At 39.2% G+C, this 65,204-nt stretch overlaps 3 protein-coding genes across 7 annotated transcripts in view; all 3 read right to left on the minus strand.

Moving 5' to 3' along the window:
- Positions 1–7,595: 7,595 nt before the first annotated feature.
- On the minus strand, positions 7,596–18,070 carry errfi1b (ERBB receptor feedback inhibitor 1b). 2 transcript variants are annotated; one of them, XM_079801792.1, is made up of 4 exons: positions 12,825–12,999; positions 10,460–10,651; positions 10,273–10,355; positions 7,596–9,970 (listed from the first exon to the last, which is right to left on the minus strand). In XM_079801792.1, the coding sequence occupies exons 2-4, from the start codon at positions 10,513–10,515 to the stop codon at positions 9,024–9,026; spliced, it is 1,086 nt and encodes a 361-aa protein (XP_079657918.1). In that variant the 5' UTR covers positions 10,516–10,651; positions 12,825–12,999; the 3' UTR covers positions 7,596–9,023. The 2 variants fall into 2 exon arrangements, with proteins under 2 accessions (XP_079657918.1, XP_079657919.1); XM_079801793.1 differs by lacking the exon at positions 12,825–12,999 and adding an exon at positions 17,855–18,070 and having other exon boundaries at positions 7,753–9,970.
- A 13,552-nt stretch (positions 18,071–31,622) lies between these two features.
- Positions 31,623–40,185, minus strand: LOC307117372 (putative oxidoreductase YteT). Of its 4 annotated transcripts, none has more exons than XM_079802186.1 (15): positions 39,930–40,185; positions 39,410–39,470; positions 39,186–39,290; positions 39,001–39,085; positions 38,848–38,921; positions 38,635–38,694; positions 35,804–35,911; positions 35,656–35,712; positions 35,432–35,562; positions 34,446–34,500; positions 34,253–34,345; positions 33,585–33,719; positions 33,408–33,509; positions 33,164–33,325; positions 31,623–33,071 (listed from the first exon to the last, which is right to left on the minus strand). In XM_079802186.1, exons 3-15 carry the CDS (start codon positions 39,276–39,278, stop codon positions 32,934–32,936), a joined length of 1,293 nt encoding a protein of 430 aa, XP_079658312.1. In that variant the 5' UTR covers positions 39,279–39,290; positions 39,410–39,470; positions 39,930–40,185; the 3' UTR covers positions 31,623–32,933. The 4 variants fall into 4 exon arrangements, with proteins under 4 accessions (XP_079658312.1, XP_079658315.1, XP_079658314.1 ...); XM_079802189.1 differs by having other exon boundaries at positions 39,410–39,428; positions 39,930–40,168; XM_079802188.1 differs by lacking the exon at positions 39,410–39,470.
- Positions 40,186–55,365: 15,180 nt separating this feature from the next.
- The window catches only part of LOC307117872 (tumor necrosis factor receptor superfamily member 1A), a 13,502-nt gene continuing 3,663 nt past the window's right edge, over positions 55,366–65,204 (minus strand). Inside the window, exons 2-11 of the mRNA XM_079803079.1 lie at positions 64,845–65,081; positions 62,821–62,890; positions 62,594–62,701; positions 62,369–62,500; positions 62,129–62,237; positions 59,596–59,651; positions 59,330–59,485; positions 59,079–59,119; positions 58,850–58,979; positions 55,366–56,937 (exon numbers count right to left, since the gene is read on the minus strand). Coding sequence (XP_079659205.1) covers positions 56,618–56,937; positions 58,850–58,979; positions 59,079–59,119; positions 59,330–59,485; positions 59,596–59,651; positions 62,129–62,237; positions 62,369–62,500; positions 62,594–62,701; positions 62,821–62,890; positions 64,845–64,874 — 1,152 coding nt within the window. The 5' untranslated portion in view covers positions 64,875–65,081 and the 3' untranslated portion in view covers positions 55,366–56,617. The remainder of the gene's footprint in view (positions 56,938–58,849; positions 58,980–59,078; positions 59,120–59,329; positions 59,486–59,595; positions 59,652–62,128; positions 62,238–62,368; positions 62,501–62,593; positions 62,702–62,820; positions 62,891–64,844; positions 65,082–65,204) is intronic.

Genomic DNA, 65,204 nt, shown 5'->3' on the forward strand with positions numbered 1-65,204 from the left:
TGGAGGTTACAGACAAACACTGAAACACAAATGTTAGTTCAATTGATAATCTAATTGAAGAACGTTTCAAAAATTCCCTCAAGAAGGTCTTAGTTCTTATTTTAGAGATGGGAGTTTTGGTAGAGTATCGTGTATATATGATACTACTTATATAAATATAAAAAAAAATCATTTTTAAGTAAATAAATACATACTTTAGAATCTTGAATAAGCTTAAATTGAATTCTGAGATATCAGTCAGGGTTGTAAAATAAAATGAAATACAAATTTTACAGTCTTGACTAACCTTATTTGACATTTGGCTCCGAGACAATACAATGTGTGAATTTAAAAGTAGCACTCATTACTAATCACAATCCCATTTTGTCACATTGTAAAGCAGAAATCACCAGATTTGCAATGTGAATATAGCAATCAGACAGGACTCATGTGTATAAAACTAACTTTTGCGAACAAGCCAACTAAACACACAGTCTTGTGTTTGCGCAGGCGTTGTAAACATAGCTAATTTAGTATGGTGGTGTATTTTTTGCGCTTTTCAGAGTGTTATCAGGTCATCCCAGCATCTCTAAGTTGTTTGTTCATAGATGATTATGACTGGAACAGACAGCCTTGGAATCCAGAAGAGCATGAGACCTTCATGCGGGGCTGAGCCACCTCCGGGATCAATGTCTGCATTTTGTTGATCAAGAACTGCAGATCCACCATGCAAGATGCATTTTGTTTGCTAAATAATTATCTGAAGTCTCTATTCATTTGCAGATTTTTCACACACAAACAGAATGCATGATAATGACGTATGGTTGAATAACATCTTCAGTCTTTATTTGGCACAATAGGTGATTAACAGAGTGAGATGGCTTCTGGTGCTTCTCTATTTACTGCATGCTTTGACTTTGCTTTATTTGTCTTCATGTCAATTTCCCACTAAACAGAGTGCAATGTAGAAACATTTTAAAGTATTAAAAAGTTTGAAATGATGGATGCAATTTAAATGTGACTATTCCCCTAGTCTAGGGGTCGCCAACAGTGATGTAAATATAATTTTAATAGGTTAGTCATTTTTTAAAAATCCATTCTAAACACAGCGTTAGTTGTATGTGCATTCAAGGGATGGTTCACCAAAAAATAAAAATGTACTCACCCTCATGTCATTTTAACCTGTATTTTTTTTTTTTTTATCTGTAGAACAAAAAGAAGATACTTTGAGATTTTTTTCCCCTCCATACAATGGAAGTCAATGGTAACCAAACCTGTTTGGTTCCCAAAATTCTTCAAACACAGTAAAAAATAAAGGTTTGAAAGTACATAAAGGTGAGTAAATGATAAAATAATTGTGTTTATTTTGGAACTATAGCTATAATTAAGTTATATTTGCTCTGGTTAAACGGTTTTAAGTCTGATAAAAAGAACCATAACATGAGTATTAGCCTATAACGCCATCAGTTTGGCCAATTAGAAATTATCAACAGGATGAAATCACTATAACTTTTGTATCAACAGCACTCTTTGCCTTTCATATTATTAACATTTACTTTATTGATAAGCTGCTAAACGATTTTCACTCTCAATTGTAGCAGAGAAATATGCGTAAAATGTTACAACACTTCCTATAGAAGAAAGATCTCTGTGAAAATGTAAACAAAACATAACTTCATATCATGCTTTCTGAAAAAATTCAACTTTATTTATTAATATAGTCGCTCTTTTCTTAGTGTTGTTTTTTAACTGTCTACAGCAGGTGTCCAAACGCTGTCTTGTAGAGTTTAGCTTTAAATCGCCTAAACACTCCTGCATGGAAGTTTTTTGTATGCTTAGTAAGACTTTGGCTGCATCCGAAATCGCATACTTCCCTACTGTATAGTAGGCGAAAACAGAATGTGACAAAAGAAGTAGGCTAGTTAGGCTTATGTCCGAATGTTCACAGTAGCCTAGGCCTACTCTTAAAAGAGAAAGCAAAAAGATCCCGGATGACAGGTCTACAAATTCCGGCGAGATTCTGTGCACGAAGATAAGTAGGCCTTTGATTATCTCTTATATATAAGATTAGGCCTTGAGTGGCCCTTGATTATCTGGTTCAGTTGTGTTTAATTGGGGTGGAGCTAAACTCTGCAGGAGAAGGGTTGGACACCCCTGGTGGTTCTCTGGCATGAGAATTTTCGATATAAAACAATGTTTTACCGCCATCTACTGGATAAAGAAAGAATACATCTGTCTGCACAGTGATGTCTACGTGAGTTTCGTCCATAAATGGCACGTTAGAGGCGACGAATGTTGTAAACATACTGAAAATTTCCTTAAGGAACTAATTATGCTTTAGACATAACATAGTCTGTTAATCTCAAATATATAGAAAAATATTGTGATTGCACAAGAAGTGGACATGCAACATGAAAGAAAAAGGATTATGAGGAGGAGGATTATGTGAGAATAATAGGCTATTTCACTGATTCACTCGGCGGTCAATATTTATCTATTCATTAATTCATTAGTAGCCTATCAAATTATTGTTTGGCCACAAGAAAAATAAAAACGTTTTTTTACAAATATTTGTCAGTGTTGAGGTAAGGGATGAGACGAGGACTCAGTCGCAGGAGAAATTTGCCTTTTTATTAATAAGATAAAACTATGATGGCAATTTCAAAACACTGCTTCATGAAGCTTCGGAGCTTTACGAATCTTCTGTTTCGAACTTTCGAATAAAAAAAAAAGTCACGTGATCTCAGTAAACGAGGCTTCGTTACGTCGTCACTGTTTGGAAACACTTCGAAATGTCAATGGTTCACCGCTAGGGGTCGATGATCTCTGTGAGTGTGAACCCATGAATTGAATCATGAGCAGTCACTGAGAACCATTGAACAAGTGTCTGTGGGTTTTACCCATAGACTGTAAAAAAATTATTATGGACGTAGTGTCCGTGACGTCACCCATAGGATTCTGATGAGCCGTTCTGAAGCGCAAAGTAGGGTCGAGCTCAAGGGGGTAATCCTAGACCTGGAAAGCGTACCTTCCATAGGGGCGGCCATTGATAACCAAGCCATCACCTGCTGTTAGCATCCCATTGACTCCCATTCATTTTGGCGTCACTTTGACAGCGAATAACTTTACATCTGAGGCGTTTAAAGACTCCATTTGACCATTGTTTATTTCTTAAGAAACACGACAATGTATAAAAGGCTCCATTACCTTGTATCTTACACTATCGCCCCGTAGAAGCCGTTTTTGTAAAAATAGGCTAATGATTGCGTCATAACCACGCGACAACCGGCGCATAGTAGAGAAATTACCGTATATTCTCCTCCCGACAGGAGGAGAAGCTTGCAGGCAATCTTTTACTGTCTATGAGGCAATCGGCATGAAGTCCGATAAAGTCAAGGGAGAGGCATGGGGAGAAGCCCATAGAGAGCCAAAAGCAACGGGACAAAATATTTCAACAACGTGATTCAGATTTCACTTTGCACAACTACTAGAAGACTTGCCAAGTCAGGCAGGTTGCTCACGTCACGTCGTCAAGCTCAGTCTGAGGCTGCGCAGTACGCTCAGCCATCAGGAAGTGAGTGCTTCTACCTGACTTCAATTTTTCTCTGTGAAGTCTATGGGGTCGCTGTGTCCATTTCTTTTACTGTCTATGGTCGAGCTGGCCGTTGCCATCTTGGCAGTGCGTCATCGCGCGTCACTACCGGATAACAGAAAATGGGCAAAAAGGCGGGACGTGGGCAGAGCTGAAGTGACACAATGACTAACATACAGCAGATAAATGGCTATCCACCTGTCACTTGAAGTGTCCACGCCCTTAATTATGCAGAACTTTAAGGCTTTATATAATGTAAACAAATGAGTTATAAAAAAATTCACCCCCTCACAGTTGCCATGAAGGGCAAAATTAGCCGTATAGACCAAAACCACAATTTGTACCAGGCTGTATCAATGAGATTCTGCTCTCTTCTGGAGCCTGCGGGTTTTACCTAAGCGGCAACCTCCCGCAGTTTCTCTTGAAGCCAATACGGATTTGACATATACTGCAAATCATCGACTGGCCGCTAGGGACATACTCCAGAAGGGAGCAGAATCTCATTGAACCCCATATTAAAATGGCCAACTTTACAGCAGATTAAAACATGTTTACAGCCTGGTACAAATTGTGGTTTTGGTCTATACGGCTAATTTTGCCCTTCATGACAACTGATTCAGCAAGACAAAGTTTAATATGGATTTGTCTGTGCAGGTTTTTTTTACTCTCATAGATTATGCCAGTAGTCATGTACCATTCACATGCATTATACAACTGACAGACTGCAACTGTTGCAATCTTCATTTGTGTTCTATTGAAGAAACAAAGACACCTACATCTGGGATGCCCTGGAGATAAGCAGAGAAACATCGAATTTCCATTTTGGGGGAACTATCCCTTTAAGTTAAATCCGGGGTTTTACAACTTTGAGTAGCATGTTGCATACTGGGATTAGGTAGTAGTCTTATAGTTTGATAATTAAATATCATTAAATTCAAACAGTTCTAAAGCAGGATAAAACCTTGTATGTGGTTCATTCACTTCATGTTTTTAGAGATTAAAAGCTTAAAGAAGAATCTCTAGTTTTCATTCTTGCTGCTACTTTTACGCTACTTTTACTTTATTAATACTCAAGTACAATTTTAATGTGGTACTTTCTTGCTTTTACTCAAGTATGATTCTGGCCAGATACTTTTACTTTTAATTGAGTAAAAATTTCCTTCAGTACTTGTACTTTCACTTGAGTAACATTGAGTACTTTTTACACCTCTGCTTTTCAAAGTTTTTAAAAAAATATATATATATCTGCTGAGGTTGGGCTCTGTCCAGCCTCTCTCAATGTCGACCCATGGGTACTCAGTACTCATGGTCAACCAAGGTTGCGCGAACCGCATCTGATAAATTTGGTCCATGTATTCTTTGTCCACATCCTACTCAAGGTCTACCTCTTCCTATCTCCATCTACCCCCTTCCCCTTCCCCTTCCCCTTCCCCTTCCCCTTCCCCTTCCCCTTCCCCTTCCCCTTCCCCTTCCCCTTCCCCTTCCCCTCTCTACCCCCTTCCCCTCTCTTACCCTCTCTACCCCTTCCCCTCTCTACCCCTCTTTCTCCACGGGCTCATCCTCACTCTTCCTCTTACTGCGACGTTGCCTTCCATTTTTGTTGAAGACAGGTGAACTTACCTGTTGCCTATTTATAGTGCTTAAACCTGATTGGTGTGTCGACAATTAAGCACCAGTGTGTGTGCACACCTGGTGACTGTGTTTAACCAAATGGTCCATGGGTGTGTTCATTTGAAAGCCTTTGTTTTGAAATTGCAAGGAAATTACATCATGATACATTTCTGTGTCAAATGCATGCAAGTGTGTTTAGTGTTTTTTCAAATCACTGTGTTAATGTTTTGCAAAAAAAAGTGTGAAGCTGACAGTGTGCTTAAAGTTGTGCAAATCTAGGCCGGTGTTTTGCTCCTTGAGTTTTAAGGTTTTGCTAATTGTGGGAACGTTTTAATTTGAGTGTTTAAGCAATTGAAAAAAAACTGTAATATTTTAGCTATAAAGTTGGATTTATCTGCTCATTATAACGTGTTTTGATTGATCTCATCTTAACATAAATGCTGTACTATTAATCTAATTTCAAGGCCCTGTATATAGCTCATAAAACATCTGCAATGTTTTAATTGGAATCTTATTTTACATGGTTGTTAATTAAATAATAACCTAAAATAACTATTAATGAAAGTTCTGTATAAGTTATTGAAAAATAACTACCCTGCCACGTCTGGGAACGTTATTTTATAGTTACAAAATAATAACCTTAAAATAACCATTAGGGAACGTTCTGTATGCTATACGTTATTTTTAGGTTATTTAAAAATAACAACCCTGCAACGTTCTGGGAACGTTATTTTTTGGTTGCATAAATTGCAATTTGGTTGCATAAAACTTAAAAAGAACGTTTACCAGATAACATTGAACAAACATTTTATTAACGTTACTTAAAGAATGTTTGTTCACCTGAGTTAATCTTGCCAGAAAGTTCTGAGTTCAAAGTTCTAGAATGTTTCCTGTTAGCAAGTAGGCTTACACTTTATGCAGTATAATATGTGACTTCAATATCAACCATAACAACAGTAATATTTTAATTAAAATATTAACTAAAATGCATAAAATATGACTACATAAATATTTAAATGATAATTAAACTTAATAAATACATAAAATAGATGAAAAGGTAACAGACTTGGTGTGGACGCTTGGTTGGTGCAAACAAATAGGCATGTTGTTTAACACTTTTCGGTAGAAATTAAGATACAAATGGCCTGTCAGAACATGGTTAAATTAGTCTCAGATTAGGGTAAATTAATCTTGGATTAAGTTAGTCTCTCAGCCTCAGATGTTGCCAATTCTGTCGTCAGTCTGAAGGTTACACGAGACTATGATTAAAGGGATATAGTTCACCCCCAAAAAAGAAAATTTTGTCACCATTTACAAGTGAGTTTCTTTATTGTGTGGAACATAGATTTTAAAGAATGCTGTTGATTGGCCCCGTTGACTAGTATGGAGAGAAAAAATACTGTGGAAGTCAATGGGGGACATCAACCGTTTCATTTAGTTAAATTTTTCAAAATATTCGCGTTCTCCTTCCACACAAGAAAGAAACCCATACATGTTTGGAACAACTTGAGTGTGAGTGAATGGCAGAATTTACACTTTGGGGGGAAACTAGCTTCTTGAGTAGGAAACCCATTTTTCCGCAGCCATCACGTTAGGACAAGAGATGGCACTGTTCGACTGTTTCAACAAGCTCCATAGAATTCAAAACCCTATTGCTAATGAGCTGTAGATGGCGCAACGTGCTATAGAATGGTTTAGCTTTCATATTCATTTTTAGTTATTACTATTTACCGCTAAGTAGCCATACAATTAATGTGCGTACAGACGATATTTAAATATTTTGGTAGCCTAATTATGTGGTCAGACACATAATCTGACACTTAAAGGAAATCGCACTCATTTTGGTAGTCCACACCATACCACAAACCCTTCAGTACGACACTGAGGATTCACTGAGGCCAGCTTACTTTATAAATCTTCCACTTCCCTGTAACATTTCGCACATTGGTGCGGTGGTATTTTTAAAGGAAGTGACTCAGGCTGAATTTCCAAAAGTTTGCCCGTCGCCTCATTATAACAGCTTTGAGCAAATAGCACCGAGATAAGACACAGCAATCACAATAAAGCTGATATCACCTCTCAACATATCCTTCCTACTGATAAGACAATGTAGGAGCCAGAATTGACTTGAACGAAAGATAAATATGCATCATTCACTGTATATATTTGCATATACATAGCCTATATACACTGTTAAAAATAAAGGTTCTTTGGCAGTGTGTATGGTTCCATGAAGAACCGTTAATATCCAAAGAACCCTTCCATTGCACAAAAGGTTCTTTATAGCGTAGAAAGGTTCTTTAAACTATAAAATGGTTAGAAAAAAATGGTTCTTTAAAGAACCTTTCACAAAACTGTTCTTCAAGGAACCAAAAATGGTTCTTCTATGGCATCGCCGTGAAAACACCTTTTTGGTTCTTCTTGGCACCTTTATTTTTAAGAGTGTACATAACGCTGCCATCTGGGTTCAGCCCTTTGAGGAGGTTTGCTGTGATAAGTACATATAAATGTAAAAACCAAAGTATGATAAATTCAACATAGCCTACTGCAATTAAAATGATTCAAGAAATCAGTGTACAAATAAGTTATTTTATTTAAATAGTCTGGTGTGAAAAACTACACCAATACTGTACATTTTAGAAGTGCATGTTTCCTCAGCGGATGAAACGAAGTCAGTTAACATTAGCCTTCACACAGAAAACAGTCATTTTGTTGGATGGACAAAACATAAAATAGCTGGAAACGTAAACCATTACTGGTCTAATAAATGTCAAGATTATAAAGTTTACCCAAAAACCAACAAGTGTGCTCAACTTTTGTTGGGAAATGCATGAAATATAATGCCAGGACCAGTCATGAGCTTCCATGACTTCCTTTCATACATTTTCTTTTGTGGTAAATTCTTCAATGCAGCAACTTCATAGTGCATGGTACAAAAATACAGCGAAATACCATTCTCACCATCTACCCATGTACAACCAGTGTCCTGTATTTTGACACAAAATGGCAAGGCAGTGGCATTTCTACCCTTGTAACAGATGAAAATGAAACTGCAAGTGCCATTCTTTAAATAAAAAAAAGGATACATGGATACGTCACATCTGAACGAAAAAAGCAACAGAGAACAAAACATGGATTAATCTTCTCACGAAGACTAGAATACTAACCCCTGTGCCCAGTCCTTTCCATTTGTCACTATATTAGTTCCAACAAGTAGTTTTGATCATCACACTTCTCATTGCTGTAAAACATATGGCATAGTCCTTAACTTTGACCTTGCTCTTTTCATTATCTGGTATTCAGGTGAGCCTTGTAGCTAATACTAGTCAGTTGTAATTTTTCATCAGTATCTGAATTTATACTGTTGGTGAATAATGTCTTAAAGGAAACCTTTACCAACCCATATTACAGAGGGGGGAGGGGAGCACAAAACCAGCTTATACTCAGGATACACAGTTCATCCTATTCCTTCATAAAAAAGATGCTGTACACACTAATTTACAGTAAGATATAGCACAAAAAAATAATACATTGACACCAATAAATAGGGAAACCTAACTGCAATTATTCTGTTGTCTTAATTTTCAAACATTAAAGCATCTAGCTTTTATTGCGGGGCACTTTTAATAGAGCTGCTCTGCAATTTCCAGCAGTGGTAAACCAATTATTTTAGCTTTTCCTTGTGTGTAGTCTGAGGACATACTGTCCAACCCCTAAACAGACCAGTAATTCATAACACTGAAGAATCAGTTCAGTCAAACAACATATCGGTTCATATCCGGCCTTCCTTATTTCCACTTTAACAATTTCAGATTCCAACCGCTCAATCCCTAATAAATAACTATGAGTCTGACTCTTTAAAAAACCTCTCAAACTTGTCCAAGTACCCGGGCCGATGAGGGAGGAGGAAGTAATGTGTACTGCTCACTTTCTTCCCATCTTCCATGATGGGAAGAATACAGGGGCTGCGAGGAGCCGGCAAGCCCTCACAGCTCTGCTTGTGCTGAGCCTTACTGACATACTCCGGATAGGGAGCAAAGCTCTGAGTAGGAGGCATTACCCCGTTGATGTAAATCGGGAGACTTTTTGGACTAATGGCACGTGGTATGACCTGAGGGATGGGTTCCCTGGGTGGAACTTTAGGAGGTTTGTCCATATCAAAGTCATCGGCTGATGGCCGCCTGCTGTCTGTGCTCTCGCTGAGGCGAGCACGGATTGGAACGCGAGGTGGGACTTCGGGTTTCTCCTGCGGGTGGCTGTGGGGAGAATGGTGAAAGCTGGTTGGTCTGAAGTTGTTGGCCTTGAAGGATCCGGCAGGGCCGGAATGGGAGCGATGTAGCCGTCGCTGGGGTCTGTCTTGTTTCTGCGTTACCGCCTGCTCCCACTCAGGCTTCACCCCGCAAAGTTTCTGATGTTCTTGTAGCTCTTCGTAATACGCAAAGTTTATCTGACCGTTTCGACGAAAACTGCGCCTCCCTGGCAAGCCGTACTGGAAGGATGAGATTTTAGGCACCAGACACTGGCTCTCAGAGGTGCTGGAGAAAAACTCTACCTCATTGTCTTCTGCTTCATCAGAGGACAGGTCGCCTATGTCCGGGAGGGGTGGGAGGGGCTTAATCGGTCTCCTGGGCGAACAAGGGGGTATGTGCTCATAAACAGACAGTTTTTGTAAGGACGGAACCACCTGGTCTCCCTCAGGTGGGTGGCACTGGGAAGAAAACAGCAGCTGTGTAGGATTTGGAGTCTTGGGAGACAGACACTGAGGAGAACAGGAGCCAGAGGTCCTTCCTATGAAGTAACAATACAGAAAAGAAAATGAGGATTTATGCACAGACCATCTACCGTATGACATACATGCTCAATGGTGTCATACAACTCATTAAAGTTGTTATTTTTCAATGGCTGTATCTCCGGAGATGGATCCATCTCAAGCCTCAACATAGGGAGTTTATCAAAGGATTCACTTATCAGACATTCATACAACTTCCTATAACCTTCTGCGCTTCCTGAGAAACATCCGCAACATGCTCCAAGAACAGAGGGTGACCAGACTGTGATATAGCTGATATAATTTAATAGCACTCACTCACTTTCAAAGCCCATGTTTGCAGAGGTTTGCTGATACATTCTCAAGCTGTGATCCATGGACTCCGAACCAAATGCAAAAAACACCCTGCAAAACACAAAAAATGGAAACGCGTTACAATCTGCTGACTAGAGAAGAAGATCTCTCATTATACACAAGTCGGTTGAGCTGAGGACTGCGTTCACACTCACTTATCCATGGTGTCGTGGTCATGGTGTTGATCCCAGTATGGTTGGGCTGTGGCCATAATGTTTAAGAGAGTGGAGGCTAGTTCAGGCCTGTGGGGGTCTCCACTATTCTTGATTCTGCAGAAGTCATAATCCAGCCATGGGTTAGCAAGACAGGACTTTTACGCTCCACTTTTCTGACAGCAATGCGAAAACCTGCATGGGGGAAGGGAGGGTAATTAGGCAATTTTTCCAGTCATCTTAAAATGATTATTGTTAATGCAACAGTTTTTGGTGAGAGAGAAAAAAAAAAAGAGAAACAAAAAGTTAAAGTAAACATTTGTATTGTCCCACACACAATACAAATTAAGATGTATAGCATACACTACTGTTCAAAAGACTTGATCAAAGGTGACAGACAGTAAATATATTTACACATAAAAAAAATTGTGTCAAATAATTGTTCATTTGAACTTTCTATGTAAATGGTTTTGGGAAGAAATGTATCAGTTTCCACAAAAAAATTAAGCAGCACAACTGTTTACAACACTGACAAAAAATAAAAATAAAAGGAAGAGAAAATAAGAGATTATTGAGCATCGAATCAGCATATTCAAATGATTTCTGAAGTATCACGTGACTGAAGACTGTAATGAAAATTCAGCTTTGCCATCACATGAATAAATTATATTTTAAAATATATTAAAATAAAAACTTTTTTTGATTAAATAAATGTATCCTTGGTGACTGTAAGATACTTTATTAATAATATATGATATAGTTATTATAAAGTGAATAAATTACATTATATATATATTTATTTATCTTTAGATGAATATGCAGTTTTTCCATTGTTACATGAGCAGGCAGATATAACAAACAGCTCAGCTATGAATCTGCGGTGATGCAACAGTTCTTTAAGACATTAGACCAAAACACAATAAAGCATCTGTGCTAACAAAACCATTCAGTGAGAAATGTACTGGAATGCTTGGGCACAAGTCAGAATGTAATCAATGAAATACCCATGCAGGCTACATTATGCAACTTATCACATGCTCAGCCTCTGCTTTTCCTCAGTCAGAACCGTGAAAGGCAGAAACAAACAATCGACAATTCTCCCAGTAAAGACCTCCATGCAGATGCGACGCTAAAGCATAAATGGTTCTTTGTACGTTTGCGTTGGGGTGAGTGCCTGTGCATTTTCAACATCAGGCAGCTCTTATCCGTAAAGTTAAAGCCCTGCCATAAAGGCTTGAAAGAGGTGTGAGGTAGGACGTCACCAGCAGGGCCTGGGAGAGGAGCCAGAGGACGCACTGATCCACTACTCAGAGGAACAGCATCAACATGCCAAATAGTACAGTGGTGCAAATGACATCAAAACTAACACTACAGAAGGACTCAAAATTAAGCTTTCACATAAGGTCCCATTTGGACAGAACTAGTTTTTCCTGAGGAGATAAATTCATGTTTTGCTGTCTGTATTTATTTTTCATAGCACAAAGTTGGTTTAATAATAAAAAAAAAAGAATAACAAAAAGTTAATAACATTCAGATGTGATATGGTGCTCAGATATGATTTGTTTCAAGCAAGCTCATCTCTTAGAACCATTTTCCTTGGAAGAGAGAAAAAATATAAACTAACTATATAGCTACTATATCCATGCTGAACAATGGCATTCTTGCTGGTGTTTGCCCATAGACATTTTTTTCCACTCAATTATGATGTTACATCACCTTACCCCACCTTAATGGATTCTTTCCCTTAATTATGTAATTACACAATAATATATGCAATAATATATCATTAACGCCCTAAAGACAACACTCCCACTTCAGTAATTAATAACTAAAGATATCCCAATTGACCAACATGACAGGCTATAAACAATAAAGATTAACAACTACAGGAAAAATATAAAAAAAAACAGGAAATATATGGGCCTCCAGAAAAGCAGAATCATCTGCAGCACGAGGTTGTCAGGCGCACTCGCCAACAGGAGATGAATTACTACAGAAGACGTGCAAGAGTTCAGACATCTGTAGTAAATGATAAACTAGGGTACTACTACACGGGACAAATCGTACTCGACTGGTTGTCTTGTAAACATTTCTCTGGAGTGACGCAGACGCTTGTAATGTACGAAATTGCAGTGCGAATATAAAGTTCATTCTGATATATGGACAGGTTTTCTACATCTGTTTCAACACACCCATTGGCAAACCCTTTCTGACTCAGGTGCGACTCATCTCATATCCCAGTCCAAAGAACAACCATTAGCCTATAAGGAGTTGCACATACAGTGTGAATAATGCACGTAATAGTTTTGACATTCTCTGAAACGTGTAAAAAAACAACATAAGCAACTTCAAAATACTTACTACTTACCGGTTAAATGTTTCGTAGGGTTGTGTTTATCGATGCTCTCTTATATCCAGTATAACCAGGCCGAGTGCTGATAGTAATCCCGGCGTATCTTCATAAAACATTCACCACAATTTATTATTAAACAAAACGCACGTGTATTAGAAGATGCTGCCGTTCAAGTTGTCGCTTTCATCATGGAAAGCTGAGAGCTGGAAACTATTTATAAGGACTGGTCACGTCAGACCGTAGGCGCCGCCCACTGTCTTAAAGGCGCCGTTTAGTGCGACCTAATGTGGCTTGTGATATGCAACACCTTTGGTTCAGATATATGTAAGTGATTTAACATACAGAAAGATTTCCTATATTGAATAATTACTATATAAACAAATTCCAGTCTTGCATGATAATAACATAAACGCTATAAAGACTTAGCAACGAAGTAGCCTAATATTCACATGTTGCATGTTGTGGTGGCTGAGTGTTACCATGTCCATTTATTATAATCGACTTTGAGCTTGTTTATTTAATAAAGCCCAAATATGGGCAGTAGGGTTGCCTTTTTTGTGGGATTATTTCCAGATTGCAATTGCGTAACACAAAGCAACCACTTGGTCATTATTCAGTGTGACATTTCAGATGTTTCTAAATAAATATTAGGCGTGTAACGATACCCTCATGTCATGATTTGATACATATCACAATACTGAGCTCACGATACAATAATATCGAGATAGTCCAAGACATATGCTAAAACGTTGCACTTTTTTTTCACTGTTGATTAAAATGCTAAATTTGGTATTACATCGGGGAGTGGAAATTATTATGATTGGACTTGGTGCAGGTAACCCAATGCACAGGACAATGGTGACACCAGAATAAAAATATTCATGATTCTGAAGCTGAAAATACAGAATTATTTGAGACGGATATGCTTGCACTCTGTCACTGACTAGATATATTTAAAATAATGTAGGCCACTTTTTACTGGTAAAATGAGACATTTGGCATTATCAGGACACACAAATATTCCCCGTTGCATTATTATACATTATATTCAACATTATACAGACTAAAACTGTAAACTTGAATTTTTCATTTTGGGTGAACTATCAGTGTTGGGGAAAGTTACTTTGAAAAGTAATGCATTACAATATTGAAAAGTAACTAATTGAGTTACTTAGTTACTTTTTAATGCATTACGTTACGTTGGCATTACTTTTGCGTTACTTTTTATCACCTGGGCTGGGCTTGATTTTTTGTTTTGTTTTTTAATAACAAAAAAAAGTTATATTTTTGTGCAAAGGTAAAGACCTCTTCATACCAAAATTTAAATAATAAGCCTCAGGCGGAGGTAAAATTGCAGATTCATGCATGAAGAGTAGAGGGCGCAGCTCTGCTGTTCTGCCATTCTGGATAATGGAAAAAAGTTTTACCAATAAAAACAAAAAATCTAGTCGTTTTTGCTCATGGTTTAACTAAATCCTCAAAGGTCAGCAGCAAGATATTGGTCAATAAAGGTAGATTAAATGCATAAAATATTTGTTTTATTTGACATTTAATTATTGGAGGTTTGCATAGGACTCTGATTTTGCATTTGACTGATTTTATTCATTTTGAGGAGGACTGAATCTTTATTGTGCAAGTGAGATGAGTAATGCTCACATTTGGTCTAGAACTACAATAACATGTTTACACACAACACCTCTGCACTTACTCTCGATTTTTCTCAACATGGGGGCAGGAGAGCTGTCAGTCAAATAAATGTGAAAAAGTAACTTGCATTACTTTTTTGAAAAAGTATCTCAGATATTTTGTTGTAAATTTGAAAACTAATGGTTAATTTACTAGTTACTTGGAAAAAGTAATCTGATTACATAACTCAAGTTACTTGTAATGCGTTACCCCCAACGCTGAATTTTTGTATTGTGATATATTGTTACACCCCTAATAAATATTAAAGAATGAATTGTAAGATTTTTGTGCAGATCAATTCTTCAAAATTGATTGACTCATCTCTTCATGTGAGAGATAGTCATCGATGGAACAGTGAAAATTTGCATTAAAGGGTTAGTTCACCCAAAAATGAAAATTCTGTCATTAATTACTTACCCACATGTCAATCGACAACCGTAAGACCACCGTTCATCTTCGGAACACAAATGAAGATATTTTAGTTGAAATCTGAAGGCTCTGAAAGGCCTCCATTGGCACAATACACTGTACACTCTCAAGACCCTTAAAAGGTACTAAAGACGTTGTTACAAAGTCCAGCTCACTACAGTGGTTCTAAAATAACTTTATAAAGCGACGAGAATAGTTTTTGTGCGCAAAAAAACCCTAAATAACGACTTATATAGTGATGACGATTTCAAAACACGGCCTCATGAAGCTTCGAAGCGTTATGAATCAATGAGTCGAGTAAGCAGTTTGGATCGCCAAATTTCAGCAGTCTGGCGGTTTGACACGCTATCCGAATCATGAATCGACTCACTGATTCATAACGCTCCGAAGCTTTATGAGGCCGTGTTTTGAAATCGTCATCACTATATAAGTCGTTATTTAGGATTTTTTTGCGCACAAAAACTATTCTCACCGATTCATAAAGTTATTTTAGAACCACTGTAGTGAGATGGACTTTGTAACAACGTCTTTAGTACCTTTTAAGGGTCTTGAGAGTGAACTGTGCATTGTGCCAATGGAGGCCTTTCAGAGCCATCAGATTTCCACTAAAATAACTTCATTTGTGTTCCGAAGATCAACGGAGGTCTTTTACGGGTGTCGAACGACATGAGGGTAAGTAATTAATGACAGAATTTTCATTTTTGGGTGAACTAACCCTTTAAGTTAAATTGTAATAACATACACTGTGTGTAACTGTGTCATAAACATTTATTTCCAGGAAGATGCAATTATTCACATAAATCAGATCAATTATATTAAGAAATGTAAGGTATGCAACAACTGGGGTCACTTTTGGTATGGTAAGTAGCTTTTTTGTGATTATTTTGTCAGACATGTCAAAACAATGTCGCTGGTTTTTCTAGCAAGATCTGGCAACACTGTTCAAATCCAAACTACTGTACAGATGTTTCTTTAAACTTTCCCCATGCACAGGCTGCAAATAGGGAGGTACACGTGGGCATGTCTAGCTGTCATAGCATGTGGGCGTAGAAAGTGGGAGTGTGAGGGTGGAACTTTCTACGGAGGTTGCACGTTTCCGCTGGATCTTTCTTCCATATGGAGATGATGTGTGGTTTTGAATCACTGCTCTAGAACGCAAACAACTCTGAGTCTGAGGCTATTACAGCAAACGTGCGATGAATCACGTCCACTCAAGTCACAAAAGAAGGTTTTACATAACCCATTAATAACATTGAATAAAACATTCAGACTCAGACATACATATATTCACTCTGAAGGGTAGATACATAAATCATTCTGACAGATCATGCATGGGAAACAGAGTCACAATCACTGCTAAGAAATACAGCATGCTAACTTAACAGATGAATGTTGGAACTATAAATCATTGTGGAAAAACACCCCCCTCAACAGCATGTTGATGTGCTGTGCTGTTTGTGTCCCTGAAGCCTGTGATGATTGTTGAAAGAGGCTGGAGCCACAGGGGGACTGAACTCCCAGGGAGAGGGTCAACTCATTTCCTGTCCCTGTCCCACACAGCTGCTGGTGTCATGCATCCCATGTGAACAGTGTCCTTAGATAACTATATCAAAGTTGACCCACAATTCCTCTAGGAAGATTTCTGTATAATAATATCATTGTTTACAGACACATTTTATATTATATTATTTATATTATGTTATATTTATTATATTATATTATATCAACGATTACATCATGCCTTTTTGTGGTAGGAAGTTTATTCATGTTTAGAAAAAAACCCTTAGAAATGTATAATAATTATATAGATCTACAGAAATATATTCACCCTTCTGCTGTTTCATTGTATGTGACTACATTTTTTTTCTTTTGCGTTTTTAATTCTACACCGTAAACCCTAACGCTCAAAATAATTAATTAGTTTGAGTAGGACAAACTTAAATGAAACAAATTAGTTCAGTCTAATTAACTTTTATGAGTATTACGCACTTTCTTTTTCAAATAAATATAAGTAAACTGAACTGTTTCATTGTTTTGAGTTTTATGAATTTATATTATTATATTTATATTATATTTAATTTATTTTAATTATAAGTTTAACTGAAACTGGGCTGGGATTTCTATTTCCCAGCTTTGCCCATGGCACTCAAAAGTAATGCTGAGTAAATGCTAAAATTAAGTGTTATATAATGTTTTTTGTGTAAGATTAGTGTTAAGTGGGAGATTTAGTAGTGATTAATGTGTTGTTATGCTAATGTAGAAGAGTCTTTGTTTGTGTGGGTTTTTGGAGAGTTACCATCATGGTGACAAGTGGTGAATGCGGCTTGTTTTAATGGTATGTATGGTTGTAGGTACGTTAAATGCATCATATTGCTGCACTCATTCAGCAAGTGCTATACCAAGTTATTTTGAACATGTTAGCAAATTAGCAAGTTAGCATTTTCTGAATTAGCTTGTTATAGCTAGATAAGTTTATACTAATAAAAATGCTCACTTTGAGATTACATGAAAATGTAATGTATGGATTAGTGTACTCAAACATTTCAAGTTAAGTTGTATAAGTACAACATATAAATCTGTCAGTTCTGCTTACTTAAACTTTGAATTTCTTAACTTAAAAAATTTGAGGCAATTGATATAGTTTGTGTATTTGAACACAAAGATGTTTGAACATCAGTGAATGTTTTTAAATTCTCGAGAAAATTGATCGAGACTGCTCAACCAATGTGATCGTAAAAATGACACACAATCTATATATATATCTAAATCAACAGGAAATTGTTATGGTTTTATTGATCAGGAAGGAGTGAACTAAAAAAACAGTTTGCTAGGTCCTCTTAGGTAAAAGGAAGCCCTACTTAAAAAGGTTGTTCCGCATTATTAAAGCATTAGTTCACTTCAAAATTAAAATGTTCTGATATTTTACTCACCCCCCCCATGTCTTTCTTTCTTCAGTCGAAAAGAAATTAATTTTTTTTGAGGAAAACATTCCAGGATTTTTCTCCCCATCATAGGCTTCCATGGCCCCCAAAATGTTGAAGGTCCAAATCAATGCAGTTTTAAAGGGCTTTGAAGGGCTTCTGAGGCTCTGCGCGATCCCAGACGAGGAATAGGGTCTTATCTAGCCATCAGTCATTTTCAAAATTGCTGTGCTGCAATGGATGGTCCAGATAAATGGATTTCTGGATGGTTTGTGAGTAAGGAGGTGGGGGGGTGATGATTTGGGCTGGAATGAGATGGAAGGCCACTTCAGGGTCTCAAAATACAGGATGTGGCGTTCATAACTGATCATTTTTATGCTGTGGTATAAAAAGAAGGATTGTGCCTTCTGATATAAAATGATTCTCATGCAAGACAACTCACTAACCCATTCTGCAAAAAAAAAAAAAAAAAAAACAGCAATAAAACTGTTTCAAAATGTATTTCTAAACCCAACTACAATTTATTTGTTTGACAGAAACTTTCCTTAACCCTTAAATGAATGTTTAGCCATTATAATTGGCGATCATTATTACATATTTGGGTCTTTAGGTACCCGGATCTATATCTAACATGGATGGATCTCTACCTGTCGCAATAACATAAAACTCCTGATATTAGAGTAACAATTACAGAAGAATAAAATAAAGCATATTTCGTACCCTTTTTTGAGCTTGGAAGGGTATTCAGTTGAGCAGATGTTTTATACCATCATCACTGTCTTCGTCAGAGCTCATTTCCCATGTACATTCAGCATCTGGCTCAAATTCGCCATCTCAAACATATTCATATGTCACAGTTACACTAATATTTCATTGTGTTCAGCACTTACTCTAAAGTAAATCGCATTTTCATTTTTGCTGATGATTCTTCTTATTCTTTTGTTTTCTGCCTGCAATAACTGATGTTCCCTTTCAGTCGGTCACTACGACGTACGTCGGTAATACCAACGAATTGGGATCACTTCAGAGAGCCCCTATCAGCTTTGAGAACTTAAGAACAGGCCAATGAACAATTGGCGTGCGAGATTTGCATCTCGCGCTCCGCCCCGCGCCGCGGGTATAAACAGGAAGCGAGAGCAACGCACTGACGTCATTCACTTCGGAGCCGGACCGGCGTTTTGAAGTACAGACTGCTTTCCTGAAATTCAGCGAAAAGTATCAGAGAACGAGGAGGATCGTGTGTTGGTGTGACAGCACTCTCCAGCGGGACCGCGAACTCAGCTGCAAAGAAGGAACAACTGCTGTTATCACAGCAACCTGTTGGTATCGGTGGGCGTTCCATTTTTGAGAGCAAACACAGGCTGCACTATCCCCTGTGTGTTGCCGCGGTTTCCCTGGGTGCTTCAGCACTCTCTAAAAGAGCGTTTCCTCACAAAAAGAGCAACACGGGTGTGACTGCGTCTTTCTCAAGATGTCATTCCACCCGTGCGTTTCTGGATGCGGTCGTTCCCTCTCGCCCGCTGACGGCCACACTCACTGCATCACGTGCCTGGGCTTACAGCACGCTGAGGCAGCGTTTGTGAATAGTTCGTGTTCTCACTGCGGGAACATGACTATTGCGGTGCTTAGATCCAGACTCTCCTACCTCCGGGAAGGCGGAGTCCCCCTCCTCATACCTCGATCTAGAGCTGTCCCTAACCAGGATAGATCTACTTCGACGGATGACCGGGGTGATCTGAGGATAAGACCGGGGTGATCTGAGGATAACGTTCAGGACAAACCCGCCTATTGTCCCTACGCAGGTCCCTGAACCCTCACAAGCACCGCTGCCGGTGGCGCCACCGGAAGAGATCGCTGGTCCCGCCCATGGGCGCCCAGTCATCTCTTTCGGAGCGCCCGCGGAAGAGCAGATGTCGATCGCAGCATCGGAGGGGGAGTTCCAGTCCTCGGAGGATGAGGACTCAGCTGTACTGCCTCCCTCTGGGAGAGTGGCAACGGTTGAGTCGGACCCCGAGTTGACGGCTATGCTTTCCCGGGCCGCCGAAAAGGTCGGGCTTGTGTGGAACCCTCCACCACGTCCCGAACCTTCTAGGTTGGATGATTGGTTCCTTGGGGGGGGGTCGCGCTGGTTCTCAGCGTCCCGCCCCAGTGCCATTCTTCCCGGAGGTACATGAGGAGCTTTCCAGGTCGTGGACGACACCCTTCAGTGCCAGAAACAGACCTGGAGGCTCCTCCCTCCTCACTACCCTTGGCGGTGGACAGGCCAAGGGTTAAGAGAGGATCCCGCCAGCTGAACGCGCCGTCGCGATGCAGCTGCGTCCGGCGACCGCCTCCGAGTGGCGTGGTGATCCTCGTCTCCCGTCCAAAGCCTGTAGACTTTCGTCCAGTCTGACTGCGAAGGCCTACAGGTCCTGCGGACAGGCCGCGTCTGCCTTGCATGCCATGGCGTTGCTCCAGGTGCACCAGGCCCAGGCACTCATGGACATGCACGAGGGTAGGTCTGACCCAGAGCTCCTCCGGGAGCTCCGGGCGGCGACGGACCTCGCCCTCCGGGCGACGAAAGTTACCGCCCGTTCCGTGGGTCAGGCGATGTCCACCTTTGGTCCAGGAACAGCATCTCTGGCTCAACCTGGCCGACATGAGGGAGACTGACAAGAACCGGTTCCTGGACTCCCCCATATCGTCGGCCGGGTTGTTCGGCGACGCGGACGAGAATTTCGCCCAGCAATTCTCGGCCGCCCAGAAGCAGACGGAGGCCATAAAATACATCCTGCACCGGCGGCCCGCTGCTGCCTCCACCCAGCCGCCGGCTGCAGCACCTCCGCCTGCCCGTCGCCGAGGACGTCCTCCTGCGGCCGCTCCCGCCCCAGCCCAGCAGCAGCCTTCCACCGGCCGTGGGCGTGGAGCCGGTCGCGGGAAGAACGTCCAGCCCGCTCAGGCCGCTGCCAAGCCAGGTGGCAAGCGTCGTCGGAAGAGACCCTGAGAAGGGCCGCCCAGAGATGGAGGAAACTGCTCTTCAGGAGATGGCTGCAGCACCACTCCTTCCCCCGGTGGAGGGCCGGGGGAACACCATTTGTTTGTCTGTTCCGCCACTGGCCTCAGTGCCAGTGGCACCCAAATTTTCAATAAAAGAGCAGTTTCCAACATCTCTGGGTGCCAAGAGAGCGCGTCTGGCGGTATGCAACGCTACCATGCCTCGTACCCCTCAGACACCTCTCTCCTCGCCAACAGGGGGCGTCAGTTGTGCGGACGCACACAATGTGCCTCCCCACGCTCGCCCGTCCCCTCAGCGGATGCAGGTCGTGTGTCAGACCCAGACCCCTGCACGGACCACTCCCATGTCGTCCTGGGGCCCCTGCGTTCCGCTGCGCTGCCCCGCTCCGGGTACGTCCGTGGTGCCAATCATCCCGCTTGCTCGGTCTCTGGGGGCCTGGCTAGCGCTCCCCAGCCCGTCTCGCTGGATCATCCGCACCATCAGACTCGGCTATGCGATTCAGTTCGCCCGGCGTCCCCCGAAGTTCAGGGGTGTCCACTTCACATCTATACCGAAGGAGGGCGCCCCGGTGCTTCAGGCGGAGATCGCTGTCCTATTGGCGAAGGACGCGATAGAGCCGGTCCCTCCAGCCGATATGAAGTCCGGGTTCTACAGCCCATACTTCATTGTACCCAAGAAAGGTGGCGGGTTACGACCGATCCTGGACCTGCGTTACCTGAACCGCTCCCTCCACAGGATGCCGTTCCGAATGCTAACGCATAAACGCATCTTCAGGTGCATCCGTCCCCAGGATTGGTTTGCAGCGATCGACCTGAAGGACTCTGAAGTACTTTCATGTCTCGATTCTCCCTCGACACAGACCGTTTCTACGCTTTGCTTTCGACGGACGGGCATACCAGTACAGAGTCCTGCCCTTCGGGCTGTCCCTGTCGCCCCGTGTCTTCACGAAAGTCGCGGAGGCGGCCATTGCTCCCATGAGAGAGCGTGGTGTTCGCATCCTCAACTATCTCGACGACTGGCTGATTCTTGCCCAGTCGCGGGAGCAGTTGTGCGAACACAGGGACATGGTGCTCCGGCACCTCAGCCAGTTGGGTCTTCGGGTCAACTGGGAGAAGAGCAAACTCTGTCCCGTACAGAGGATCTCTTTTCTCGGGATGGAGATCGACTCGGTCGCCATGACTGCGCGCCTCACAGAGGAGCGCGTCCAGTCGGTGCTGAGCTGCTTGAGTACGCTCAAACGCAGTACAGCGGTTCCACTGAAACATTTTCAGAGGCTCCTGGGGCATATGGCAGCAGCAGCCGCAGTAACGCCGCTAGGGCTGCTCCATATGAGACCGCTTCAGCACTGGCTACATGACCGAGTCCCGAGATGGGCGTGGCACAGCGGGTCCCTCCGTGTCCAAGTGACGGTGAGATGCCGCCAAACCCTCACTCCGTGGTCGGACCCTTCATTTCTACGGGCAGGAGTGCCTCTAGAACAAGTGTCCAGGCATCATGTTGTCTCCACGGATGCCTCACCCACGGGTTGGGGTGCCACGTACAATGGGCTTGCAGTTTCGGGTCTGTGGACGGGGCCCCAACTGCAATGGCATATCAATTGCCTAGAGTTGCTGGCAGTTCGTCTTGCTCTCAGCCGCCTCAAAGGGTCGCTCAAAGACAAGCACGTTCTGGTCCGGACGGACAGCACGACGGCCGTTGCGTACATCAACAAACAAGGTGGTCTACGCTCCCGCCGTTTGTCCCAACTCGCCCGCCATCTCCTCCTGTGGAGTCAGAAGCATCTGAGGTCCCTTCGTGCTATTCACATTCCGGGCCTGCTCAATCGTGCAGCCGACGAGCTGTCACGGTTGCCAGTGCTCCCCGGAGAGTGGCGACTCCACCCCCAGGTGGTCCAGCTGATTTGGAGTCGCTTTGGGGCCGCACAGATCGATCTGTTTGCCGCCCACGACACGACCCACTGCCAGTTGTTTTATTCCCTGACCGAGGGGACCCTCGGCACGGATGCACTGGCACACAGCTGGCCCCGGGCTCTGCGCAAATAAGTGAGCCTTCTTGCACAGACTCTGTGCAAGGTCAGGGAGGACGAGGAGCATCTCCTCTTGGTAGCTCCGTACTGGCCCAACAGGACGTGGTTCCCGGAACTAGTGTTCCTCGCGACAGCACCTCCATGGCCCATTCCTCTGAGGCAGGACCTCCTGTCTCAGAGACGGGGCACCCTATGGCACCCGCGTCCAGACCTCTGGAAACTCCATGTCTGGTCCCTGGACGGGACGCGGAGGTTCTAGGTGACCTACCGCAAGCGGTAGTCGACACCATCGCTTCCGCCAGAGCCCCCTCTACGAGACGACTATATGCGTTGAAGTGGAACCTGTTCGTCGACTGGTGCTCTTCTCGCCGAGAAGAACCCCGGAAGTGTTCGATCGGATCTGTGCTATCTTTCCTTCAAGACGGGTTGGAGCGAAGGCTGTCTTCCTCCACCCTCAAGGTATAGGCCTATGTTGCCGCTATCGCCGCAAGCCATGACCTCATTAATGGTGAGTCCTTAGGCAAGCATGATCTGATCCTCAGGTTCCTGAGGGGAGCGAGGAGACTAAATCCTCCTCGCCCCTCCTCTATACCCTCTTGGGACTTGACTCTGGTGCTGACTAACTTGTGTCAGGCTGGGTTCCGTATGTCGTGACCCCTACGGTGGTCCCATACGTGTATTTTCCACGGTACAGCTCCCTACGGCGAGCTCGTGTCTTTCCCTTGGCAGAGTTCCTCTGCCGTCTCAGTACGGTGTCGTCCCCCGCCTGCATTAGGCCGGGGCCACCCCTGGGACTTTCGTATGTTGAGCTGCCCACGGCCAGCCCATACGTTTCTTCCACATGGTAACTCCCTCTGGGCATGATGTGGCTCCCGCAGCGTCCTTCGGGCACGCTTTCCCAGCGTTATCCAATACAGTCTGCTGAATGGGTCTTGCGGAACAGCAGTATGACTCTCCTGGCGTGAATCTCCCCGCCCGCTTCAGAACGGGGTCTGAGGGGCTCTCGCTGGGCGCTGGTAGTGGTAGTAACTGTGGCGCTTTCCATAGGGATCCCAATTCGTCGGTATTACCGACGTACGTCGTAGTGACCGACTGAAAGGGAACGTCTCGGTTACTTATGGTAACCCTCGTTCCCTGAAGGAGGGAACGGAGACGTACGTCCCGTCGCCACAGTTCCTTCCATCACTGCATGGCCGAGTCACTGGTTCGGCTCCTCAGTGAAAAACGTCAGTGCGTTGCTCTCGCTTCCTGTTTATACCCGCGGCGGTTGGCGGAGCGCGAGATACAAATCTCGCACGCCAATTGTTCATTGGCCTGTTCTTAAGTTCTCGAAGCTGATAGGGGCTCTCTGAAGTGATCCCAATTCGTCGGTATTACCGGCGTACGTCTCCGTTCCCTCCTTCAGGGAACGAGGGTTACCATACGTAACCGAGACGTTATGTGGAATAAAGGTGAATTACACTTACTCAGTCATCAAAGATTCAATTATTGTTGTGCAGAAAAATATATTCTTACAGTTACAGACCTCGGGTCATTGGCGACCCATTTTTTCTTACAAAAAAATGAATGGGAAAACTGACATTCTTTTATAATTTGTTGTTATATTGTTTATAATGAATTGATTGAGGAATACTAAGAAGGTTGATGTCTAACTTAAAAAAAATGGATGAGGGGAAGGGTAGTGAATGATGTCCCGGGCGACTACAGACCCGATGTATGCGTTTAAGGGTTAATAAGCCTTTATCTGACCTGGAGCTCTAAATCACTCCCAAATCTTTTGACAGTTCGACAATCTCTATTCCATTTTCTTGCCTTTTGCAAACATTGTACCATGCTTTTCATCTTCAGAACGATCTTTCTTCCTGCATATTGCAACTGTGACTTGCTTAATGATGTGTTACAATCTCTTTAAGTAGGGTTTCCATTTACCTAAGAAGACCTGGCAAAATACTTAACAATCCTGTCTGAGATTGATAACAGTTATTTAAAAAGATATGAAAAATAAAACAAACAAATACTATAACGTAAGCATATAAATCTGCACACACATAATATAACCTTGCTGTGAGCATATCCAACGCATAGTCTTGAGATTCAACCAACTTCCTGTGAAAGTCATGAACAATAGGCACTCCGTGGGCCTTCTAACTACCCCAAAATCAGCCTTGAGAAACAGCTTATGTTTAATATTGGGCCTTTCTGGGAATGAGCTGTGGGTGTGTGGTCAAAATGAAGTGCTCCCAGGTAGGCGAACACAGTGCAGAGCAATATCTGAAAACCACAAATGGTTTCTACAGGAACTCTATATTTGAATGCTATCTCCTGATGCAAAATACCAAATGTATCCACATGCTTATTTGAAGCACATTGCATACATTTGGTGTACACGGGGGAATTACATGCCGTAAAATGCAAGGCAAATGTTTTACAAGGATGACTGCTTTCGGTGCATGTTTTGTCGATTCACAGAGAGCTTCCCTTGACGTACACATACATCTTTTCACCTTCTGTTCTGGATGTTCCGGCTGAGTTCTCCACAACATGAATGATGGCAGCTTGAGAATCCCTTGCATGCTCTCTAGAGAGCAACAGAGAAAGGAACAGCCCAGTGACTGATAGCATTTCCTCTGTCTTGATTACATGCTCCAGAGATACTTTATCTCTTAAGAGCAATAGAGGAAAACAACTGAATGGAAATGGCATTATAGCATGGGAGGTGATCTCTGAAAAAAAATATATATATATTGTTGTTTTCTGTTAATGTTTTAGTTGTTGATTGCAAAATACATTGTTTTGTAGTCTGTCAAATATACCATCAACTTTTTTTTCTTAACCCCTTTTACATGATCGACTTGAGTTAGTTTAGGTGGAGGAACCTGACAGGGCTGTTGAGTAGCTTTCTCTCTTGTTGTTTTAATGGGTCATGGTGGCTCAGATCACCCACTGCATTTTTTCTTATGAGTAAGTCTCTTTGTAACCAAGTGCACCATGCAGTGAGCTTCACTCGAAAGGCGGGGTCATGCAAACACACTGGCTGCCCCTGTCACTCCATAGCACCAATGTACTGCTACATGTCTGTGTATGGACACACACACAATGTACAGAATCTAGTGAAAGGCGGAAAAATAACTGAGAAATTCAAGGGTGGAATTAGATGGATCCACAGTTTCCTACTCAGAATCTGAAAATGACTAGAGCCTTATTGTTATACACAACCGTTCAAAAGTTTGGAGTAAGAATAAAAAAAATTAAACAAAATACAATCAGCAAGGATGCATTAAATTGATCAAAAGTGACAGTAAAGACATTTACAATGTCACAAAAGATTTCTATTTCAAATAAATGTTGTTATTTTGAACTGTCCATTCATTGAAGAATCCTGAAAAATGAATAATAAGAAAAAATGTTTCTTGAGCAGCAGATTTGATTTCTGAAGGATCATGTGACACTGAAGACTGCACAGAAATTCAGTTTTGCCATCACAGGAATAAAATACATTTTAAAATAGTGAAATTGAAAAGAGTTATTTAAATTCTAATAATATTTAGCCGTATTACTGATTTTAATGTATTCAATTAAATAAATGCAACCTTGGTGAGCATACAAGAGACAAAATTGTCAAAGAATGTACTAATCCCAAACATTTGCACAGTAGATACATACCACATTATGTATACAGTTGATTTTTAATTCATTTTTGTTTAAATAAATTGCGATGTTAAAAACATGTATTATGTAGACAATAAAATGAGCAAGGATCAATGCTGTAAAAGTATTACTCAGTGTCATTTCATGCATGAAACCAGGCTGCCGTATGCAAACCACACAAAACTCCAAAGACATCTTGTTAGAACATAAAAACACATTGTTAGGCTTTTAATATTTCATGAAAAGGAAGTTTAAGGAAGTTTCTTCAATGAATGAGCAGGTTCACTTGAGAGGAGGATCAATTTCCTATGTCTCTGAGTCACTTGAATACGACCTTGAGCAGCGAGAGCAGCTGCGAGGACAGTAAGTGCGGCACTATCAACCATGACAAGCAGGACCAAAGAGCAAACGGAAGTATAGATGTGTATTTTTATACCAAAGCAGCTGCTCATACAAAAAAAGTGGTTGTATTATAGAGATAACAAAAACATGAGGCAAAATGCTTATCTATTGCCCCTTTCATTAAAGTACTTTAGATTACAAAAATCACAACGGCCACTCTCAAGAGGAGTCTGGGACAAACACACGCACAAACACTGAGCTCCAGTCACAGGAATACAAGGGCATCCATTCTCAAGTCACGCACACTTTCCCAGGATGCTAAGGGAACTGAGACAAAGGGAGTCATTTAATTTAATAAGTGTGCTAGGAAGTAGCAAATGATTTGAGGACAAAAAACAAATGATTTCATGGTAACAGAAACTATAAAAGGCCATTTAGGCTAGATCGTAGAAAAGAAAGAGGTAATTACTGCTGTTTGCCTGGGATACGGCAAAAGAAGGACAGGTCACTCAATTACCCGCATGGTTCCAGGCAACAGAGAGGCCATGAGGTTTGCTCACCCAGAGGGGAGGCTTCCGCAATGCATTGTGAAGAAAAGACCAGCACATTAATCTCCTCCAAAACAGCCTTTTTTCTTTAGGCTGAGCTCCAGAGACTCAGACTCAGAGAGGAATACAAAGAGGCAGATCTCGAGGAATAAGAAGAGAGAACAAACTTCCTTGGATCATTTACAAGGAATTTGGTTTCTTGGGGCATGTGTTTTGACTGCTAAAAAGCACTCGTTTTATAGTGTAACACATTGAGATTATTGTTGTGCTTTTAAGGACATGTACAGTACCAAGAATCACCAGGCCCACCATTTAACATGTGCACATAAAATAAATAAAAATGAGCAACGACAGAAAACATTAAAATGACCTGAAACATTGTCACCCTTCATGACCAGTGTGGAGCAACAACTCGGATGTTGAAAAAGCAGAAATAATAAGAAACGGACAGCCTACTCTTTGTGTTTATTTTAAGTATTTACACTGCTGTTCAAACGGTTGGTGTCAGTAAGATTTTGTAAAGGAAATTAAAGGGTTAGTTCACCCAAAAATGAAAATTCTGTCATTAATTACTCACCCTCATGTCGTTCGACACCCGTAAGACCTCTGTTCAAAGAAACTGCTGCTGTTTCATAAGCGCCACCTACCGTCAGAGAGTGAATTTGCATTTTCATTTAGTTTATCTGATGTTTTTGTTTTGTGCAGGTGTCTTATGTAGCATAATTTCACAAATCTAAAGTCAGACCATTCTGTTTTCGCTTTAAAGGGTTAGTTCACCCAAAAATGAAAATTCTGTCATTAATTACTTACCCTCATGTCGTTTGACACCCTAAGACCTCCGTTCATCTTCGGAACATAAATGGAGATATTTTAGTTGAAATCCGATGGCTCTGAAAGGCCTCCATTGGCACAATGGCACTTTACACTCTCAAGACCCTTAAAAGGTACTAAAGACGTCGTTACAAAGTCCATCTCACTACAGTGGTTCTAAAATAACTTTATGAATCGGCGAGAATAGTTTTTGTGCGCAAAAAAACCCTAAATAACGACTTACAAAGTGATGACGATTTCAAAACAAGCATCATGAAGCTTCGAAGCGTTATGAATCAGTGAGCCGAATCATGATTCGGATCGCGTGTCAAACCGCCAAACTGCTGAAATCACGTGACTTTGGCAATCCAAACTGATGACTTGCTGATTCATAACGCTTCGAAGCTTCATGATGCAGTGTTTTGAAATCGGTCATCACTATATAAGTCGTTATTTAGGGTTTTTTTGCGCACAAAAACTATTCTCGTCGCTTCATAAAGTTATTTTAGAACCACTGTAGTGAGATGGACTTTGTAACGACGTCTTTAGTACCTTTTATGGGTCTTGAGAGTGTACAGTGCATTGTGCCAATGGAGGCCTTTCAGAGCCATCGGATTTCAGCTAAAATATCTTCATTTGTGTTCCGAAGATGAACGGAGGTCTTACGGGTGTCGAACGACATGAGGGTGAGTAATTAATAACAGAATTTAAATTTTTGGGTGAACTAACCCTTTAATACTTTTATTCATCAAGGATGCATTAAATTGGTCAAGTGGCAGTTAAGGCAAAAGTGGTAAAACAAGGTACAATATATTTTGGTAAAATTTTTAGAGTCCAATTCTCACTATTAACTGTTAGCATGCATATTACTATAGTAGGATATTGGCTGTTTATTAGCACATATTAATGCCTTGTTCTGCATGACTATATGCTACATCCCTTAATCCTAAACTTAAAAACTACCTTACTAACTATTAAAGGGTTAGTTCCCCCAAAAATGAAACTTCTGTCATCAATTCCTCACCCTCATGTCGTTCCAAACCCGTACGACCTTCGTTCATCTTCAGAACACAAATTAAGATATTTTGATGAAAACCAAGAACTTTCTGACCCTACTAATAGACAGCAACATCAAGGTCCAGAAATGTAATTCCTTAATGTTATGAAGCCACAAGAATACTTTTTGTGCATCAGTCTCTGATGCTGTTGACATTGTAAACAAAGTGCAGCTGTTCCGGGTTCTACGCCAGAACGGCAGCTCAGGATCCTGCGTCAGCACCACATGTATGCGTCGTGGTGCTCACGTGAACAGCGTCAGAGACTGACACGGAAGAGAAGAAATTGTTCAATAAAGTCGCTATTTAAAAAAAAAAAAAAGTATTCTCGTCGCTTCATAACATTAAGGTTGAACCACTGGAGTCACATGGACTATTTTAACAATGTCTTTACTACCTTTCTGTACTTTGACATTGTTGTCTATAGGGGGATCAGAAAGCTCTCTGATTTCATCAAAAATATCTCAATTTGTGTTCTAAAGATGAACGAAGGTCTTACAGGTTTGGAACGACATGAGAGTGAGTATTTAAGTAGTTAATAGTTAGTGAAAATTGGATCCTAAAGTTTGACCAAGATTTCTATTTCAAATAATGCTGTTATTTTGAATAATCCTGAAAAAATGTAGTAGTTTCCTCAAAAATATTAAACAGTTTGCCTGTTTTCAACATAATAATAGGAAATGTTTCTTCAGCATGTTAGAATGATTTCTGAAGATTCATGTGACATTGAAAACTGGAGTAATGATGCTGAAAATTCAGCTGTCATCACAGGAATAAATTACATTTTGAAATATATTAAATTCCAATAATGTTTCAAAATATAACTGTTTTACTGTATTTTTGATAAAATAAATGCAGCATTGGTGAGCATGAGAAATTTTTTTTAACTTAAAAAAAAAATCATAACGACAATACCGTATAGCGTTTATGGCTTTATCCTTACTGAAGGCCAGAAGAGATTAAAAAAAAGTGAGAGGGAGTGACTAGTCATGTGTGGAAAGGAGTATCCGGTTGTAAATACGGAAGCGGTCTGTCTATGCAGTCCTACAGATTTCCTCTGAGGTCCCAGCCAGGAACTTGTTTTGGAATCCGGGAGGCTGCTGCTGCTGCTGCTGCCTCCACGTTTTTCAGCCAACACTCACCTCACAAGCTACATCCTGTGACTCACCATATCAGAGTCATGTTGAACAGTAACATTAGTTCCTGTCCTAGCTTTTTCCTGATTCCATCAGCGTGACCTACATACATCAAAAGAATGGATTTTGAGCGTCATTTACAGACTTTCAGGATGCCACTCAAAAGATTTAGGCCATGTGCACTTATAGAGTTCTTTTTTACTTGGACTTCCTGTGGCTTATAGTTTGCCATACTTAACTCCCACTGACCAATTATTCAGAAAACAAGCATTGCTTCCCGGAACTGACCACAAGAAAAACAATACCTCTGGATGGTTTGCTGTTTCAGCTCTGTTATTACAGAAAACATGATAAGAGCCATGTTATCCCATGAGCCGATTATTGAGCAACCCATTTTCAGTTTAAAAACAACATTTCACAATAAAGTAGTTTTGAATGACTTTTGTGCTCTGCGAACACGACTGGAGATTTGATCAACATAAAAATGTACAGCTAGGAAAAATCCAGATGAAAATATGGTTGTGAGTTATACGTCCTAGTGATATCACTAATCCTAGATAACTAAGAATATCACACAGCTCGGTAAGAATGGGATTGTACTTCCAAAGGATAAAGACCCTGCTTTTGTCTGAGTCAACAGCTGTATTTTATGAGTCACAATGTTCTCAAGCTGAGCTCATGATGATGCTTGCTGGTTTCGAGTGGAAATCATTTGTTCTTTGCTTTGGCCTCACTGATCAGATGTTGGCTTAATAACCAAATCCATCTGTGCAATGCTCATGTTAGAGGTGGGAGCTAGCCGTCATCTGATTCATTACACAACCAGTGAGTTCAGTGTTCACCCTCCCTCACAGTCATAGCGAAACTATGCTTGCTGAAAAGTGGCCACTGAGCAGAGTGACGCAATGTGGCAAATCCTGTATTTTAGACATTGTGGCAAGAGAGTTTTTATTTGACATTTTGTGAGTCAGTCAGGGCAGAGATATCAAACTGCTCCAATATTCATCCCCTGGCTCTCTATGAAATAATGACTTCAACAGTGGGCCTTAACCGCAAAGCTTAGGAAAGAGATATAATAAAGTTTCATGAGCTCTCCCGTATGGACTTCAGTTCTGCCTCAACCATGAATTTCTTTGTAAATCATTTGTACGTCCGTTGAACTGAAATTGACTATTTACATAAGAATAGTTTTACCAGTACCATACTTCTTATGTTCACCAAGGCTTTTTATTTAATCAAAAATACAGTAAATAAAACAGTAATATTGTGAAATATTATTACAATTTCAATTGTTACATTTTTTAAAAATATATTTTAAAATTAAATTCATCCCTGTGCTTGCAAAGATGAATTTCTTGTCTTCAGTGTCACATGATCCTTCAGAAATCATTCTAATATGCTGATTTAGTGCTCTAGAAACATTTATTATTATTTTTATTTTAAACACAGTTGTGCTGCTTAAACATTTTTGTGGAAACCATGATACTTTTTGTAATTTCAGGAAAATATAACATTTCAAAAGAACAGTATTTATTTGAAACAGAAACACTTTCTAACCTTATAGTCAAATCATAGGTCACGTTTGATCAATTTAATGCATCATTGCTGAATGTAGTGAATGATTAACAAAATTCATTTTCTGCCAGTGTTTCGAGACCCATATTAAAAGCAACGGTTTTTCTAAGAAAACAACATGTTTTGTAAAAAGCTGTGTACCTATTTACAGAGCATGTTCATAAAGACATTCATAAAGGTTTATTACCTTTATGAACGTCAAATGTAATCTGTACAAGTAAGATAACCTACCCAGAAAGTCACCAAACTAACAAGGTTGGGAACTGTGTGGACAGACTGCAAGGTTATGACACTCTACCTCTCCTCAATCTGAAACGCCATTTACATATAGTGACTAATGTAACAAAATGTCTGTTTGTTATATATTTGTTATATACAATTTTACTATCAGTGTTTACATTTCAATGATCATTTGTTATTGTCATTGTTTTAAAATATGTTGTTAAATGGTTTAAGAAATATTCTATTTTCATCCCATTAAAAATACAGATTTTTTTTTTAACTTTTATATCAATTCTAAGCATATGCAGGCAATCCATTAATTTGACTATGAGCCATTTTTCATAGTCCAATGCATTGATAGAAAAAAATGCATTCAAAGTGGAGAAAATAATTGCCATAATATGATTATTTTTATTTAGGTAATTGATAATTCCACATTATTAATTTGAATAATTAGAGACAAGATGATCTAGATAAATTTAAGGTTTTACATGAATAAATTCAAGCATCTTTAAGTTACATAAAATGCACAAAATGTGATTCAACATATACTGTTTTATAAATCTTCCAAATAAAACAGACATGATTACATTTAAAAAAGCACATTTATCACATTTGGTAAAATCACAAAAGAATGTACGTGACGTCTAGAACAACAAAGAGAACACGTAAACACGTAGTGTAATATAAAAGAAGTCCACAAAGTGGAGATTTGCTTCACTCATATTCATTTATCTGCTCTCGCCATCACATGGGTTCCCACAGAACATAACTCTGTTTTCCAAACGGGCACGTTCAGCCGTGAACACTAGTTTATGACTTGCTAACGTCTCCGTAGGACCTGACCTAATCAGAGTTGGGTCCTTATTCTATATTGAGAAAGAGAGAAGAATTGCGAGTGATCAAATTACTCAGATTCTACAACAAATACAGAGAAAACCTTACAGATCTATCATCTTACCATCACGGCTGCAATGAAGGAGTCGATAAGGTGATAATCTGCTGACCCGTGACCCCCTTTACCAAAGTTACCTGGAACTCTTGTGTCTGCGGTGTGCTTTGTGGTCTTATTTGTGAGGAATTCGAACACTTTGATCTCATGCCCATCATAAGACAGTTCCCCCTTGTGAGAGAATAAACAAATGGGTGTTAAAACCCCTTACAGTCATCAAAGTGCTGGGATGTTGACACAAAAGAAGTCCCACCTTACTACCATGGATAGATGTTTTGCGTATACATATTTCCTCTGTAAATGCTACCATGGTGAATGCGGCAGTCAGGCCTCCTTCAAATTCCATGTTCACTACCTGCAATAAATTTAGACATGTTAATGACAGGAAACATCATTAAAAGCAAGTATACACTGTATGAAATTCTCCAACCTGATTGGAGCACACATCATTGTCACATTCGTAGACACAGCGGCCATAAGGTCCTGTTCTGAGGGCTTCAGTCACAGATTCAATATCAGGAACCGAGTTGCTGCAAATCACTGAAACTGGCCAGCCAACATTCCCCTGATTTATGGATAACAAGCAATAAATAAATAAAGTATATGTTCTTTTTGTGTTATATACGTCATGTGATAATAAGCTTCAAAAAGCAGAGTTCATAATTTTAAAGTTTTTAAAGGAAGTATTTTTATTTATTTGTTCATAAATACAGTTAAAATAGTAATATTGTGAAATATTATTACAATTAAAAAATATATATATTGTAATATATTTTAAAATGTAATGTATCCCAATTACTCCAGTCTTAAGTGTCACATGATCGGTCATAAATCATTCTGATATGCTGATTTGCTGCTCAAGAAACATTTATTAGTATTATCAATGTTGAAAACAGTTAATATTTTTAGTAAAAACTATAATGCATGTTTTTCAGGATTCTTTGATAAATAGAAAGTTCAAAAGTTTGTAACTTTATTAAAGTCCTTACCGACACTTTTGAGCATTTTAATGAGTCCATGCTGAATAAAAGTTTCTTTAAAAAAAAAAAGTCTTACTGACCCCAAACTTTGGAACGGTAATGTACATAAATACATTACTCTTTTCACTTGATCCAGGTAGATTTTCTTTGCAGAGTACGCACAATCCCCCTCTACAGGACAGTCTAAACAGCGATTTGCAGCCTTTGCTGGCTAGGAAAATTGCAAAATAGTTATATATATTTTTTAAAATCTCACAATGGCACAATTTTCATTTAATAGTTTAAAAAAAACAAAACATAAAATATCCGACCTTGTTCTCTTTTGTGAAGTGGCTAAGCGACCCAAATGATGAAACTTTTAAACACCTGTAAAATAAAATCCCAAAAACGACTATTATTTATACTATTATTATATACGTAAATATTGATATTGAAGCTGGGAAAATTATATTTGCAGAAAGGCAGACGCAAAAGGACAGAGCTAAAACTTGAGAGCCTTTTCTATATTAGTGACACAATAACATGAGGTTCAAGGGTTAGTTCACCCAAAAATGAAAATTCGATCATTAATTCCTCACCCTCATGCCGTCCCAAACACGTAAGACCAGAACACAAATGAAGATATTTTTGATGAAATCCGAGAGCTCTCTGACCCCTCCATAGACAGCTATTTAATTAACACTTTCAAGGGCCAGAAAGGTAGTAAAGATATTGTTAAAATAGTCCATGTGACTACAGTGGTTCAACCTTAATGTTATGAAGCGACAAGTTGTCCTCCTGCGTCATCAATCATCACATACATGCGTCGTGGTGCTCACGTGGCTGCCGTAGAACTCGAACACGCTGCACTGTTTACAACGTATACTACGTTTGATTTGCTCACAAAAAGAATTCTCATCACTTCATAAAATTAAGGTTGAACCACTGGAGTCACATGGACTATTTTAACGATATTTCTACTGCCTTTCTGAGACTTGAAAGTGTTAATTAAAAAGCTGTTTATGGAGGGGTCACAGAGCTCTCGGATTTCATCAAAAATATCTTCATTTGTGTTCTGAAGATGAACGAAGGTCTTACGGGTTTGGAAAGACATGAGGGTGAGGAATTAATGACAGAATTTTCGTTTTTGGTTGAACTAACCCTTTAAAAAAAGGGTTTTGCAATCCGCCTGAACATACACAGAACCACTGATAAAAGAAGATAAGACATTCCATTCATTCTTTCAGTCAATTCACTATTAATCTTTCTTCAGCTCGGCTCTATCACATGTGCGCAAGTCATGTTAGATTAAGTGTACCTTCGTCCACCAGCCCAATGATGAATCAGATCCAAATCATGGCAAGATTTGGCTAACAGAGCAAAAGAGCTTTCTGCCTCGTTTCTCCAGTTCCCTCTGACAAAGGAGTGAGCAAAATGATAGAACCCCACCTATCAGAGAAGACAGGGCTGACACCACACAAAGAGACGCTGCACGCAGCACGCAGCACACGCACACTGCAAGTTTATTTAAACACATCCTACCGGTTCGTAATGTTGAATGTGGATGACATCTCCAATCACTCCGCTGTCAATCAGCACCTGAATTGTAGAACAAAAAAATGGTACATGTTTTCTTTTGCCTGACAGCTAGTATGATTGTGTATTAGGATTTAAAGGAAAGTGTAATTACTTTTATTTTGTGGATCACAGGGTCGTATCGTAGAACATGGCACACCGTGAGCATGACACCACTCTGGATGCATGTCTCTACAATCTCTGTGCAGTCCTCCTCTGTAACCTTAGACACCAATATAATAGAAATAATTAATCATATGTTTAAATGTAATAATAAAATGCAACCATACACAAATCATGAACTATATCACAGATGTTTGTGTGAAAAATATTGTTTATGTACTCTTTGTATTAATGGTGGTTTAATACGCTTTAAAAAAAACTAAAATACTATTTTCAAGAAAAGTTTACATTTAGCAACTCTAAAAAATGTCATGACTCATGTGCTGTAACTATCAATACATTTTCCTGACACCTTTTCCAATTTATTAATATATATGATGTATAATATTTTTTTACTAGTGGGTGCAGGACACTATAGTTTGTTTATGTACGTGAGGATAGCAAAATAAAGTAAACTGTGACATATTATACCCAAAAATTCTTCATACAGTAGACTACCAGTAAAACTGATAAAAAATTTGGGACCGAAATTATTCAGATACTTTGACCTGATCATGTTTTGCTTAAGTGTTTTTTCTTTAATTGCTAATGCAACCTTTTACACCTTTCTTTACGCATTTCTTGGTAATTGGTTCACCAAAATGGGTATTATCTAATTGTGTACTTAAATTTACAAAACAGCTGACAGCTGATTGATTGATTGATTGTGATCTATTACATACCTTTCTATCAAAGTTATCTGACATTATCAAGATGAATCTGTTCCGACACAGTTTAACTCGGAGTTCTTGTCATATTTTATTACCATTTTATACTACGGGCCGTTGAATGCTTGAATCTGATTGGCTGATGAACGTTCTGAGGTGTGCAATTATTTTCTGGGAGATGCACAGCGAACGTAGTTCCAGCAGCTCTCTTGACCGCATTACAGTTCCATATCACTTCGCATAGTTAACTGTAATAACGGAAATTACAGGACTAAAAAACAACAATATGACAGACGATTTTCCTAAAGTAAATCTTAATATTTACGGTGAATATAAAACGTTCAACAACTGGGCGGCAGCAGTATTAGACAGTCCAGATGAAAACCAACAGACAGAAGCGGACATCAAAGGCAAGCTTTTCTGTCTCATTACTGAAATCACACATGCTCGCACACGCACTACAGTTTGCACAGAACGGTGTCAGCGCTGCCCTGACGATTTGATCAGTTAGCCCATATAGTGGAGACACTTAAAGGCTACACGTGACATTTTTTCACTAGCAAGGTAATAACAGCTGTTTAGAGACGCACAGAGGGAGCCTAATTCACACAAGCACTCGCTCTCTCTCTCTCTCTCTCTCTCTAATAACTTTATTAATAACTGCAGAAGAATGCGGCTCAAGCCTTCGTTAACAGCTTTAAAATGACGTTTTGGAACTAGCAAAAGAGCCGTTGGATGAGACGCGGAAGAAATAGTCCTACTCACAATAGCTATTTAAGTACAAAAACCGGACGAATCCCTTTAAATATATCTTCGGATCGATGTCTTGAGGTGTGGTAACCGTAGTATAAGCGGAATAATTGACTCCGGGCCGTTCAATTATTAGAATGATAATGCACACCCGAGGTGTAACGGCCACTCCGCTTTGCGTCGTGACCGCATCACCACCTCGGGTGTGCATTATTATTCTAATAATTGAACGGCCCGTCGTCAATTATTCCTTACTTCTAAACTATAGTGAATAAACTGTGATAATGTGAGAAAATGTTGAAGGTGTCTGAATAAATGTTTTGACTGTATATAACAAATATGTAATATAGTATAGTATTTTAGTTTTGTTTTGTTGCAAATTGCAATTGTGAATTATTTATTATTTTTGTGTGTGTGGGTTGGGGGGTGGGGGTGTCTCGTCCCATGACATTTTAAAACCTAAACTAACTTAAGAAATAAAAAAAAAGAAATATTAATAAAAGTTTAGAGTAATATATATATATATATATATATATATAAGTATAATCATTTAAACTATAATAGTTTTTACTTTATGCCCCCCAAACATATCAAAATGAATTTTAATTTGATTCAGAAATTACAAACATGCTTATAATAGAAGGGGTGTATTCAAATAATGTGTAGTGTTCGAAATGCATTTTAATTTTTAAATCAATAAACAAATCCCACAACAACAACAACAAAAACGCATAATGTTGTCATGGACAGGGCCGCATAATACAATCAGAGGCACTGGGGTTTGACTCCCAGGGTCCCCAGGCTGCCTGAACAGCCATACATTCCTCAAAAGTGCATATATTGCCTATATATAGACCCATGAGTGTGGATTATTCCACCCTAGCGATAGCGGTATGCAGGGCCGAAATTAACAGTGGCTTGTGTCAAAAACGCCATCAACATTTATAAAAATGCCACCGAAATTCAAGATAATGGCCCTGACTGATTTTTCTTGTTTTTTGTAATTTTTTTATTAATAGTTCAAACGAGCAAGAATGTTGTTTTCCCAAATATCAGCACAATTGCAACTGTGATTTTGACTTCATACAACAGTTCAATATACAATATAATATTACATTTCTTACATTTTAGACACAATATTGTCTCCACAACATCTCGCCATCGAAAATAGTTCTAAAAAAAGACACGGCAGAACCGTTGTATGTCTCCGAGCAACACATTCCTTAATGTATTTGCGTTTGGAAAGAGTCGGTTGAACGAATGATTCAATGACCCATTCATAAAGTCAGTCACTTGCTTCGTTCCTGAATGAACAAGCCGTTTTGAATTAATCGGTCAAGGAGCCTTTCAGCAAAAAGACACTTACAGCCATTGGTTTCTCCAGCAGTACATGGTAGCCTTTCTTAGCTAAAGCCACAGCAGGGTCCTGAAGAACAAAACAATGGTTGGACACTGAACCCTTTCAAAGCAGACAACATGAAGTGCCAGCTATATCATTCATTAATGAGTAAAAAATAGCTAACCACACCATGCTGGTCTAAGAAAAACTCTATCATGCGAACACTGACCAAACACAAACCTTGTGAAGACGATCGGGAGTGCAGATCAATACAGCATCTGCAAATTTCTCTCTCTCTGCTATACAACGCCAATCTATGCAAAAAGCAAACAAATGCACTTCAAAACTTACTTCAAAGTGTAACAAAAAGCTGGAAAACTAAGCTGGACATACCGTTAAAAGTGTTTTGATCAGCTACTTTGTAACGCGCCTGAAGCTTCTTTCGAGCAAAATCTCTGGGGTCAGCAATTCCTACTACCTAGAATGAGCAAACAGTTAAAGTCATGGTTATTTTTTATTCTGGTGGTGTTGAAATAGAGTTACTGACTGTCGATGTGAGATTAAAACACACATCATACCCGCATGCGGTCAGGATAAATCACTGCATAGTCCGAATAATTTTCTCCTCTGTTACCAGCTCCAACTACGATAACATCCACAGGCGATGGCATTATAGCAGACCCCTGCAGATTTAACAACACATAGACATAATATTTTTTTAAGTTTCATTCTTCCTACAACCAAATAATCAATAAATACTAGACATGCATACATAATTTGATCTATACATTTGACATCTTACCACGCAAAACTCCTAAGATCTGTTGGGAGGACTTTGCTTTATAGGTTTGTCTTCCCTTTAACTTCACAGGATTATAAAGGTCAGTGTGATTTTATGATGGGTTAGATACTGGTTACCAGACTGCAGTAAATTATTAAAGGGATAGTTCACCCAAAAATGAAAATTCTGTCATCATTTAATCTCCCTCAAGTTGTTCCAAACCTGTATGAGTTTCTTAGCAGATCTCGGCAGCCATTGACTACCATAGTATTTCCCCCACCCCTCAGCAGAACAAAGAAACTCATACAGGTTTGGAACAACTTGAGGGAGAGTAAATTACAGAATTTTCATTTTTGGGTGAACTATCCCTTTAAGTTCAAAGCATTTTAGCATGGAATGGATGATAAATCAAATTTTTGCAGGGACAAACAAAACATCGACTGTGAATCTGAATGGCAGAGACATTAAAGCGAACGTGTCTTCTGTGAACCGATCAGATTCTGAAGAAATAAGGGACGGGTGTCGTGTTTTTATGCGTTACCTTACACCGAGCTCCCGCTTTAACAACACAATAGCACCAACAATAGCACCTCACATCGGATTCTTGATCCTGAATCGGGTTAAAATCATATATGTGCGTGATTACTTGAATACAAACTTCGCCTGTGGTTACACATATGAATATATGCACAACAAAACACAAAGACAGTTTAGGCTGACAGGGTCTGTTTCAGAAAACTTGAACGCTCGGCCCATTCACAGTGGATGTGTTACTTCCTTGTTTACGTTCGAGCGATGACGTTCGAATGACGCAAGGGCAACGCTCGAAAGAACATGCCATCGTTCCAAATAGATTTTTTTTTCACGGAACACATACAATTTTTGAAAAACATCATGGCCTAAAATGACTAAGAAACACCATAAAAGGCAAAGCACTATCATAAATGGTACACGGGTCGTGGCCTATAGAGTTTTTGTAGCTACACGACACAACTGTCAGTTAGACCTAACCCTAACAGGCTGAACTCTTGAGAAACATTTTGATGTTTAAAATGTCCAAATAATGAATAAACGATTTGAGCTGGATGAATCGGTTTTATTTAATGTAAGGTTTTGCATCAAGATCACCTGAGGCAGAACCCCATCTTGTGGACGCAGTGATAACTACAGCTGTCAGAATTGAATCTGTAATGCATTATGGGCTAACTTTTATTTTAGTTTTTAACTAAATCCACATTCACATTCAAAAGGTGCAACAATTTAACAAAAACTATGCCTCTCTCTCTCTCTCTCTCTCTCTCTCTCTCTCTCTCTCTCTCTCTCTCTCTCTCTCTCTCTATATATATATATATATATATATATATATATAGAGTGTTGAGGGGCTGACGGTATACGACGGTATATCGATTCCGATTTCAGTATCAATTCATAGCCTACTGTACATATAAGGAAATAAGGATATGTACGTTATTAACATTTTAAAATTTCACATTTAAAGAAATCTAGTGTTTGATCATATCTAAATATTTATTAAAATGCAGCAGCAAAACTGTAATACTTTTTTGAGCAACTAGATTAGATAGGCTACATGTATATTGATTAAGGAGTCATAAAGGCACCAGTGGGCAATGGCATTACAAATGGAAATTATTATTTTTCGAGCCACAAAATGACTCTAATTTGCCTCTTTGAATAAGAATTCTCTAATTTAACCTTAATTACTTTACTAACTGTAATATAAATAATACAACTATTAGAAGAAAAATATTTTGGTCATTAATGGACCATAATTATTGCACAAATAGTATTTAGTACCAAAATATCTCAAAATATTCAATAAATATTTTTGAACTAAAATATAGAAAATGTATTCAATTGAAAAATAGTTAAGGTGTATGGTCACATTTGACCATTAATGAGTAGGCCTATGAGTGTGACCAATTAGTAAGGAATACCTGAGGGCTAAATACAATAAAACATTAACATTAATGTTAACAATGTTGCATCTCCATCACTCTCCATTATAAAACGATCCTGTATGGTTGACGTAATCAATGCACACTATGCTGTACTGTTTACCAAAACTTGCTTCAAACACCTGTAAAGTGGAGCTGTTGTGTATCAAGCCATTCAAATGTATTGACACAGCGCGCCGCCGGGAGTTGAGAGAGCATGTTTTTCAACACTCTGGCTTTAAAGGTCCCATGGCATGGCATTTTTCTATTATTTTATAGTGTTTTCTGAGGTGTACTTATATTATTAGTATGATTTTTACATCATAAAATGTCATAATTTAGAAATAAAAGGCATTTTTTCTATACTGCTGTTTGCCCTGTGGCTGAATGCCCTGCTTCAAGAGGCGTGTCTGCTGTGAGACTTCAGTAAAAACGCCCATTGTTGTGATTGGCTGACATCTTTGCATTTTAAATGAGCGGAGGGGGCGTGGTTAACGAGGCACGAGCAGGCACGAGTCTGCCAGAGAGACGGATGGACCTGTGTTCACTTCTCATCAGTTCTCTCAGCATGTCTCAGTTCAGGGTGAACTGTTGTAGTTACTAGCATATATTCAGGTTATTAGTTTATTTCTAGTCGGAGGGGCTGTCACTCATGTCAGAAAGTTAGTAACTTTAGTAAATTATGGATCAGCGCTGACTCGAGACGCGAACCGTTTAGAACGATTCAGTCCGATTTGGTGAACTGGTTCGGTTCACTAAAAAGAACCGATTCAAAAGAATGATTCGTTCGCGAACCGGACATCACGGAGACGAAGCGATTGCTAACAAAGTTATTTATAGTAACTACTGAGTTATGAGAGCGCTGTCAGTCAGCGCGAGTTTATTGTGTTTGTATCTGAGAGTTCTGAATAAACACGAGTCCCAGTCACACCGAGTCCTCTTCATCATTATTCTACCAACTTTGTAACACATGCAATGTACAATTACAGCGAGATGAACGAGTTAGTAAGTGTTGAGTATAGCATTATTTCTAGATATGTTCCAATCATATGAATAGCGTCATTGACGCGCATTGAGTAACGTTACACAGCGCAAACAAAGACACAACAGCTGTAATCGAATGTAATTGTGGGGAAAGCTGGCTAGCCTAGCCGGATACCCTCACGCTTACCCCCCTTCTGCTTAATCTCACGCCGCGTTTGGCTCCTCCGCTGTGGGCCAGATGCAGTATTGGGGGTCGGGGATGTTGGAGGCCGAGCTTCGGCGTGCGTGAAGTTTATCTCTAAAGATGTGACTGCTGATGTTAAACAGAAAAGACTGCACATTTTAGAACAGATAGACGCGACAAGGACGTACAAAAACACTGACTCACAAGATAGAAAACACGAAAACACCGTTCTGTCGGGAGAGAGAGAAGCCGCTGCGTGTCCACAAATAATAAATAATAAGCTACACATAAGAAATCAATGATCACAGATCAGAAGGAACTGAAGAAAGACTTCTGTTTTCATTTGTACATCCAAACACTGAGAAACTGCCAGTGTTCACTCGTTCACAAGTAACGTTAATGATCTCTCCAGCGTTTGCATGGGCGTGGCAGATTCTCTGGGCGGGGGAAAGGGAGGAAACCGCTCCTGCTTGGACGTCAAACCAGGAGACTTCAGGATTGGCTCGTCTGGCCTGTCATTTTCTCAAAGGCAGAGAGAGACAGCCAGAACTCGGGTTTACACCGATCAACATTTCTATCCACTTGGGGACAATATTCAGGCTAGGGGAACTCATATTAATGTTGAAATACCTCATAAAATGAAAATTTCATGCCATGGGACCTTTAACTGTTATGCCATATTAGCGCCAAAACGCTATTTATTGTTTGAATTTCGCATTAAAACTTAAAAAAAAAATAAAAGCTTTGACTTTGTTTAATATCAAAGGCAGGTTTGGCAATTTGGCGTGAGATTAAGTTGGGCAGGCAGCCTGAGAGCGTGAGTATCACGCCAAATGCGTGAGAGTTGGCACTTGGCAACCCTGACTAAACTGTTCCCAGCTCACACACAAGTGCGTCATCAGTCACCTAGCAGCCACTTTATAAAATTTGCTGACAAAACAGTGTTGGTGGACTCGAGAGAGAGTGTATAAAGAGGCGAGAGACAGTTGTGGTGTACAGAGTGGTGGAATCTCTTCTAAGAAAGAAAAGAAAGAAAGCGATAACGACTGAACTTGAGTAGTCTTTTTCTTTGAAGGCTGGGAGGCAAACATCCTAACCACAAGACTGTCAACTGAACAACGCCCCGTGTCCCCTCCACGAATCAGAAAACTGCTGAAGATACTGACCCACTAATTATTTGACTCACTCTCTCTTCTGCCTGTCTCTCTGGATTACCCTGTGCCTTGGACCTTTGTCGTATCTGGATTGTTTACCTTGTGGTTTTGACCTTATGCATGTATGGATTATGATTATGGATTGCACTCAATAAAGCTTGCATTTGGATCTCATGTCCAGTGTTGGGAGTAACGCATTACAAGTAACTTGAGTTACGTAATAATAGTACTTTTTCCAAGTAACTAGTAAAGTAACGCATTTTCAAATTTACAACAAAATATCTGAGTTACTTTTTTACATTAATTTGACTGACAGCTCTCATCAGTCAAATGCAAAATCAGAATACAATGCAAACCTCCAATAATTAAATGTGAAACAAAACAACTATTTTTATGCATAATCTACCTTTATATTTAATTTACCAATGTCTTGCTGCTGACCTTCGATGATGAAAATTACTAGATTATTTGTTTTTATTGGTAAAACTTTTTTCTCCTGCATCCTATTCTACCATTATCCAGAATGGCAGCACAGCAGAGCTGCGCACTCTACTGTTCATGCGTGAATTTGCATTTTTACCTCAGCCTGGGGCTTATTATTTAAATTTTGGTTTATTTAAAAAGTAACTAAGTAACTCAATTAGTTACTTTTTAAGGGAGTAACGCGATATTGTAATGCATTACTTTTCAAAGTAACTTTCCCCAACACTGCTCATGTCTCCAGTTCAAGCAGTACACGTAACACTTACGCTTACCAAGGCACTTATTTATTTATATATATATATACAAGAATAAATTACATAAAAATGTGTGTGTGTGTGTGTGTGTATATATATATATATATACATACACACACACACACACATTTTATATATATATATATATATATATATATATATATATATATATATATATATATATATATATATATATATATATATATATATATATATACTTTTTTTAAATGTAATTTATTCCTGTGATTGCAAAGCTGAATTTTCAGCATCATTAGTCCAGTCTTCGGTGTCACATGATCCTTCATAAATCATTCTAATATGCTGATTTGCCACTCAAGAAACATTTCTTATTATTATTATCATCAATGTTTTTGTGGAAACCATGATACTATTTTTCAGGATTCTTTGATGAATAGAAAGCTCAAAAGAACAGCATTTATTTGAATGTTATTTGTGTTGGAACATTGTAAATGTCTTTACTGTCACTTTTGATAACTGTCCCTCCATGCTAAATAAAATAATTAATTTCATAAAAGTCATACTGCCCCAAACAAACAGTAGTGTACATGTCAGACAAGACTACATCAAATGTTCAATTTTGACTAAACTTATAATAGATTTAAAAAAAAATCCAACACAAACCCTATAAAAAAAAAAAAAATGTACACAAACACTCTAAAAAAAAAAGGTTCTATATTGCACCAAAAATGGTTCTTGGCTCGTAATCATAGGGGAACCTTTTTAGTGCTATATAGCACCAATTTTGGTGCTTCAGTGGTTCTTCAGCGGTTCTTCAGAGGTTCTTCAGCGGTTCTTCAGAGGTTCTTCACCGGTTCTTTGACTAAGGTGCTATATAGCACCTCTGAAGAACCGCTGAAGAACCACTGAAGCACCAAAATTGGTGCTATATAGCACTAGAAAAGGTTCCCCTATGATTACGAGCCTTTTTTTTTAGAGTGAAGGTAAATTGTAAGAGACTGTAAGTTGCAATATCTGCATTCTTATGATTCAAAATTCTTGCCATTATGTTTTCCTGATTAACCATAAATTAATATAAAGAAACCATATAAACCATTCTGTCACCATCATTTCACAATTAAATATCTCATGACACCTCTAGTGGACAGTACATGGACCAGAGACTTCTCGTTTTATTCTAGCCCTCAGTCTGCGCAGTTCTACATGGCCACTGTCCACTTTAAGCCCAGTCTCTGTCAGGAGCCAAGCTTTGTCAAGTTTCTGCTCTCCATAGTTCTGCAGGGCAAAGCGCAGGAACTTTTCAGCAAGGCGTTGTGTTCCCAGACCAGCCTCTACACACAGCAGAGCCTGTCCCTCATGCAGATCCAGGGCTTGAGAAATGTCCTGTAAGCCAGACTCTTCATGGGAACACATCAGCAGACTACGGCCTCTGCGGCAAAGGTCCTCAGCCCAAACCCTTGGCTCCTCACTCCCATCTGCATTGTGGCCCTGGATGACTTTATTCAAATCAGACACAGCCCTGTCGTGGAGGCCCAGGTGGGCCAGGCAGGCTGCACGCTGCCTGAGGTACTGAAACTTCATCTCATTGACCGCTCGCACTGCTAGTGTAAGGAGGGCTAAAGCTTGCTCCCACTGACCACTTTCAGAAACAATGCTGGCCTGCTGGGATGCTGCCTGGAAGCACAGAATCACTTTATTAGATACTGTAGAGTTGATTTTGCCTTGAGTAACATCATCAAGAAGAAAAAACAGAAAAATAACAAAAACTGTATTTGTACTAGGGCTGTGAATGGATAAAAAAAAACCGAATAAATTGATTGCATCTTGGAATCCCCACATTAATATAGAATCAAAAAAAGGAAGTAGATTTTAAATAATATTTGTTCAATATCTCTGATTTAACAAAGATAACAATAGAATTTCAGTTTTCATCGATAAACTGTGTAATTTATGAGCAATTTAACTGTAGTGTGTTATCTGTGTCTATGTTGCGTGTGTTTTAGTTCTGTTTCCTGCGTTTGTATAATGACGCGTTCCAGGCAACCCGTAACCCGTGTTTTTCCAACCTTCTACCCGTGATAGTGCACTCGAACGTCATTCAAACCCGTGACTTCTCACCCGTGAACTCGTATTAGATCGATGTACTCCCAGTTACAAGCTCTGACGTCACATAGCCCACGAAACAACAATGGCAGCCCCTACGGATGCAGTGTTTATGAAAGTAGTACATTAAAAACCAAATAGTTTATCGTGCTCTAACGTTATTTATCTCCAAATGGTATGCATTATCAGCAGCTTTTCTAGTATTAGCTATTTTTCGGTCCATTGACTGCAAGAATAAATTAATACCAAATACATTTCCAAATATCCAAATAACATAAAATAAAAGGTATAACAGCTTCTCTTGCCTTATGCGTTTTTTCTCCTCCGTTTCCCTCAAATAAGCAAGGAGTAAGCAGCTTTGGCGATAGAAATTATTGTAAATTAGCATAAGCCCTGTACGGTCCACCATGCTTTGTTTACATCTAGCTACCACAATTCCTTGCTCTCGGGCAGTTTGGCGTGACTTTGCCTGGAATGCAACAAAGTCGTGAGTCATGGTTTGAAGTCGTAACTTGCAGGCTCAAAAACCTGCCTGGAACGCAGCATAAGTTCCCATGGTTTTTCATTGATTTGATCATGATTTGCACCTTTTCTCTATTGTTGATTATTATATAAGGTGCGTTCACACTATGTTGTAATTACCTTAACGATTCTGAACTGTAAAAAGCCTTCACGTGCTTGTAGAACTTGTAAATACAATGTGTAAACTCGTCATTTTGGTACCACGTGGCTGCTGTACCACCTGACCACTGTAGATTTAAGGTGTGTTCGACTTGAAGAGGCACTGTGCAGACCGCGAGAGCGATTCAAAAGCATGTAGAGCTTTCTTTGCGGTAATTAAGGCATGGCATTATAGAGACAGAGCGACACGCGTCATAATCTGAAGACCACGCCCACCAGGGGGGAAAACAATCGAACGCTCTACATTGACTTTGCATTGCGTGAAGCGGCATCCTTGTCATTTCGGACTTAGAACAAAAAACAGAACAATGTCTAAAAGCGGATATGTGACAAAGTGTACAGCAAACAAGCTAAGCAAAACCCACAACCAAAAACCCAGACGTTTTTATAAGCTATTGACCCAAAAAACGAGCGTTTAAGGACGAAAAAAGTGGATACAGCCCATTGAGACACGTTATATTACACTGAGAACTACACCCACACGAGGGGAACGTAATCAGCGACAGGAAATATCATATATAAAACTGACATTTGGATATTTGACTTAACAGTGACAGCATATTTACTGCACACATAGGTATACTGAGGCATACTGAGTGTCAGGATCCCAAAATTTACTCATTCTTCCTGCTGAAGCGTCACGTTTTACTGCCTTTATCCACTTTTGTCTCCTTAAACTCTCGTTTTTTTGGGTCGACAGCTTATAAAAACTTATTTCTGTGTTTTTTAGCTTGTTTGCTGTACACTTTGTCACATATCAGCTTTTAGACATTGTTCTGTTTTTTTTTTATAAGTCCGAAATGACAAGGATGCAGCCTCACGCAATGCAAAGTCAATGGAGAGCGTTGGATTGTTTTCCCCCCGGTGTGGGCGTGGCCTAAATACGCTCTGTCTCTATAGCCTGTGTTTTCCTCATGGGGTCCCCTCTTTGTTGGGACATTCGGTCCCCATAAGGTATGGAATACCCCGGTACACACACTCACACACACACACACACACACACACACACACACACACACACACACACACACACACACACACACACACACACACACACACACACACACACACACACACACACACACACACACACACACACACACACACACACACACACACACACACACACACACACACACACACACACACACACACACAGATGACTAGTGAGTACCTGTGCCAAACGTTTCCTTTGAGCTGACTGCATGAGACTGATTAGAAAGTCTAGAGTTGCTGTATCTTTCTCAGCCACCACACTCAAATAGTTGGCTGCCACTTTGTAGTTCTGCTGGCAGGTCTTAACGACACCCCACCTGGCCTTAGCTCCGACATCTCGAGGCTCTTGACCAAACACCTGCTTCAGGTGCGCTCCTGCAGCATTCACCTCCCCTTTACAAACATCATTTCAAACGGCAACTTTGTAAAACACATTTTGCATAGACATAATGTGCAACATATATATTTTTAATTTGTCTAACACATTTAATGTGCAATCTACAAGCCCACATACTTGACTCCTATATGCTGTATACTGCTCCCTACCTTTGGCAAATAGTGTATCTATGTACAGGAGGTGCCACCTGGGTTCCCTGCAGTCAGTGTTCATTAGAGCTCCACCAATCAAAAAGGCCTCTCGAAGGTGCTCCTCCCGGCAGGGTACAGGGTTGGCCAACAGAGTCTCCGACAGGCTGCTGCGACAGTGCTGACCCAACCATTCGCTGATGAGTTTCTTTGCTTTGTCTTTAAGTGACAGCATGCTCTGAGTGACCTCCTCAGCACCACACTGAAGGGCCACTAGTATGTCTAGTGTGCATTCCTGGTGAATTATTGATATTACAGTGTCAGTTTACAAGCATGCAGGAAATATTACTTTAAGTGTTATTTCATCCACTGATCTTGAAATATTGGTAACACTTTACAATAAAGTTCAACTTGACAAATACATCAAAGAATGAATGACAGTTTACAACATTTAAGTTATTTTTTATATAAATAAGTTATTAGTATATGTAGAAGTTAACATTAACTAAGATTATCAAAAGTTTGTTTGTTGTTTTTTTGTGATCTCTGGTCCATAATCTCTGCGTTAACCTTATTGTAATGTAATTGTAACCATCTTTAAAAACAGGTGTCTCCTATAGGTGGAGGTGTTTGTTTTTGCTACCACACCTTCTGCTGGTTCAGCATAAGATAAGTGAATCCTCTTCCACACAAAGCCTGCACATGGTCTGGGTGCTCTTTAAGGATCGCAGTGAAGTCAAAGATAGCCGTCTTCCATTGGCCCAATAGAGCATAACATTTTGCTCTCTCCAGCAGGGAATCTATTGCGCCACCACCTAAGGAATAATCGATTTAAGAAAATAGCAGTGTTCTGAGTTACCTTCATCTCTTTCTTTACAGTATAATTAAGTGATTAGGAGAGTTTTACATGAAATATAAAAACCAAGATTATATCATGGAAACCAATTACAGAAGAAAGTATGAAAATTGCAGAGCTAAAGAGGAAACTAATTTTTTCCGAAGCAACTGCGTCAATCAGATACGCGGTGTGATATAATCAGATCAGTGGTGTGAATTCCTGTTTGCATTTGCACTACATTTGGCCCTGATAGCAATAAATATATTGTAATGTAAATTAATATATTACTGTATGTGTCTGAAGATAACACATCCTTGTTACCTGAAGCCATAATGGCAATGGACAAATAGGCCACAGCTTCCCTTATTGCGCTTTCTGCTTGTTGGCCACACAGTATACGTTTGGAAGCGGTGTGACAATGTTTTTCGAGGAGCTCTCTGTCTTGTAAAGATGTTACAGAGAGAAGAGGACGCAGACAGCTGGTGTCTCCTGAATTAATCAACTTCTTCAGTAGCTGTAAGACACCAGAGATATTACTTGATATAAAGCAGAAAATTACTATCATAGAAATACTTTCATAATTTAAATGTGATTAAACTAAGGAATATGATCTGGCACCTGATAGGCATCATAGAGGAAGCCCCGATGAAGCTGCATTATTGCAAGGCGTGCGAGAATCGGTGGACGTGGGGCTGTGTGTTCGATGTTGAGAAGAAGACGGTAAGCCTCCTCAACACGACCCAACTGGTACAGAGCATCTGCTGTGAGAATCTGGGCTCCATCGGCACCGGGCTGTAACTCCATAAGTAGAAGAGCAAGAGCGTGCACTCCAATGGGAGACCTGAATGAAGCACAGGAACCTGAATAAGACAGGGGTGTCCAATCCTGCTTCAGGAGGGACAAGGTCCTGCAGATGTTAAGGTGTGTTCATGCCATGTCATAATTACAGTAACGATTCTGAACTGTAAAAAGCCTTCCTGTTCTTGTATAACGTGCTATTACAATGTGTAAACGTAATTTTCTGAGAGCTACGACTTGTACCACATGGCTGCTGTACCACCTGACCACTGCAGATTTGAGGTAGACATAAAAAACTTCCAAAGACATTAAAGTACCGCAAGTTGCTTTCAGTTAAAACAGCTCAAATGTGCATTTTAGTCTGGGACTAGCTTAAGCCTTGTCTGTGAAACCAGGGGCTAGTCAGTTAGTTTGGAGCTAAACTCTGCAGAAAGGTGGCCCTCCAGGAGTGCTTATCGACACTGATAAGCCGATAATTATTTTCATGTCATGGCTGATTCTATACTATTTTGTCTAAATAAATAAAAAATTCAATACCAAAAACTAAAATCATTTGAAATGCTACAAATTTGACCTAAGCATGGCATTATTGAAAAACGGATATTCTCTTTAAGACAAAAGGAACAATTTTGCAAGACAATAACGTTTCATTCAGAATCTGAAAAATGCAAATGTACCTCTGTTTGTTGTTGGTGTGACCTTCCTCATGCTCTTGTTGTGCTATTGGATTTGAGTCAGCTTTTTGTTCTTCAAGCATAACCCTTCCCTGTTCCAGCAACACAGTGCACAGCAACCCACGGTAGTTCCATGGCACCAGGCACCTAACAGTCACAGCGGCGTCCTGCAGCTGTAATCGGCTCGCTGTAGCGTAATCTAGAGCAGTAAGGTAGTGTGAGCCAGCCATCATACGCAGGACACCCCTACCACAGAGTGCACGGACACAGCTGGGTGGGTGAGGAGTATTATGCTCAATAACCGCTTGAAAATCTTCCAGAGCACCTTTATGGTCCTCAGTGAAGAGTCGGGAAAACCCTCTGAGCACTTGCACGGTGTTCTGGTAGCTCTGCTGGGCTGGAGCTGCGGCGGCTAGCTGGCTACTTATGGAAAGGGCTTCTTTATGTTCCCCACGCAAGAGGAGGCAGTCTGCCAGACGCACCCGCAGTTCCCTACCTCCTCCGTTTGACTCCAAGTGGCAGAGAGCTTGCAGCTGAGCAATAACGGGATCCAACAACTCCACTCCTTTCGAAGAGCGAAGGTCAGGCCTCATAAGAACTGCCTCCCTGAACTCCAAGACACCCTTCTCGGCCTGTTGGCGCAGCTGGATGCAAGCAGCCAACCCTATGCCATTGTCCGAGAAAAGGCTCTGGAATTGCTGTCTTGCTGTCGCCGGATGAAGTGCAAAGCCATCACCCAGGTCTTTGCAGACTTCTCTTGCTCGTCCTCCTGCTGAAAAATGAGCAGCTGCTCTGCCCAACAGTAAATAAGCTCTTTTCTCTGGTGCCATTACATGTTCAGTCTGTGACTCACCTGATTTAAGAGCCAGCGACAAAGCTTCTGCACTTTCTCTGAACTTTCCTGATGAAAACAAGACTGCAGCTTGAAGCTCTCTCACCTGGATGTCATTAGGCGAAATGGCAAGTAAAAACTCAACAGTTTTGATGGGATCAATGTTGTCACTTGCTTGTGTAGGACTCAATGCTTTCTCCATCTGCCCCTTAGCATGAAGTATGGAATATCTCGGAGACATTTGCTGGTAAAAGGCTTTAATTAACAGTTCCACATGCTGACTTTGCCTTTCTTTAACAAGTCTAATAGTTTCTGATTTATTTCCATGAAAGGCCAGCAGATAAAGCTGAGGACCTTTGGGATTTTGAGGGTCTGAGAGCAAGCAGGCCAGAGCTCTGGTTAACTCCAGAACTAACCGCGTGTGGCCAGCAGGTTGGGGCGTTTGTTTTCCCTCTAGAAGAGCGGAACACCGTGCGAAAATCTCGTCTGAGGCATGACCTGTCCCCTGCAGGACCGACTCCATTTTATAAAGAGAAGCAGAAATATTATTGGGGCATAATGTAGAAAGGAATACAGCAACAAGACCTTTGTTCAGGCCATTAATAGAGTTGTGCGAGATGCCATCAAGCCAAGCCTCCAGAGTTGAGATCACCTCCTCCAAACAACCTGTGTCAAGGCCACGCATGTGTCCTACAGTGGATCCTGCATGGCTTCCAAAAGCATGGGTGTACAGAGCTGCAGCTCTGCCAGGGTCCCCAGAGAGCAATATTTTGTCCCCCTCTCTGCACAGTTCAGCTGCACCTTTATGTATGCCATTCATCTCTCTTCTCTGTAATGCTATTTACATTTGGATATTTCCTCCACACGGGTCCTCAAAGACCTTTGAAAGAAGTTGAAAGCACATTATTAAAATGCATCTTTCTCATGCTCTTATTTGAATGCGTTACTATAAATATGAATTGCATGAATAAATTACACTATTTGCTGTTTTAAAATTTCTTCTTTTTAAAATATAACTAGTTTCGTTTGTGTTACAGAATTTTAAAGTTGAGTGATGAGTATATTTTTCTATTTTACAAGTAACCATTCATAGACAAAAGTATTTACTCCAATATTTACTAGGCTACCTATTAAATGTGTCCATTTGTAACAGATACATGTTTCTTACTAGTAATTAGTCCAGTGACAAGTATCTATTCCAGCATAACTAGTGCTTTAGTGATTTATTAGGTGGTAGTAGTAACTTGTAACTAGGTATCTATCCCATTTAACATGTATCCCATTTAACTTGTTTCGTTGTGGTATAATGGCTAGTCAGGCTACTTTATAGCTCAAGTACGAATCTTATAAAAAATGTTAGCTCTTTTTCAGATAGTGACAAGGAAGAACTAGTATCCAATAAGTATTTGTGAGTCACTAAACAGTCACTGTTGGAATAAGCACTAGTAGGCTATCTTATGAATAATTGTTGTTTACATTTTTTTTAAACAGATTCTAGACAATGATGGATGATCAGTTCTAAGCAATAAATGTTAACATGGCTTCCAACAGACACCAATGTAAAACAGATTACAATTTTCTATGAAAAGAGCAGGGCATTATATCGTCCAACATGGGATAGTTTACTCACCTTTCTGTGTCTTTGAGAGTCTGAGAGAGAGAGAGGGGTACAGTCCAAGCACGTTTGGTCGACTTCTCCTGTCTTATCTTAAACGAGTTAAACATTATTTTCTGAGATGCACCACATATTAAACACTATTTAGACGGACCACATATGAATCTTTGTAGACTTTATTCAAAATAACTGGCAAAAGATGCGACTGTCTGGAAAAGCTTGGTCCCGAATAACATCTTGCTGAAACTCAATATGCCGACCCCATAAGTGAAAGACGATAGGAAGACGAAATATAAAAAAACACTTTAACATGGAGAAAACACAAAATGTAAGAAGGGTTGGGCAGGTGCTCGTCTCTTCTCTAAAGAATACTAATAATTAGTCTACTTACGACTATGTGACACAACGTGTCATCTACATTAAATAGCCTACTTATCTTCTGATATCTTAGCAACATATAGGGCAAAAATGTAATGAAGTCTTCGAGGTCTTTATTCAGTCACCTGTTGCGGGCCTTAGTATATCCAAATTCCAAAAACCTTTGGCTCTAGGCAAACACGCTTCGCACTGACTGCATGCGTGCACTGGTCGCTATGGAAACGACCAACTAACAATGTTGTGTTCTATGAACACTTTCCTAGCGTTTACATTTCCAAACCATTACGTTACAGAAACAGAACCGTTATTTCGGAAAACTCAGGGAATGTGAAACGAGTTTTAAATGTTTTGAAAACGTTCTGGTTACATACAAACGTTCTAGAAAACTTTAAAACATTCTATCTTCTCATGATGATTTACAGCCTTTTGGCATTCTCCCTGGAATTTTGCTTGTATTCGTGTTGTTTATGCACCGAAATTGTCCACAAAAGTATTTTTCGAATTACACACTTTAAAACACAACTTGATTATGACAGAAATTGAAACAGTTGAATCATAGGCTATATGAAAAAGGAAAATATAAAAATAAAAACTTATCAAAAATATTAATAAAAACTATAATCGTATCTCGATAGGCCTACTATAATAATGCTCTGTGGTAGGTCAGATTCAGGGAATGGGTCATTAGGCTGCAGGGAGATTAGAGAGTTGCTGATGAAAATAGATATACAGGTAAGGATAACAGAATGAAAAAACAAGTAACACTGGACTTAAAGGGATAGTTCACCCAAAAATGAAAATTCTGTCATCCTTTACTCACCCACAAGTTGTCCCAAACCTGTATGAGTTTCTTTGTTCTGCTGAACACAAAAAAATATATTTTGAAGAATGTTTGTAACAAATCAGATAGAGCAACCATTGACTACCATAGTATTTTTTCCCCCCTACTATGGTAGTCAATGGTTGCTCTATCTGCTTGTTTACAAACATTCTTCAAAATATCTTCTTTTGTGTTCAGCAGAACAATAAGACTCATACAGGTTTGGAACAACTTGAGGGAGAGTAAATGATGACAGAATTTTCACTTTAGCGTGAACTATCCCTTTAAGCTAGCTACTATTAATAACTACCGAAGTAATACTTTGTCAAAAGAATTTTAACACTATAATCCTAGAGCAACATAGTGTCGGCCCAGATCCGGTACGCTTTGAATCCACATGTACCAGATGTGGCCCAAATGTGGGCCGACACTATGTTCCTGTCTGGGATAAGAATACATTATAATACAACTTTAAACTAAATAAACTTGATCTATGTCATCATTGATAATCCATGTAGCCTATAGTATTTTGAACATCCACTCATCAAAACTCAACCATCTAGCTAAGTAAACAACAGTGTGCAGATCATGTCACACATTCATGCTCTTCAAAGTAGGCTACTATGTGCTGGAGGAATATTCATTTAATATAAAAGGGCTAACAGGGCCGTGTGCAGGGACGAAATAATGGAAAATAACATGTAGCCTATTACAATAACATTTTCCTGTCGTTCATTTATTGAATTGCTCAAAAAGACTCACTGTAAGAAAATAATTACTGTAAGAATGTTTGCTCATAACAGAACATGTGCACAACAGAATACATTTCATTTTAGCCTACATTAAAATACTGTATGTAACATTTTTTTTTTTTTTATAAGAAGTATCCATTACCGTTTACTATTTAGGAAAAAAATATTCAATTTAACAATGTAATTCATACAGTTCACCTAATATTAAATAAAACAAAATTGAAATATTCTCACATTTATTTAACAATCACAATTAAATCACTTAAGTTATGGGTTTGAGGGGTGACATTTTACATTTCCCATTAGCATACGTTTCTTCGAACTGACATGGTAGTATACAAGCCAGGAAAAACGAAATAAAAGAGTCAAAATGCCTTTGATCTTCACTGTGGTTCAAACAGTAGTCAGATGAACCTCCACAGGAGGGGAATTTCCTTCTTCAGAGGCCACAGCAAATGTTCGCTGACATCACTAAACTTAATGTCAGAACTTTTCTCTTTCTGCGCAGCAAGGACACTTTCACTGTCACACTTTTTATGATGCTTTCAAGATAAATATTCCCCACATTCAATTATGCTTTTTATTAAGAAAAGTAACAAATATGCACTGGTGTGACAATGTGAGTAATACTAGCCCATGTACAATATGACTGAGAGCTTATAATAACCTTTAGCGTAAAACATATAAGCACCTATGTTTACCCTGAAAACCAGTACAGTACCTCCTTAAGTTGATAGGGGATGAAAAAGGTCTGCTTTCACAAACAGGGCTTAGACTAAGCCAATAGTAGGTCTTAGTTAAATTTAGACATTTAAGTAGCTTTTATAAACATGACTTAAAAAACATGGTGTGCATCTAGAGACAAAACAATGGCACTGGCATATTTTAAGACAGCTCAAAAATGCATTTTAGTCTGGGCTTAAGCCTTGTCTGTGAAACCAGGCAAAAACATTTTTAAATTCAAAGTTAGAATTGGTCAATTATTCTTTAAATATTCACATTTGTACAGTATAGTGACCAAGGACAAGGATTGTAATCAGTTATAAGTTATAAAAGCCACTGATGCGCTTTAAAATTCGCACTTCTTTTACATTATGCTTAAATAAAACAACCATGACTGAGCGTTTCCTGTTAAAACTACAGAAGACAGAGCATCTGCTGTGCAGACTTCCTTGTAAATTATTGTGAAATTCAACAGAAACCCTCACACATGAGGAGATGGAGTCAAGATGAGGCAGATTGCAAGCTTGCCTGCAGTTGCTCTAGCTTCTCTTGCAGTTCCTGGGCGCAGCCTGACAGGTTCATGTAGTGTAATGTTGAGTAGATATTCTCCAGCTTTGCTCCACTGCTGTGGCTCCACAGACGTAGCATCAGGTACTGCTTTTCTAGATAGGATGGGCCTGCCTCTATTTCGATTCGTTCCATCTGATCATCTGACACGGAAAGCAGTCGCAGAAATTCCTTCCAGCGTGTCACGGGAATCTCTCTTATGATGGTGTAGAGCACTGGTGCTGGCCAGGACTCCTTCTGCAACACCTGCATCACTGGGGAAATATACAGATCTGGCCTTTAGATACAGGAGTTGGATTAAACAGAGTCAAATGGTTTTAAAGTGTAAAAGGTCAAGAAAGCCCAAGCTTTCAGGTTCAAATTCCTGTTGATTTGCTTTAAGTTGAAAATACTTAAAGATACACTACGAAATTTAAATCATGAGTCAATACATCATCGATCTTTCTTCCAAAATGTGTTTTTGTCTTACCCCGATTCACTATGGTATGCCTGTTATTAAGTGTTTATATTTTAGACAGAGCAGGTTGGTTTGCATGGGAAATTACATACACACGTCATTTGCCAGTGCCTCTCTCGTGATATCCATAAATTGGATGCATGTTGTGTGAGTGGCATAGGTTAGTGGTCACAACAAGCAAGAAGGTTGACTAATCTCGAACCTCAGAGGAGTTACCCGTTTAAAACAACAACAACAAAAAACGCAGAATAGAGGAAAGTCTACTGGCAAAAAGAGCTCGTAATAAAACGAGAATCAACATTGGTTGGGGATAGCAAAAAGATGGTGTTTTTATTACTCAACAGTAAGGTATTTTATTGAACAGATAAATTGTCATATGTAGCTCTCTAACAGAGTTAATTGTGAAGCGTTATCTATTGTGAAAGGTCATTTCATTATGGTTGTATCACTATGCTGGAATTTATTTTCAATGAAGTACTGTGTCTATTAATGGGTATAGATAATGTCTTCAGCTAGTCAGCTTGAGACCCTTTCCATTGGTTATATCTCTTAAGCCCAGTGGTGAATGTTTTATAATCGCTCTCTCTTTTTTTTAGTTATGAGAAAGAACCATATTCATCCCCACAGTCATGCAGAGCCAAAGCACAACCAAAACAATGTTCTTCAGCAAAATGCATGCAGTTTTGTTTTGTTTTTTACCACAAAAGTTACATGGTGTACCTGTATTATCATAAAGCTTCTGCTAAGAATCAAATAGTCCATTACAATGTAACAGTCGGTCTAGCAAACAGGACAAACACTACAACAATTTTACAGTAATATAGGCCTATTGAATTCCTCTGCAGGTCACTTCAATCCAAAAACAAAAAAAAGTCCAAGATACTGTGTTAATATGAAAAAATTTTCCGTATTGATTTTTCACTGGTGTTTTCCCTGTATTTAGAATTTTGCATTTTATTGTGTTGTGTTTAGGGTTAAAGGAAATGTATGTAAACTTGACGAAAAATGTCCTGGCAGAAAATTACAAGTACCAGTTTTTCTACGGATGTACTATCAATAAGCCATAGAAAAGCCATTTTCGTTTTTATGAAATGAGAAAGAGCGAGTCCGCAGTGTGATACAAAAGACATGAGTGGACTAATATACAGTGTTTGAGCAAATATCAGACCTTTGAATGCCACAATATACCAATCAGAATCAAGTATTCCAGTGAGCCACGGAATAAGACATTTTAACTGCCATTTTAATATGCAGTTGTATCAGTCAGGGTATTTTTTTGTGTGCCTAGTAAATAAAAGGAAAAAACATTAAGGCTATTTAATGAGAACTAAAACAAAATTCTACGTATTATTCGTATCTATTCTGAAATTATCTGCTGTAGTTAATCAGCCATTTTTATGCCCTTTCCACCAGAAGATGTGAGGCTCCTACCACACCGCCAAGGAAGCAACTGAACGTGTGTGACTTATTAGAAGTTACTATCTGATTAGACAGTTCTCAGAAGTTCTTTGAAATTGATTGTGATCACCTAGTCTCAAGGCAATTTCTCATCCGCCTACATGATTGGTTAAATGGATAAGACTAAAAGACTTGAAATGATTAGAAATGCAATCACAAGATTCAAACAATTTTAAAACAGAGAGTACACCTAGGCTACATATTATTACGTTTTGCAATATCTTAATTATATATGTATATATATAAATTACATTTTGTGTTTCCATTTGCTATCAGGGGAGCCATGATGCTCTGTAAGTCTCCACTGAAGATGCTTTGTGGGTAGCTGGTCACTGGTAAAGTCTTGATAGAGGTTTCATTGCAGGCTGAGGCATTTCTTTCCTTTAAAGACAAACAAATGATTGTCAAGGTGACGCCAGCAATCATGGAAAAAATAATCCTCAAAAACATTTCCACCTTGTAACGGAAAAACACACAAACCGTTGCAATGGGAATGTTGATTACATCATTAGGTTGATCTGCTAAAACAAAGACACATTTCACGACATAAATTATCTCGAATACAACAAAATAAAGATCTTCTAAATCGATGTGCATTTCCAATTTTACCACTAAATTTACAGAAACAAAACCACCTTTAAACTGCTTCTCTCTGTAATGAGTGAAGGCCCAATTAAAGGAACAATAAACTTAATTTAATCCAACTCAAGTGCATGTGAGCGTATATGAACCTGGTTGAATGTGAATGTTTGCATGATTGGCACCATGCAAGGTTTTGGGTTGGCAGCAAAGGCATCTCCATCCACACAACCAGATGAGAAGACAGATAGGACCACCCAATAAGGCCACCATGATGAGAGACACCAGCAACAGACGGTGAGGAACTTCTAAGATAAGGGACCATTTTTATAAACACACACAAATAAGATTAGTATTTCTTTCTTATGAGGTTTGTATATATAAATATTTCTAAGTGCATGTTAGGATGTTGTGATACCTTGTGTTTCAACTGTGGTACAAAAAGATTTACAGGACTCGTTCTTGCAGCTAAACCTGAAACAAATTACATTAAGCAGTAGGACAATTAACATTTAATGTACCTTTCAATTACTTTCATGTAACAAATATCTGCAAAATGTAGGCTTAACTATAAAATAACGAACGTAGCTTATAAAACAATTTATTCTATTCTTTGGTGAGGTGGAAACTAAAATGATGTGCCCGAATACCTTATTCGGAAAGGCACGGATAATGGCTTCAAAACGAATTCTACCCAATAATAGTAAAATATTTGACAGACACAATAGGTGAGCCAGAGGATAGCTTAGCATTAGAGCTACATAAACCCAAAAAATCACTACGCAATAATGAGTGCTAAGTGAGTTACTATATGAATGAAATGAGCAGCTCGCGATAGCAAATCTAGGCTATATGGCCGACGTCATTGTGCATCTCTCAGAAATCAGGGATTTGACAAGAGCAAAATGTAGGCTTAACTATAAAATAACTAACGTAGCTTAGAAAATAATTTATTCTATTCTTTGGTGAGGTGGAAACTAAAATGATGTGCCCGAATACCTTATTCGGAAAGGCACGGATAATGGCTTCAAAACTAATTCTACCCAATAATAGTAAAATATTCGACAGACACAATAGGTGAGCAACTAAACTACGCTACATCATGCAAATGTTCTACTTTTTGATATGTCTATTTAAATGTTTAAACTTTGTACATATGTATTTATTAATGAAATGAGCACAGCTTGAGCGCAAATTTTGCTGCATATTTGTATTTATAATTTGTGTTTTAATGTTCATTTTTCATGTGTTTTTCAAACTAAATGAACTGAAGTCACTTTTAGTCTGCATTCGTCATTCACATGAACTTAAATTAGTTTGGGCAAATGAGGACATACATTAGGTTAAACGACTGCATGTCCCCCTATTGAAAAATAAATAAATATAAAAATTACCAAACCAGCACACAACTATTGATCCATGACCTTGCCACGACGTCACAGTTACTAACTGGAAACGTTACAAAATTTCGTTGTGACAACGAATCCAGGAATTTCACTTTTCCGGCTGCCAGTGCCACAACATAACTAGTTATGTCACCACAACGAATGTTTGGTCGCCAGACTACGTTACAGTTACGTAACAGTCACGTATTTTTGTTAGCTGGGTTGCCGTTGTGCATTGTTGTTGCGTTGTGGGAAATCAGAGCTTTGAAAAGAGTAATATCAACAAACTACTACATCATACACATTTCATACACAGTTTTAAATATCTATTTAAATGTTTCAAACCATAAACGATGATGCACAAATGAAACTTTATGAATGATGAAGCAGCAGTGGATTTCAGAATCCGCACCCTTCGGGATGAAATAAGGACAGCGCGAGCACAAATCAAATAACCGTGTTGCCGGTGTGCGTCTTTCATAAATCAGAGCTTTGACAAGTGATATCACTGAATATATATTTTTTAAACATTCATGTTCTAGTCTTGTTACTTTATATAGAGTACACTAATTTGAAGTTGTGATCGTCCCAGGTGACATAATTATGTAGGCAAAATAATTTTTGTTCGCAAAAAAAACCTAAATAACGACTTGTATAGTGATGACCGATTTCAAAACACAGCGTCATGAAGCTTTGAAGCGTTATGAATCAGCGAGTCGAATCATGATAAGACGTTATTTAGGTTTTTTTTGCAAACAAAAACTATTCTCGTCGCTTCATAAAGTTATTGTAGAACCACGGTAGTGAGATGGACTTTGTAACGACGTCTTTAGTACCTTTTATGGGTCTTGAGAGTGTACAGTGCATTGTGCCAATGGAGGCCCTTCTGAGCCATCGGATTTCAACTAAAATATCTTAATTTGTGTTCCGAAGATGAACTGAGGTGTCCAACGACATGAGGGTAAGTAATTAATGACAGAATTTTCATTTTTGGGTGAACTAACCCTTTAAAAGTTCAATGATATCGCCGTTAGTTCATACTGCCGTTAACACTTTCTCCGACAAGTGGATGCAATGAGACCTGTTTTCCTGTTTGTACATGTGACGTCCAGCATAAAGCCTACTTGACCCGCTCTGAGCTGAATCGAACTAGGGGCTCCGGTGTGGGAGGCGGGCGGGCGTGCTAGCGACTGAGCTAGAGGCTGCGCTGCTGATGTCTTTCCTTGTTAGCCCCTTGAGGTCAGGGAAGTGAGGTTTACAAGCACAGCTCTTACTGGCCTACGTTACATCCAGATTTATCCAAATACAGATACAAATAATGTTGAGACAGTGACAGATATTGGCTCCACACCCCTTGCTAAACATGCAGGAAATTCTAATGCTGATGTTAGCTGAACCTTACGCACAGGAAAACCACAACCCATTAACCTACATGCTAAAGCCTAGAATATTCAAACCAAAACTTTAAAAAAATCCTTATTCTCTACAAATAGAGTCATTTACCAAAAAACTATCACGATTTATCCTAAAGGAATTACAGAAAAAAGTGAATATTTCACCACATACTTTACACAGCTGTGGCATTGTCCACCATCGAGAAAATAGCCATTCTGACAAGTTAGTGTTGTGGTTTTAACAGTCGTTTGTTGGTTACATTTCTCTTTACAGTTCAAACCTGAGTGACAGATAAGACAAAAAACAATATTCAGTCATAGTTTGCTGGCCACAAGATGTTCAGCATTTAATTACAATAGAAAGCATCATCTGTGTCCCAAAAGTTTGTAAACTTCCTTTAGTGGTACTTACATTCTGTGCAGGTTTGGCAATGGTGACAGGGTTTACAGAATTTATTTTTACTTCTGTAAAACCCATGTTTACAAATGCAGACTCTGTTCTGTTTTGATGTGCAGATGTTGGTGGTATCCTCTACTTCATGACCTGTAAAACCACGACTGTCTGAGTCTTATATTCAGATTTAAAGGTCCTCTTGCACAATTACAGAAATTACAAATATTCTGATAGTTTACTTACCAAGGCTATCACAATCCCTACATGCTAAACAATATCCCAATGTATTTGAACTTTCCGTGAAATAACCGTCTGCACACTCCTCACAGTTATTTCCTTTCTTGTAAAATCCTGCAAAGTAATAGGTTAAAATACTTATTCCAGAGTGGTGGAGGTCCATCTTTTATGTGTGTTTCACTGTGGTTTTAATATTACTTTAATTTTAACCAGTAGGAGGCACATCTGTTTACCTGCTGAACAGCTTCCATTTTCCATGGGTCTTGTACTTTGGCATTGGGAGGCTATAAATAGTATAAATACCTGAAATAAAGACAATTAACTGAAATCAAATTTAAAAAATAACAGGTTTAACAACATGTCAATGCCTTCTGAACATATGAAATTCCATCATATTTAAATAGCCAGACATTATCTGAATAGTGGTTTATTAAAGCAGGGTTTTTTTTGTAAATGTTCATATATAAAGTTACTTTGTGAGAAATATTTTAAAGGGATAGTTCACCCAAAAATGAAAATTATGTCACCTGTACGAGTTTCTTTGTTCTGCTGAACAGAAAAGAAGATATTTTGAAGAATGTTTGTAACCAAGCAGATAGAGCAACCATTGACTACCATAGTAAGGAAAAAAATACTATGGTAGTCAATGGTTGCTCTCTCTGGCTGGTTACAAACATTCTTCTAAATATCTTCTTTTCTGTTCAGCAGAACAAAGAAACTCGTACAGGTTTGGAACAAACTGAGGATGAGTAAATGATGACAGAATTGTCATTTTTGGGTGAACTATCCCGTTAAGTAGGATAAATACAACACTTTACATTTACATTGAAGTATCAACATTATTTCTCCTGAAATAAAAGGCAACTGTTGATATAAACTAAGAGTATAAAGCTGTCAAATTAATGTGCGTAGCATAGCTCAGGTTATTTAAAGAATTGTATGAGAAATATTTGAGTATATACACTGTAATATCTGACTTGCTTCGGCAAATTTGAGAACAGTTTGAAACATTGTTGAGATTAATTGTAATTAATGTCATGCTTTTCAGTAATTACATCAAGTTACTTCATCTCTTGACATTAATACATCCTTAAAGGGATAGTTCACCCAAAAATGTTCACCCTCATGTTGTTCCCAAAATGGTATGAGTTTCTTTTTTTCTGTTGAACACAAAAGAAGATATTTGAAAGAATGTTGGCAAGTATAGCATAGTAAGTCAATAGCTAATGCCAACTGTTTGATTACCAACATTCTTTAAAATATCTTCTTCTATCAGACGAAAACTCATACAGGTTTTGAACAACTTGAGAGTAAGTGATGACAAAATGTACATTTTTGGGTGAACTAGAAAGATTAATTTAAAGTTAGCTAAATCTTAATTCTAATGATCTAATAAATTGTATCTCTTTTTAAATAGTTCCTTCTCCCCCACCGTTTTGAATCCATTGTTTTGCATTGAAACCTTAAACCCTCAGGCTTAGACCCACATATGATTTATGCATTTAAAAAAAAAATGCTTGTCATTATCTTATATTATTTAGTAATATACCTTTCCCAAATATAATTTGTTATTTATTAAATGTATTATTATATAATATATATTTTGCTCACATTGCACAAAGTGTAACTGAAATTTACCTGTGTAACTTTAACATATAAGTCTGCATTGTTAGATTACACATATTTGTTATTTTTTATTGAGGTTAATAAAACCAGTCGCATCAATATGTAGTCAAATTAAGACTGGTTATTGTAACAGGGTGTTGGTTACTGAGAAGTTATTTCTCAACAACCATTTATCAGAAATGGAAAAAATAAAGAGTTGAAACTGAGGAAGCATGAGGTACAAACATTTATAATAAGGAAAGATAGCGGTAACACTTTACAAGAAGGTTCAATAGGTAACATTAATTAACTACATTAGTTAACATGAACTAATAATGAACTGCACTTAGAAAGCGTTTATTAATCTTTGTTAATGTTAATTTCAACATTTATTAATACTTTATTAAAATCTTGTTAACATTAGTTAAGGCACTGTGAACTAACATGAACAAACCATGAACAGTTACGTTAACTAACGTTAACAAAGATGAACAAATACAGTAACAAATGTACTGCTCATGGGTTAGTTCATGTTAGTTAATACATTAACTAATGTTAACTAATGAAACCTTATTGTAAAGTGTTACCAAGATAGCAATTATAGCACAAAAAAAAGAGGAAAAGCTATGACAGTTAAAAATTGAGGACTTACCAAATCAAAACTCAGCGTTGACACAGTCATGATGAGATGTTCAGTTTCAGCTAAAGAGGCATGAATGGCAAGTAATAGTATGTTTTAATTCATAGACTTACAAATTGATAAAAACATGAAATATTCCAACTCCGCTTCATGTCAGCATTTGTGGCATCCACCTTCTGCCTCACTCTAGCAGAGTATCTGTGCAGACAGGAAGGTGAGTAACCAACCAGAAAGCTTTGTGTACAAGATCTAAGAGAAGGTGACAGATGACAAACAAAAAAACACGTCAGACCAATAACCTCAGCGTGGTACGGCTGAATATCAGATAATTTATAAGGTCTGTCATTTGGTTAACATGCATTCATTAATTGT

Source organism: Gobio gobio (assembly GCF_949357685.1).
Source record: "Gobio gobio genome assembly, chromosome: 21".
NCBI lineage: Eukaryota > Metazoa > Chordata > Actinopteri > Cypriniformes > Gobionidae > Gobio > Gobio gobio.

Coding starts and splice junctions, on each gene's coding strand:
- errfi1b (XM_079801792.1), bottom strand. CDS start 10,515: ATGGCCACAGCCCAACCATACTGGGATCAACACCATGACCACGACACC. Junction 10,356..10,459: donor GACCACGACACCATGGATAA/GTGAGTGTGAAC, acceptor TGTGTTTTGCAG/GGTGTTTTTTGCATTTGGTT. Junction 9,971..10,272: donor TGCAAACATGGGCTTTGAAA/GTGAGTGAGTGC, acceptor GTTACTTCATAG/GAAGGACCTCTGGCTCCTGT.
- LOC307117372 (XM_079802188.1), bottom strand. CDS start 39,278: ATGCCATCGCCTGTGGATGTTATCGTAGTTGGAGCTGGTAACAGAGGA. Junction 38,695..38,847: donor CTCCCGATCGTCTTCACAAG/GTTTGTGTTTGG, acceptor TTTGTTCTTCAG/GACCCTGCTGTGGCTTTAGC. Junction 35,912..38,634: donor TGCTGGAGAAACCAATGGCT/GTAAGTGTCTTT, acceptor TTGGTGTCTAAG/GTTACAGAGGAGGACTGCAC.